The sequence below is a fragment of the Numenius arquata genome, chromosome 9 (assembly GCF_964106895.1).
Source record: "Numenius arquata chromosome 9, bNumArq3.hap1.1, whole genome shotgun sequence".
NCBI lineage: Eukaryota > Metazoa > Chordata > Aves > Charadriiformes > Scolopacidae > Numenius > Numenius arquata.
Window position 1 is genome coordinate 8,418,262 of NC_133584.1, and position 60,948 is coordinate 8,479,209.

General features: G+C 41.9%; 1 protein-coding gene across 2 annotated transcripts; it reads right to left on the reverse strand.

The window, feature by feature from the left end:
• Positions 1-32,854: 32,854 nt before the first annotated feature.
• Positions 32,855-47,926, reverse strand: MFSD1 (major facilitator superfamily domain containing 1). Of its 2 annotated transcripts, XM_074153428.1 has the most exons (17): positions 47,730-47,847; positions 47,595-47,647; positions 47,351-47,463; positions 46,945-46,987; positions 46,335-46,402; positions 45,424-45,532; positions 44,158-44,260; positions 43,314-43,412; positions 42,420-42,531; positions 41,866-41,922; positions 41,271-41,427; positions 40,109-40,206; positions 39,670-39,782; positions 39,009-39,056; positions 38,198-38,258; positions 34,643-34,757; positions 32,855-34,397 (listed from the first exon to the last, which is right to left on the reverse strand). In XM_074153428.1, the coding sequence occupies exons 1-17, from the start codon at positions 47,746-47,748 to the stop codon at positions 34,338-34,340; spliced, it is 1,428 nt and encodes a 475-aa protein (XP_074009529.1). In that variant the 5' UTR covers positions 47,749-47,847; the 3' UTR covers positions 32,855-34,337. The 2 variants fall into 2 exon arrangements, with proteins under 2 accessions (XP_074009529.1, XP_074009528.1); XM_074153427.1 differs by lacking the exons at positions 32,855-34,397; positions 34,643-34,757 and adding an exon at positions 34,963-35,756 and having other exon boundaries at positions 47,730-47,926.
• Positions 47,927-60,948: the final 13,022 nt, after the last annotated feature.

Sequence of the window (60,948 nt, forward strand, 5' to 3'; positions counted from 1 at the left end):
TTACATGATCTTTATTTCAGAACAGGCCTGCGTCCCTCCAGTCATAAAGAAAATCCTTAAATCTTCCTGCCCATCACACACCCCGTACCAGTTGCAGGACTTTTACACTGTTTGGACAGCCGGCGTGAAACTGTTGCTTTGCAAGCTTCTGAACTAGCACCCATTTTTCTTACAAGGGAGTCAATAATAAATTTTGCCCAACTGAAAATGAATGCTTAAACCTCTTTAGAGTAAGTAACGCTGAAATCACTGGTAAAGGACAGAAACCCAATACTTTGAGACCACCTGAACATACATAAATAGCCTTGCTGTTTTCCAATACCTCTCTTCATATTAAGCAGGATTACTCCTCGAGTGATTCACTGAAATCAGGGATTTTAAGTACCTCAAGGAGTAAAATACCATGAGCATGCATCAGTAGACTAAAATCAACAGGATCAAAGTACTTACTCAACATAAGCAAGCACGTCAGACTCTAGCCTTTAATTTAGCAGCTCCACAGCTTGAAAATGCCGGTTAGAGGTTTTATTCCCCTGTAGATCTCTTCTTGAACTTTCTGCTCCCCATCTCTTTTTAAACACTATTTTCCGACCTTCAAAACTACCCAATTCTACAGTTTTAGTCTGTTAAGTATTAAGGTATAAGTAGTAATTTAGTGGTTTACATGTAGTTTGATATGGTCTTCCATAAGCTGATGCACCATGAAGCATGGCTTGTCCCTCTGCCAAAGAGCAAGCAGTCAGAGCAAACTACACCAAATTCTCACGTATGACTGGAGGGATGATGAACTACCTTTCTATAGGATAAAGAGCAGAAGGTTTTTGGACCAGCTAAATGTCTAAATGACTTCTCCCAGCTACAAAACAGACAGAATTTTTTCCCATATTAATTACTTTTTCTGAAGTCTCTTCATAATTCCTCCCACTGTCTTAAGTCAAGCATTCATGTCAAGTTCTTTTGATCTTCCTCCTCAATTATAGTGAGCAATTACCCCCTCCACCGGGCTTCTCAGCCACCTAATCATTCTTATCTCTTCTTTCTCCCTGAACTGAATCCTTTCTGTTTTTTCGGAAGCTCACTGTTAAGACAGTGCTACACATTTCCCAGGAATTCAGCAACAATATGTCACACCAAGGACTGCAGAGACATTAGCCTTCCCTCTCATTTGCCCTTCAATTAATTTTAGAGATGAGGTGCACCTATCATGACTTGGATCTCTCGCCTCTCAGGAGTCTTAAAGGCTCTGTCATCAAAAATGTGTTTGCTCTGATATCTGTATTTATAATTTTCCCTCCCAGTTGAAGAGTATTCAATCTCTCCTCCCGAAGCGATTAGCGCTGCGCTCCAAAGCCTTCATTCAGAGCACCCCCCGTTGAGCCAAGGCATTTTTAGCCGACTGCTTGACACGCAGCAAAACCATCCCTCCCCTTCCCCATGGCAGCTCAATAGCAGCTGACAAGGTGATGAAGCAGGAATCTAAAAAGTGTGCATTTTTAATGTGTGTTAAAGCTTTCGGAGACCTATGAGCCTCAAAAGGAAACTTATGTCCTTACCAGTGAAGGAGAAAATGGCAGAGACTGTGTTTGCACAGGGACACACCTCCTGAAACTTATTCCAAAATACACGCACAGTACTTCACAGGAGCATCATGCTGACCAGCACTATAGCACATGTGGTATTTATGGCTTCATCGCACTGAGCCACCTCTTCAAATATGTCTTTTTTACTATTGATGGCAGGCAAACTATGGTCTACTTCTCATCTCAGTGAGCTCAGAGATGAGGCTAAGCGCACAGAGCGTCATTGCTTGTTGCAAACCACGTCTGGCACACTTCAACCACATACCATATTATTCCTTGCACACCCACCAACCCCTTTCACTGCACGAGCATGGTCTTGCTGAAGCCGATGCCCTCGATGAACCACTGGCTTTTTGAGTGACTTCCCAGGAGCCCTGCATCCCCTGGCACCACCTGCAGAAATGGTGCTTGTGCCTCTCGCCAACCCAGGCAGTTCCATCTTTCCTAACCAACAGGGTGAAGAAGGTATCAGTAACAGATCTGTGCAAAGCAGGGACCACTTTAAAAGAACTGTTTAATGGCAGCAACTCCTAACTTTAAATAGAGGCCACAGTTGGCTGCACTCCTCTAAAGCAAAGGGCATAATCTGCCTTTTGGTGACAAAAAGCAAGTCTTTCATGAAGCATTAAAGCTGTGGTGAAAATTAAAACCATTAATTCCAAGCCTCTACATTTCCACAAGTTACTTCCTTAGAGACAGGACACGTAATGGGATTGTTTTTTTTTAAATATGACTAATGACCTAATCTTTGTAATGAGAAATTTTGAAGTAGGTCAAGAATTAGTGAGGGAAATGGAATAATATTTATTCAAAAACAGTAGTGTTCATCCATCATTTCTTGATTTCAACTACTAAATAAGTACCTAAAAAAAAAAAAAAAAAGCATTCTGCCTTCTGCCTCATTGCACGCATCAAGTTCATAACTTCCAGTATCCACAGAATTCAGGTTTATTTCTGTTGGAAAAAATAGTTGTAAGCATGTTAGCTTCTACAGATTGCTATTATGCAGAAGAACAGTAACTACTTGGACTGTATTTAATACACTTGAATTGAGATGGCTGGAAATAATACTACTTACAGAAAAGAAAAGTCTGCAGTATCTAAAAAGAGGATTTTTTCATTTAAATATTCAGTGAATGAGTATACAGAAAAATTGTATTCTACTGTTTTCTGTTCAAACATTTACTGCTTTTTCTTTTTTTCCTCCATTTTATCACTGAACGTGAAGAAGAGGAGAAAGGCAATGACACAAGATAGACCCCAAGAAGAGATCACTGCAAGGATTACAATGGATAGCTCTTTGCCAGCAGCCACTGTTTTCCATTTGTACTTGCCAATTAGCTCTGATGGGTCAGAAGAACCCCAAGGTGTGATTTTGGTGTTTAACCCTACAATGAACAACCATACCAAGCATTGTTCTATGAAGCCTTTCACACCAAGGACATTCCCAGTCCTGTAGGCAGACGACTCGGAAGCCGGCAGCTTTGAAATTTCAGAATAACACATTGTTGATCCTAAAAACCCAAGTTCTGGCATTATGATCAGCAAAAAAAAAAAAAAAAAATCACTTATGTTCTTCATCAGACAGTAATTCTTCATTCACTATAACAATTGATTGAATTGTTTTAAACAATCCAGGGATGTAAGAATTTATAGACATAGTCAACACATCAGGTAATTTTCTATTGTAAGAAATATTTCTGCTAAATAAATCTTGCAGAGGCAATCAAATGCATGCTATTCAAACAAAAATAGAATGGATTATTAACTAGTCTATATGTCCTATAGCTCATTAAAAGTATTCTTTTCACTGTATTCATTTGTTAATCATTGGGGCTCAGTCATCCCACTCCAGCCTGAGCCCCCCTCTTGTGACTGCAGGCATCCAGCCCTGGGAAGAGGCAGAACCCACAAAGGGCTTTCTAGAGCAGGGGGGTATTTCTACACACACCAGCACTGGGAAAAACAGGATTACAACAGTTCTGCATTTCCTGAGCTGATTCCCAGAGGTGTTAGGGTGAAAAGGAGCCACTGCTCCTTCCTAATCACTTACCAAAGGCAGAACTGCTGCAGCGACTGTCGTCATTCCGACTTTGCACTGCAAATGGGGTTTATTTAATATTGTTTCCGTAGATATCCTTTTTTTTTTTTTCTCTCTCCTTTTTTAAAAACCATGAACTGGGCAGTCAGCTGATCCAAGTGTTCCACGCTGAAATAAAGATTTGATTTCACACCGCACAGATGTACTCCAGTTGAGTCGCTGCCAGATTTTAATGATAATCTCTCTTAAGAGCTATTTAGCAAGGTAGAGGTGAAGTCTCATGCTGCAGCAAAAAGCAAACCAGATGCTTCGTTCACCTTATTTTTCAATTACACAGTTCCGACCTTCACCTCTTTCTTTATGTTGCCCTTCTGAAATGGGCCTGGAGTTATCCAGAAAGCCACTAATAACACCTGAGTGACCTCTATCATTTGCACCTTAAATAAACTAAAATCCTCATGGTGCTGCTCCATATCCTAACCATCAGAGTAAAGCGAGAGCTTGCAGAAGTAGCTAACAAATGAGGCACCTGTACATATACACACAGAGACACAAGTATTCTACGATGCCCTATAGATAAACCCTAGATTTTCAGGGAAACCATAGAAGGAAAAATTAACTATAATAAAGCAAATCAGTTTCTGCCATAACACCTCCTCTTGCAATCAGTCAACAATCCCACAACTGCATCCGCAATTAGGTCCTTTCCTCAAGCTACTCACCTACCGCAGGAACAAGGCTTCCGAGGAGGAGATGAAGTTCAGATAAGGCTGTGTTTACAGTTTTTCTTGGCACGCGAATATCTTCTGTTTCTTAGAACCTCACGCCACCAAATTAATTTAATACTTACAAACCCTTGCAGGGAAATAACACAGCAAACACAGGAATTTACAGAAGATGTAAAAGGCAGCTATAATCAGAGATATCTCAGCAGTAACACCACATAATTTTTATGTCATCTTTCAATCACAGTTCCCTTAATGCATCTTGAAAAATAAGGACTGCATCAGTCATGGCAGATTTAATAGCCAGGTAGATTTATACTGGAACAAAGCCAGAGGCAACTTCACATGTAAAATAGCAGTGTTTGGATTATTTTAAATACTATTAGCCAGCTCAGTTTTGTTTTTAAACTGTATTAACAACCCCAGGAGATTCTGCAGTATCACAGATCCATATAAGAAAAAAAAAAATAATGTACGTATCTCAGTGTTAGCAAAAGCACTTACACAAATGTATTTATTAAAATAAAGCTAGCATTTTCAATCTTGTGTGTGCTTAGTTAACAGTGAGTTAATTGATAGCTCTTGCCTGCAGGCAAGAGACAGGCAGGAGCCTGGGGCCGCAGTGCCAGGCTGATGGAGTGTGACACGGGCAAAGGTGATATCCTCAGATTTGGGGACAGGTGGATGGGATTTAGCCTCTTCTTTAATGGTACCAAGGCGTGGAAGGGGAGTGAATGGCAGAAGAAAGTCTGCCATTAAGTAAGCCCCCGTTAAAACTGATGATCAGATTTACTTCTGCCAAGTGTGCAGACCAAGCAAAAAAACAGGTTTTTTTATCATAAATGTTTCTTCCGCACAACAACGATCCTTGCCTCCCAGCATGTCAAAACATTGCTTTATTAGGTTGTGGCTAATTAAATGTTTGCAACGAAACACATCAGTGCCCTTTGCAGCCAGCAATCCCAGAAAGTTCAAACTTGCTACCATAACTTTTTACCAAGTTTTCAACTCAACATGCACTAATTGAAGAAAGTTATCCTCAAAAAAATCAGCATTTGGCTGTCTTGCTGGGATGGGGGAAAATGCGGGAGGGGGTGCAGGAGAAACGGGCTGCTACAATCCCTTCTGTGTCTCAGGGACAAACTGTAAAATGATTTCTCCATCTAACCGGAAAAAGGACCCAACAGCTCAGTAAACACTCTCAGATATCGCATGTGATGAGCTGTGAGGATGCAGTGCAGAGGGGATTGTCAGGGGAGGAGATTTGCATCCAAGCACCTTCAGCTCATTTGCTGCTCAGGAAAACTCAATAGTAAGCCCCTTCACCTGAGCCTGCACCCCTGGTGCAAGCCTGTAGTATGTTGCAATCTACTCACATGTTCTGGGGAGACATGGTAGTGCCAGTTAATTCAAGGGCATGTCGTATTTGAGTATTCTTTTAACAGAGTTAAGAAGTAGAATTCAAGTCCCGTAAGAAAATAAATCAGTTGTGGAGAAATACACGTGGCAGCAGCCAAGGCAAAAATTTTGCTTACGAGCTCAATTCTCTTACTGTAACTTCTTGGACTGAGATTTTAATACTTTGACACGTGAGATGAGAAGCTTAAATGAACAAAAAAAGACAATTAGTCACAACATCTGTTCCCTTTTCCATTACAGTCTTCCTAAAAGCACAGATATGACAAGCCTGCATCAACTTCCAGTCCTTGCGTAGGGGGAATCACACACACCATGCTGCTGCTGCCAACAGACATGGCAGAACCTCTCTATATTGACAAATTAACGACCCTTCTGCTGATGCTTTCTCATTAAAGGCAGGTTATGCACTAGGGCTTCCCACACCCACAGTCAGACCATCAGTGCTACTGCATGTTATTACCAGTCTGGAGGACGAGCAGTAGACCACTTCCACCTTCAAACCCTTATAGCTGCAACGGGGGGAGGCAAGAAGAATCACTATTATCCGCTGCTTTTGTGGTCATAGTAACACCTACACTGAATCCTGCTCTCGGAGGAGGGCAGAGAACAAGCAAGCCCATTATTCCATTGACAGCTGAGCAACAGATTTATCCACAGACTGCTGAAGATGCAATTATAGGACACTTGCCTCATACATGGGTTCAAGTACCTACTATATTACAAATTTCCTACATAACCCAGGACCAATTAGTTAGCTGCGGTGTCCCAACTTGCCCTTCACCCTGGGAAGCCGGAAAGTGTTTAATCATCTTTAATTTATCTTACATTACCATGGTTCCCAGCTTTGCGTTGTATGCAGACCTGGCTGATCTGCTATAGCAACCAAAAGAAAGGGTTAACTTCAGAGCAGGCTTTTGAAATATTATCTCCAGCTTTGGGAAGTGTTACTGGAGATGCAGATTGAGTGGGGTTCAGTGCAAACTCGGCAATAACATTAAAAGCCCACAGTTCTCCTGCAGATCTAAAGATCATTTGGCATACAAATGTATGAAAAATTCTGCTCAAAATTTTAATGAGCAGCTAAATGAATTAAATACTGAGGAAAAAAAAATACTAAAAGAAAACACCAGGAACTGTAGGCAGCCCTATATTCTAGTGCAAGATCCAGGCCAATAATGAATATTTACTCTCAGCTGGAAAGCAATCCGGCACCCAACAGGAACCTAAAGAAAACCTCTCACTAATCTCAGATACTGACTTTTATTACAAAAGTCCCTCCCAAGACCATTCGTGGATAAACTTAAGTGGCAACTCACCTGCTGAGTCAAAACACGTCAGGGATTTTAAAACAAAATTTGTTAAGTCTAGAAAAGTCCTTCTTCACAACTGTCCTTGATGGGAATCCATTGAAGGGGACAGGCATTCATGTTTCTTGACCTCTGGGGACATACCAGGTTGTCACAAATAATATAAGCGATTCAGCAGACATGCAGAGGAACATTCCTCTGTCCCCGACTTTGCAGACCTCCAGCTCCATAGGTAAACCCAGAAGTCTAACATGCATATTAATACTGGTTTAATAAATGGTTTTCAGCCACTCTGAAAATATGTTTTCAAATTTAAAGTTTCCAAAAGCCTGAAGTACCTTCCTACTGAAATAAAGTATGATGAGGACACTTCACCATTTAACTAGTGATGTTTCCAGATGGAAAGTTAAAATTAGCATGCATTCACCGTATGTCACTTAAGCCACTAATATGAGCACAGTTGTATTGAATTTCACCCACATGGAAGGAAACCAACTTTTTTATTCTCTCCCATGGTTTGTAAAATTTATTTCAGAATTTTAGCTGTGTTGGGTATTTTCAGATTCAGTCCATGGCTTCTGTGATAGCATGACAGCTGTCATTTTTATGTTTGGGGGAGGGGAAGGTTAGGGGTGGTTTGTTTGGGCTTTTTTTCGGAAGGCACAGATTTCTCTGTCCTCTCCACACACTCTGCTTTGGTGAACACAACAGTAACAGGACCAGTGTGCAAAGGCATCCTAGGTCTTTTTATGCAGTGCCTCCTTCATTTCACTTACAACAGGTTTATTTTGCTAAACAAAGTGAACTACAAGTACCTCAGAGTCATGAGAGATGGCAGAGGCAGCAACTTATCTTCAGACTGACGAGCCTCCCAGACACCCTTTGGGTTTTGCAGGATAATGAATGAAATGTGGTCAGGAGCTCATTCCCACTCGTACAGAGATCGGTGTGCAACCCATTTGTATCATTTCCACTTAAAGCAAACGATGGCTATATGCTCTCCTCAAAAAATCCCAACCAAATAGAATGCATGTCACCTGCAATCTTAAATTTGACATCTACTCTATTTATTCTTCCCTCCTGATTTATATCCCTTTAAATCAATGGCCTGAAATTACAGCCTTCCCACAGGCGTGCAGATCCCATAAATTTCTGACTTTTAATACTACTTTATTTCAAGACTGACAAACAGTGAGCCATGTCAGAGGGGATAATTAAGAAAGTTATGCTTGGTGTCACCAGATGGTGCAGAAAAGCACTTTCCTGGTGCCTCTGCTCACCTCCTTGCCAGGCAAAGATCTCCAGGAAGCCCAGGCTGGATTTGGGGTGTGCCCCTGTGGCCACATCAGAGCAAGACATGGCTGAGCTGGACCATAGCCCCCTCCCTTCCTGCTGCCTCCACGAGACCCCCTGGTTTGGGTACCACCCTGCATACACTGTGCACAGACCCATCCCTCCCTCCCATCCGCCTCTTTGCTTTTAAGTCAGTTGTGGAATTTAATGGTACAGTACAAATGTAATTTTGAAAAATCAACAGTATCTGTCAGGCTATTTAATTCTGATTACAACGGAGCCAAGGGCTGCACATGCACCAGATTTTTATTACATATAGGAAGTCTTTGCATTCGGGTAAGGTGCCTTTTCCCTGAATTATTACTCTGCAACTTCTCTCCTCGTGAAAGTCCTGACCTCTAGAAGTCAAACCCTGAGCAGGAGAGCTTTAGTCTCTATGCTCCTTGTGGGGGAATGAATTACCTTGTGATACCTGAAGCAAGTAGGCTGTTTTAAGGTTTCTACTTAAATCCTCTTCATTTTCTGCAGTGTTTCAATGGACTTACTGTAATTGTTCTATGTATATTTTCTTCAGGAGCTTCATGCCCGTTGTTGGAGATATGCTATGCAAAATAAGATTGTTTACCAAGTGCTTTATAACATAGCAATCCCACTGACTTGTCACAACAACTGTCACGGTGGTGCAGTGCCTCCATCACTGCCCTCAGTGATGCTATAAACTTTTGAGGGGAGGGGTTGGTCAGCCAGACACCTTCCTGCCCAGAGAGCCAGCACATGTGTCAGGGGGAAGGCATTTCTGTTACGGGTTTGGGGTGTTGTGATTCTGGTTTGCTCTTTGGAAACTCACCTAGTAAATCTACTGCCTGATGGAAGGACCACATCAAGGCTCACAGGCTGAATGCCACAATTCCCTGCAGGAGAAACCCCCTGCAAGTTGACAGTAAAATAGTGTTGTTCTTCCCCTCTCTGAGCTCACCAAAGTCATTCCCATCACCACGACTGCCCTCAAGACTTGGGATTATTTTTTTTTCTGTCTCAGCAATGCTGGAAATTTTTAGCCAGATGCTGCTTGGGCAAGGGAAAGGTAAGGAAATACTAAAGCTCAGGACCTGTTTCCCTTGTCCTGGGGGCACAGAGGGCTCTGACACCCACCCTTGACCCTGGGTGGGAATTCCTGGGGGATTTCTTGCTTTTTTCTGCAAAACCAGTATCAGTGGCTGGACACAAAGCTTGTCTATCAGCTTGCACCTTGCCAAAAGCCAGGAAAGCTCAGCTCACACAGAAACTGAGGCTTTCTTTAAATGTCATTTTTAATATTTAATCACCCTGGATGGCCTCAATATTTACAGCATAAGCCATTTCATTGGGAAGTTAAATATATAGCCCGGATATTTAAGGAAACTGATTCAGAGCCACATAAATGTAATTGCACTTAACGTGACCTGGGAATGAAATCGCACGCAGTACATTTTTTTCTGCAGGATGTTTAAACCCCATTTTGAATACATTATGCTAAAGGAATCTCTTTCGATGTGTTACCTGGATAGATTTCACTAACGTTGAGTTGTACAAGCAACCCAAAGCACCCAGGCTTAATGGAAGAATTAATCATAAGGATGTATGCTTTACTGTATATATATGCTTTAGTATACTATATAGATAGGTATATAGTGGAGCTTCTGTAAATTGACACCTGTTTGCTGTTTGTTCCCAATACACAAAACATATAAAGAAAGGCAATAAGAAGAACAGTAAGTAAAAGAAAGGCAATGAGGAGTAATATATAATACTGGTTTTGTAACAGCCAAGATGCATAAATATCCTGATGTTAAGCAATTATGAATTAAGTGCTTTTCTATTATTTATCTATGTATCAAACTGTTTCAACCCAAACTACAAACTCCTCACACAGATATTTCCTCTGACAGGAGCTGCGTCTCCCCTGCCTCCCCGACTCGTGGCATCCAGCCCCTCTGCGGCCCCATCCCACGCTTGCAGACTTGACCTTGGTCACAGCACCAAGCAAGCTGCTCTAGGAGAAGAGGTTTTGCTTCAAGCACCAAAACAAGCTTTACTGCTCTCCGCAGAACAGTTTCTCTTCATAAGGAGCAGGGAAACACACGCTTTTGTCTTTGATTAATCAAGAACTGAAGCAAAACGCCCATCTGTGCCAACGTACGGTCTGCAGATGGTTTTGTTAACGATTTTGGGCCCGTGTCTTCCAACAGCATTTTTCTGCACAGGACAGGAAAAAATCAAGCCAAAGGTAGCCCAGAGTGGTTCACTTTTTTTTCCCCTCTCTCTGGATTTCTACAAGGCTGAATATCCCAGCTGATATCCTAGCCTCCTTCCTCAAAGATGTGGGTTCCATTTGCCCCCATAAATACCTCAAAAATGTCAGGCGAGCAGCTGGAAGAGGCCAGGTTTTGCCTTCCATTTTGCTGTAAGTGAAACCATAACTTACAGAAGTATTTAGGAGGGGAGCAGAGACCCCAGCATGCAGCCAGCCCTCCCCGCGTGCTTCGGGGTTACACATCATGATGAATCAAGACAAGAGCAAGGAGAGCAACGGGGGCCCTTTTTCCAGGCATAATAAATGAAAGCAGAAGGGTATTTTTTCTTTCAAGTTGACAACCCAATAACACAGCAACATGGTCACAAATCATCACGCCAAAGAGGGATTTCTAACCCCTGCCAAAGCTCTGCTCTGTTTGTGGAAGCTGTATGTATGATACCTTTCAGCATACACCCCAGAGAGTAATTTTTTTTTGGATCAGAAACAAAAATACCATCACATTTTTGACCCACCAGTCAGCCATAGTCCAAGGAACACATTTAATGTATTCTTCTCCATACCAAAGCAAAATAACTCAAGTAGAGCAGATGATTTCTATTTGCCAGTGTGCAGGGTAGAAATTAAGGTTTGTGGAGCAGCCTCCCAATGTGACTCGGCCACACCAAGCTGGTTGCCTGCACAGCAGGTCTTCCCTGGAAAAATCATCATGGGAGGTTCCCCCTTGCTTAAGAGCCATAACAGCAACTGTAAGGGCTACCGAAACCATCCCCAGTATTTCTGCAGAAGGGGGCAATGCTGCAAAGGGCTGGGAAACACACATTATCACCTCTCACATCTCGGAGAGGTTCAGGCTGAAAAACAACATGTTCTGAAGCCAGCCAAGAGACGTTGCTTCGGATGATTTACCGTTATGGGGTTTTATTTAACAGGGATGTGGAAAACTGTCAAACGTTTTATCACCCGTGGCAGTTGGGGCATGATACATGCTGATATCAGCCAAAGATTATAACACAATAGTATAAGGTCTTATTGGAAAGAGAATGGAAGCTGGAAATCTTGGCTAGCGATCACTCCTACCTTTGTAATGAGTTTCTGGACCAGTAGGGGTGAAATTGCATGCCAAAAACCACGTATAATTTATCCCTTGTTTAAACACATACTGGCAACCCAATTATTATTTTCAGAATCACGGAGTTTAACTTATCAATGTATTATTGAACAAGAGCTTTCTATCGTTTCACAGAGCAGAGTGTGCAGTAATAAGCAGGGAAACCCACACTGAAGCCCCACAGCTGGGTAATGGGGAAAAGGCACGCAGCACCTACGGGCACCAGCCGTCGCAGCACTGGGATGGGCTGATTGATCCAGGACCCCACTCCTCCCTGGGACAAGGATGCACTTGGTCACCATGTGCCACATTGAGTGCAGGAGCATAGGTTGTGCTGCTTGTGCTTTTGAACCTGAAGGTAACAGAGCTCAGCAATCATTGCCAACAAAATCGCAGTCGTATTCCCCCGAAAATTCACAGATCTGCTGGGCAACTAAATTCCTTAGTCTTCTTAAAAGAAAGGGGGAAAATAATTTACCTTTAGAGACACCCATCTAAACAGACAATTGCTTCTTAAACATGGAGATTAATTAATGAGGATGACACAGGACCCAAAGAGCAGAGACCTTCTGCAGGATGCAAACCCACAGGGTGGCACAACACAACCCCAATACTCTATGCTACACCCTGATATAACTTTACTCTTCATTGTTTCAATCGCCTGCCCATAAAACAGGGTTTGGGTTTGCGCCATTTGATTACCAGTTGTTTGAAGCAAGGACTGTCTTTCATCTTGCTTGTAGCGGTCAGCCTAAGGGGTTGAGAGCAGCGTGGTATAAGGAGCAGCTACACAACATGCTCCCATGCTCCATGAGCATCACGGGGTCTTGCACAGACCAGCTGTATCCACATCCACGGGAGAAACTGCAATCATCTTGAAGCCAAAGGCGCAACCTCCTCTGGCCTCCGCAAGTGTTAAAGACGAGAGGTGGACAAAAGTAAGAAAAACATTAGCCAGCCCTGATATTTCCAGCACAGGGTAAAACCATAAGGCACACTATTTTCCCTGCAATGTTACTATGGTGATTTCACTAAGGACAAAATAGCACGATGTTTGGTTCATAACCACGTCTCTACTAAAGCTCACAAGCCAAATACTAATCTGCCCATTAAACAATACCAGGGTTGGTGAATAATAATCAAAAGGCAATTACACAACAGATAGACTATCAGAGCTCACCCTGCTAAGCGTGAAGGTCAAACACATTACATTAACTAGGGATCCGCTTGCTGAAACCCTGCAACTTGGTATACAAAATCATTACTTCTAGCAGTATTAATAATGAAAGGATTGCCAGCACTACTTCATTTACTTAGACCAACATGAAATGCCTGGTATAAATATTGCACTAAATCACATGCAAATTGCCTGTATGCAGTAGATCGAACAATATGAAACTACTGCACTGTAAAAAATACATATATATATTTTAAGTATACTTTCCACACATTATAAAGATGTGGTGAATTTTGTTAACTGTTTAGAACTCCACATTACTGAGAATTTATCACCCAAGCGTACACAATTTGCCAGTTATTGCTATTTTGCACATCACTCAAGTAAAAGCCATTCATTACATGTAGAGATGCTGTGACTGCTCTGGTTTTATAATGACTTTTGGGCTGTTTATGAGTCTTATTTTTGTGCTAGAATCATCTTCACTTGCCTTCTGCCAGAGGACAAATTTCTCTACAAAACTCTCGGACAAACATGCAGGTGTCACAAATTCGTTTCTCACCAGGAGCAATACACTTGCCCAAAGACTGTGCTGAAGCCCCGGCTGCATGCTGGGCCATTCGAAGTGCTTCATGTGTATTTAAAAATCAAAGAAATAAAGGAAACTAAGGTGCCAAAGCTCTAGTAGAGCAAAGGCTCACTTTGCTGAGCTGGGATGATGTGCTTCTTATTCTTGAACTTGGACCTTTGGTTCATAAACTACTCTTTTTCCACCTTACAAATTCTGTTAGCTTCTCACCCACTGCTGGAAATTGAAAAATGTAAATAATGGGAGATTGCCATGCAAAGAGCAAGAGGCAGTCTCTATTTGGTCACAAAATAGACTGTGATGGGGAAGAAGAGAAAGATGCTGCTGACTTTTTCTAATCAAAACCCATGCGATTTTCATATGATCAACTGAAGAGCATCACGCTAAGCTAGAGAACAGCTACTCAGTAAAAGTGGAAATCACACTGGGTGTTACACTAAAGGAGCCTAGACAAAGGGAAACCATGAACATTGTTGGAATTACAGCCTACAATACAAGCAGTAACCCCTTATCTTCTTGTCTAACAGAAGTAACTGCCCTGATGCCTTAAATAATTTATTTCCCCAAACCTCTGTCCTCCCCCCATCTTCCCCCCTAATTCATTTTTCCTGGGAGATGTGGGCTCGTACTGCCCAGGCTCAGAGCAAGGAGCTTCCTCATCCTGGGGAAACAACACTAGTCTGCAGGATAAATTCTTTCACAGCAAAAATATATGTAATTTCATTACTTGAGTGACAGAAAGCTACTCGCTGTTTACACCAGGACTGCTATTACAGCAATTATTCGGGATCAATGCAATACGGCAGCAGGATTTAAATCTTGCCTAGCAGCAAGGCAAAGGAACTGCTTCTTCAGACAGGTCAAACTCATAATACTTTGTTCTCTTTGCAGCAAAGACCAAAAAGCAATCTCTCTGAAGTCCTTGGTAATGGATCTATATAAAAATGCTTTTAAAAGGCCCCAGCCAGATTATATTGCTGCTACTTATGTTTTTCCCGGTATCATACCACAGATTACACGCAGCTTTCGGGATCGTGCCCTGTAAATGCCAGGTTCAACCACTGTAGACTGTGTTCAACAGCCTTCTCCTGGGAAAGAGCCCAAGAGCTCAGCCCATCGTGCTGCAACAAGCGTGGCTCGGCCACAGGGGTTTGACTCAAGCAGGGACCAAGCCGGCAGGCAGCAAACACTCACACCACCATGGACTGGATGAAAAAAAATGCCCACAAGTTATATCTATCCCCGTGGTATTAAGCCATGTCCCTACACTGTAAAAAAAGTGCCCAGTGGTCCCCATGTCAGCATGGAGGACAAGAATTTTATTATTATTTTTTTTTTATCGGACCTGTCAGATTTCAGGTATTTCCAGAAAACTCTGGATGAAAACAAGCTACATTATAAGTACGTTTAAAATTCACTGTGTTTTGTATGTGCTTCAGCTGGTTTGCCTCATGTGCCCAAGCAGTACAGATGCTGCGATGTCCACATGAGCTGCTGCAACTCAGTCCTCGTTCCAGCACTGCCCATCTTAAAAAAAAAAAAACCACTGATGCCATACATTTAATTAATGCTTTTAGCTACAATGAAGCGTCCTCTAAAGATACTTGTAAACCTATAAACTTCCAGTCTTACAAACCCCCTTCTTGCGTACTTTTCCCCCTTCTTCCTTGTTTTTATATTGCTGGCTATCTGTGATCAATGGTGGCTTTTGGGAGCACACAGTTGCTGTGCAGTTGCGGCACGGGCATGAGAGATGGCACCATTGTTGCTTCCTATGCCGCAAGTGCTTCAAAATTTGCACAAAACATTGCAACCAGAGCCATGAAAATAAACCAGCTGGAAACCAGCAGTCTACTGGCAATTCCGCTCCCATGAGTATTCTGGGTTTTAAAGCCTACTTGCCCCTTTAATAATAGATATCAATTACCTATGCCATGCAACTGCTTTTCAGGATGCTCTGTAAGCCATCGCCTGCTCCTCTCCTGGATCCTCTGCTTCCCCGGGCAGGGGCTGGCAAACTTTCCCCTGGGGAGGAGATCATAGAAACACAGAATGGTTTGGGTTGGAAGGGACCTTAAAGACCATTTAGTCCAACCCCCTGCCATGGGCAGGGACACCTCCCGCCAGACCAGGTTGCTCAAAGCCCCATCCAACCTGGCCTTTAACACCTCCAGGGATGGGGCAGCCACAGCTTCTCTGGGCAACCTGGGCAAGCATCTCACCACCTGCACAGTCAAGAATTTCTTCCTAACATCTAATCTAAATTTACCTTTTTTAGATGATCTGCAGAGACAGCATCCAAAGCTCAATGAACCTATGGCTGTGCCTGGACTCTGCAGATAATAATACTGGTTTTTTCCTCCTTCCCCACAAATGCAACATCTGCTGGTTGGGGAAGCTTATGAAACGAAATGGAAAAAAAGTCAAGTTTGGCAAAAATGTGTACCTGTCACTGCTAGAATTTGTCCTTAGGGTGACAAATGGTAAACGACAGCATTGCAAGTTCTAAGCAGAGGGAAAGTGGCCCATACATCATCTGCTCCTTTTGTTGCCTTTTTATGCAGTGCTTTTATTTAGCAAGCCCATTTGTGTGCAAAAGGGTAATTTCCCAGGCTCTTCACAACCCTCACAAAAAGTATGGTCCGTAAGCCAGAGAATGTGTTATCTCTGTAAGACCTGTCAGCAAATTCATACAAACAAAACAATCACTATATGTTTGTGTTTTTCAAAATACCTGTTACTCTTCTCTTATTTTAAGCCTAATTCCTGGCCTGCTGATACCAGGGTGGTTCTCACTTCATGTTGAAGTTTGGGTCTCACATTTCCATTTTAAAATTCTTTTCTCATGTGAAGGGAGTCTGAAAACTTTTATTAAGTATTCAAAAAGGATGCATGCAGAGATACGGTTCATAAACTGGAACAATTGTTGCCATATTTGTCCATCCATTTCTAACACAGAAGACATCATGGAAAGCTGATTGCTAACACTTCTTGAATTTTACTACAAGTAGGGAAGATATTTCTTTGGCATTTAAGGTGTAGGTGAAAGCAAGACAGACATCTGCTAATTGCTGGTTTCTGGGGAAATGGGAACTATTTACATCTGGGGGCTGATTTTTTTTTATTTAGCTTGTAAATCTTCTTGCATGCAGTAGATGGAGACCACCTTTCTACTTACTGAAGAGTGACAACACCGGCAGAGGAAAAGCATAAAGATTTCTGTACAATTCCCAGCCAACATGTTTTTATCCTGTACAAGAACACACACACCCCTCGCACCCATATATGGTGTCACTCCATCTCCCAGAACACTGGACAGACACATCAGTTTGGGTACCAGACCGAACCAGGGGCATTCTGGATTCCTAGGTCCCAGAAGAATCTGCAGGTGAACAGACGCCAGAGATGAGCAACATCCCCCCAGCACTCTTCATTCATTCCCTTTTCACATGCTCTTCCTTACGCCCTTTACTTGCACACTTCAGCCCGTGAGCAGCTGCTCAACGTACACCTGAAACAAGCCCCTGGCTCAGGAAGACACACGGAAATATTTCTCCTTTCCTCCTCCCTCCAATCTCCTTCCCCCTTATCTTTAAACCCCGAGGATACCAGCAGCCTCCAAACACTTTTAAGTACGGTATCTGCAGATCTCAGGCATGGTACAACGGCAGCGAATCGCTTTCATGTTAAAAGATCAAGGCAGCTTTAAAGTGGAGGCCAAAGCCTGCAGCAGATACCATCATAAGCTTTTTTTAGGCTACAGTTTATTTTACGATACGTCTTAAAACGTCCCTGTCACTTTTTACAGCCAGTGACCTTCATTTAACTCTGCCAGGCTTTACGATTTAAACCAAGATGCAAAATGCCATCCCCGCATCCCTGGGAGCACGCTGCTCATGATGTGCCTGACTTGGGCTCTCCTCTCCCATACACAAACCCACTTTTACCCAGCAATTGCCCACAGCAGCACCACTCCTGCCATACCAAGCCCCACGCCGCAGCCAGCACCTCCCACCGGCTCCCTGCCTTGGCCCTGCCGTGACATCTCCAAACACCCCAATTATCCTCCCCAGCTCATTCTACACTCTGGTACGCAGTGTATGTCCGCCAAAAACAAGATCCTGATACAGGCAAAATATATTTGCCCAAGCCTCGCACAGAATACAGGCAGCAGAGGAAATTTCCATTTAGGAGCTCCCAGTGCAGCCTACTGCTAAGCAAAGCATTTTGCTGAAGACTTGGCCTTCGGAGAACGGCGATAATGGGAGGGAATGAAGGATATCATCCAAACGCAACAGCAACACAGTGAGGTGCGAGGATGAAGGATGGAGCTCCCCTACAGCAGATGGTGCAGATGTTCCCTCTCATCCATCTTCCATATGTTTCGACTCAAAACCAAGCAAGTCTTCAGTTTTGCTGGGGTTGCACACACAACGCATAACGCAACAGGCACCAGAGCATCGCACCGCCGCCTGGGACAGTGGCTCTCCCTATTCAATGTCACCATGGCTCAAGGGGTCATTCTGCAAGGTGAGAAAGTTTCTCTCCCATATTACCCCTGCAGAAGGCTGGAGGCAAAACTCCTGACTCTCAGCTCCAGGGATCTGCACACAGGTGGGATGGAGGATATGCCGTGGCATGAGGGGGATGCTGGCTGCCAGCACCAGCCACCACTCCGATGGCCAAGAATCATCCGTGGCTTCCTCATTTCTCAGAGGGACAGCAGGTAACTCCTGACCCATCCCACCCAGCAGTAAGCAGCCATCCAACCCTGCCAGGAAACAAGCGATACAAAATTGAATATAAACCCCCACAGCACAGACCCCGTTTTTAATGCCTGCTTCTCATCACCAGGCAGCCGGTGACAGAGTCGAGCGGCAGTGTAATCCGACTTTAATTGATGATGAGAATATTCATTTGGGCTCTGTCCAATTTGGTATACTTAATACCTTGTGCCTTCTCCACACGGATCGATTTTTGCATTGGGTTTATGAGGGGTAATTAATATTCATTCAGAATTAAATAGAATAAGATTCTCAATGCACGAAGATGTTTATTATTTATTCATATCTAAAGCTTGTTAGATTAATCTATTTTAAATTACCGCATGCTGCCAGGCACAATTATTATAATTTATTAGGATAATTTCAGTGTTTTATTTCCCTCTGATGCAACCTTGCAGAAGGTGTATGGTGTTTCTCGAATGCTCCCATAAAGCAGCTCGTGCTGCTGCTAACAGAGCTGCAGCCCAGCAACAAACACCCCCGCCTCCAAAGGGGTCAACCTCCATGTCAGGCATGTAGTCCATGCTAATTAAAGCAGATATCCCAAGGTACAAAAACCTTGCATCACATCTGAGCAAGGGGTGGGGGTGCATTCATTTGTGGCAGGACACTAGAAAAAAAATAAATATCTATAGAGACTTATTCCGAAAGATGTTTGATAATGAATTGCAATAGCTGGCTCAGGCAGTTTAAGGTTACCATATACGGCATATCCCAGCTAAGAAACGTAAAGTGATGGGCACTCTCGGTACCTCCAGGACCTGCCTTTGGCCACCGAAGAAAACCCTGAACATCATCTTCTTGCCTCTGTTGTGCATGAACAGCTCCTCCTAAGACTTCACAGGAGTGGTACTTACAGTGAGGGGAACATGGAAATAAAGTCTTCAGCTCCATGCTGTGCAAAAGACTTCACCTAATTTCTTTAAAAAAAACCCTACATATTTGCTTAAAAGCTGCAGTTACCAATATTACATTTAATTGATACCCTCCGGGGCTCAAAACGAGACAGGCTTTTATGAAATTTAATTATTTTCCACCAGGGCTTGCAAGGTAAAGGTACAATTAACAGCAGCAAGGGCCACTCCTCACAGGGAGGGGAGTGCCAGCATCCTTGACAGCCCCACGGCAGCGCCCAGTCGCTGAGCACAGATCTCCGCTGCACACCGGGCTTTGCCCGCACCGCAGTAGCTGCAGATTGCCTCTGCTCATTTTAGCCCTTAAAAAAAATCATTAAAAAAAACCCAAAGCAGACCAATTTGACTTGACAACAGACCTAATCGCTCCATGTATGAATCTGTTATAATTACAGCAAGCGTTACTTCATTCACTGATGTCCTTCCAGCAATCCTAGAGCAAGCAGACACCAAGCAGGGTGCAGAAACGGGGATGCCCCCATGCCTGAGGAGGATTTGGGGCAAGTCCTTACCACATTAGCATAATGAAGGAAATAACACTTGCATGACTGGCTGCAAATCAATCAATGGATACATTGATTTGCATCTAGCCCCCAACATAAGAAGGACATGGACCTGTTGGAGTGGATACAGAGGAGGCCACAAAGATGATCAGAGGGCTGGAGCACCTCTGCTGTGAGGACAGGCTGAGAGAGTTGGGGTTGTTCAGCCTGGAGAAAAGAAGGCTCCAGGGAGACCTTAGAGCCCCTTCCAGTCCCTAAAGGGGCTACAGGAGAGACGGGGAGGGACTCTTATCGGGGAGTAGAGAAATAGGACAAGGGGGAAGGGTTTTAAAGTGAAAAAGGGAAGTTTTAGATTAGATATTAGGAAGAAATTCTTGACTGTGCAGGTGGTGAGTCACTGGCCCAGGTTGCCCAGAGAAGCTGTGGCTGCCCCATGCCTGGAGGTGTTAAAGGCCAGGTTGGATGGGGCTTTGAGCAACCTGGTCTGGCGGGAGGTGTCCCTGCCCATGGCAGGGGGTGGGAACTGGGTGATCTTTAAGGTCCCTTCCAACCCAAGCCATTCTGTGATTTTATGACAGTTGTACATCTCTTTAAATAATATTTTCTCACCTTTGAAAAAGCCCCTCATTTATCCTGGCGCCCAGGGAAAAGCTTCCAATGTGCTGATGCAGGAGGAATGGAAGAAGAGAGCCTGCTTTGAAACTCTCCCCATCTGAGCGGCTGCAATACCCACAGCACGCCTAATGATTTCTCCCCCACTCCCAAAATGACCGTACAGTGCAAACTCTTTTGAACTGAGCTGCTTAATCAGAATCTCCTGAGAGTAAATGCAGCCACAAGGAAAAAAAAGCCCAACTTTTTAATATAAAAAGAAAAAAGACCTCCTGTGAGTAAAACAAATGATTTTCTAACAAAGAGTGTCCTGAGGACAGGAAGACAATGTCATGCTTTTGATGCTACAATGCCGTACTTGAGATTAATGCTTTCACAGTTAAGATTTTACCCCAATTATAAATCTCCCATAGCAAGTAACAAAATATATTTCAGTCTTCTCTAATGGCAGATGAAATTTCAGCTATTTTTTGACTGCTAGTTTTCAGATAGAGAGTTTACGAGCAATCTAACATGATTATTTCAGTATTCCTTTCATCAAATGTCTATTATTTGAATATTATCCTTTTGATATTTAGGGCATGCCCTATCGGCTCTAAGCAAATAATATCAGGGTGTTCACATTTTTTTTGCCATTTAGAGCAATCTCCAGTTTCCTCTCCTTTGATGAACAGTGGGCAAAAATGTTGGTGTCACCGGGGCCAGTCTCCCAACAGGGAAAAAGCTGACCATTAAACTTTGATGCAACCAATACTGCACTACCACTGTAGTCTCTCCGTAAGACTCAGGAAGGGAAACATTTAATTTCTGTGGATAAGCAGGTTATGGTTCTCCTCTGCAGCCTGAGGGAGAGCCAAAGAGCATACACATTTGCTGCACGTTGAGGCCTCGTGTTTATAGTGAAATGACCAAAAACCAGAAGCAGCAAAAATTACACCAGCATAGAGCCAGAAGATGGCATCCCTCACCCTCCTTAAATCCTCAGACTTTTCTCAGGAGTCAAAGTCCTGGCTTTCAACTCATGCGGTTTTTTTCCTCTGGGATGTTTGACCAAGCAAATACAAAACATGTCCAATATTTTTGACACCCAGTAAGCTGTTATTTTAAACACAGTTTCAATAAACTACAAAAGTTGATACTGTTAGAGGCTTGAAAATATACGATCTCATTAAAAAATGCTGGCACTTCGAAAGATCTCTGGTGGCCAATCACAGCTTGCGGAGGGCTGTAATTTATAACTTTGATCCCCACAGCTAAACCATTTAATCTGATAATAAACATCAATCACTGATTTTTATTGCACCATTTTGCAGTCTGAGCAGAAAACCTTGCTCTTGCGGACAAATTAGGCACCCCAAAGTGACTCTTGCAAATAAATACCGACTTTAACATTCAGCAATATAATTCCATGGGATCAATTTTTTATTTAAGCACTACTGGAGCTAGGAAAAAGTTTGTAATTACAAAAATATCTACAAAGGCAACTCAGTGCAGTGTAACAGCATCTGGCAAGCAGGAGCCTGCCTCTCTAGCAGCTCAGTGACAACACGTACCTTTACCTCTGTTACAGTTGTCATCAGGAAGTTATTAAGTGTGTCCAGACATTCTGCATGACAGTCCATAACTCACCATTAAAAATGATGCGAGATCCCATTATGTTCCCATGCAGCCTCTCTCGTTGGCTCGAGGTACTAATCCACCATCTACCACTCAATAGCAGGGGAAATGGAACGGTCAGGCGTAATACATCGTGCAAGCGGATAACTGCCAGAAAAAATAAATCAGATGGAGCCCATTAATACATAATGATGCCAAACTACCATTAACTCAAATACTCTTTCTGAACCAGAGAGCTATTTAAGAAGTAACTGAAACAATGATTTTCCTTTGGACACATCGAACATCATCATTGCTTAATGTTGGATTTTTGCATTCAGTGGAACAAGGCAGTTTGTCAGTATGCTTTCTGAAATGTTCTTCTATAAACTAATATTTTCCAATAAGGATATATGATAATTAAGTTAATATTTATGAAAGGTCCAGTCCAAGTAGAGACAGAAGATTAAGAACATAAACTCTGCCTCAGTCTTCTCAATGAATACCTTGAAGAATCAAGCAGGTAGGGAGCAGCGAGAACATTGATATCTGCTAGTTCCACTCTCTTAATAGGATTAGTTGGGATTCTGCTTCAGAGAAGGCAAGCTAAATATAAATTTTGTTGTCCAACTAGTCACTTAATAAAATTATGATCTTTAGGGGAAGAAAAGGTCATTTTTGTATTCACTTACCACTACTTCTTCTCCCCAGAATGAAAAGACAAACAAAGGAGTAGAGCAAGGAATACTTGTCTTGAGACAAGTACTAGGAAGGACTGAAATGGGCTTTTATGTCAGGTTTTTAAACCAACACTCTCACAGAAGCCAGAGAAATCTGAATGGATGTAAACTATCCCCCATGTCGACCCAACAGTCTTACGAGATGAGCCCAGGAGCAGCTCAGCCAGCCCAGGGACCCAACAACCAGCCCCACAGTCAGGCTTGGCCTGTGACTGTCGTGAAGGCTTGGCCATCACGATTTGAGGACAGAAAGTGTATGTGCAGGTCAAAACTCAATCAATCAGTATATGTGGATCTTCCTTAATTATCTCCCCAGAGCACACTCAACTCCAAGGAGCTTTGCTTACATGAAAAAAAATTATCACCTTTGTTCCATGCAAGGAAAATATACGAAGGCACTTAAATTCATGCCTTTTGGTCTTGCAACTCCATGAATACATTTTAGTTACTGATTAAAAGTATTGGAGTAACTCAAAGTGAACTTTCCAGTTGTCTCCGGTAAACCCTCCAGTGTGTATATAAAATAGCTTTAACAGAGACTCACATCAGCAATTTTGTAAGTGTTGCATTAAATCCAGACGGTGTTTTTCATCTCAAGACAGAAAAAATGCATATTAATCCACCAGCAAAGCAATGCATTGAGAATTTTAAACATTTCTGTCAGTATCGGTAAAACCATAATACATTCTTTGCTAGATGAGATACTGAATCATTTTGGTTCATTTGGAGGCCATTTGCTAACTTTATTAGGCAATATTCAGATGATGGATATCAAAAGGATATTCACTGTAGAAACAGGCTTTGTTTCTGAAGACAGTAATTAGGTTAACCTCATGAATAAACCCTTTATATCAGCAGCCTGTACAAAGTGAAAGCAAAAAAATGCAGGGGAAAATGAGAAAGGAAGAAAAAATAGTTTCATGCAAAGGGAAAAACTTACATCTATGCATAGTACTCTCCATCTGACACTTTTAAAGCAATTTATATGTGAACAGAAATGTCACTGTTGTTGATGTACCAATATGCATAGGTATAGCATTATAGAAATGACCATAATGCCATTATGGTCATATGCTATGATGCGTGTATGAAATTATTAATGCATCGTCCAGTGGTTAAGGCAGACCCAGCCCCACGTGGAAGCATCGCTCCTGAGCATCCCCACTCTCCTGGGCAGCCGGCAGTGCCCCAGCCCTGCTGCAAGGGTTTCCTATGTATCCAGGGAGCCTTCCAGGGCTCCTCTCCTGAGTCCTGATGCTGACAACTGCCCTTCCCTGCTGATGGGCTGAAGCCAACCTAAAATCAATGTAGATGTGAGTTGTGGGTGATGGGATGAAGTTATCTAGCAGTAATTTCCAGAGGTGATAACCAAGTGGAGCTTTTACTGGCTGCTCCTGGAGCTGCAGATGCTCAGCACATCTGCACCTGGAGGCCACCTAAGTCAAGAAACTCAGCATTACCCACCCAAGGGGCTTTTCCAAAGCGGTGTATCAACAGCAGGCTCCAACCAAAACTGCAGACAGTGCTTTGCCTCTTAGCTACAACACCAAGCAATGAGCCACAAACACTTTCACACGTTATACACCTTCAGAATAAGTTACTAGAAAGATGCTAAGGATAAAAAGGGATGAAGATTAAAGCTTGTAAAATTTGCAAAGGTAAACTTGAGTTAAACTGATACAGTTCAGCATAATTTAAACAGTCTAAATGCAAGCTAAGAAACATTATACTTGGTAGAAGAAAAGCCTTTAGCTAACCCAATCTCTCTCTGCCATTATCGCTCACAGGCTACAGCAGGACCACACCACAAGCCTAGTGTGTAGCAGCCACCTTTGTGCCAGCATCACCACTATTTGCACAGCCAGGATCTCATACCTGTGGTTATTTTTGCCTGGATTTTTTTAGCAAAGCAAATAAAGCAGATATAGAAGGATGTGGAAGAAGCGGATATCAGTCAGAAGTGGGCTGAAAGATTCCTCCTAGGGACCAGTGGGACTGAGGAAGGCAAACCCACTGTGGTTTCCACTGGCTTCCAATGGCTACAACCAGGACCAATAGACCTGGTCCTGAAGGTCATATTGCCTCAATATCTGGAGATTTGACCTGGAAAATTCAGAATGGAAGGCAAAGAACAGAGGTAGTAAAGAAAAAAGTTGAATTGCCTTTGCATCAGACTGTTCATTCAATTAATATCTACCCTTTCACCCCAACCTCCACCTCTAGCAAGGTTAGCTCTAAAACAAGTGAAAAAAATTAAAGACCTCAAAGTGAAATTCAAGTAAGGTCATTTTGACATCTTAGCATGGGCTGAGGGCAACAGCACATTGCCAACAGACTTGTAACCCAGTAGTTTGACATAGTACAACATGCATATTGCACCATATAAAACTGTGATTAGCATTAAAAACTAAAATATAACATGAGCAACCTGGTCTAGTGGGAGGTGTCCCTGCCCACGGCAGGGGGCCTGGAACTAGATGATCTTTAAGGTCCTCTCCAACTCTAACCATTCTATGATTCTATAACAGCCAACCTGCTGTGCAGGTGGGATGTGAGCTTAGGATACTTCAAAACCAGAGAGAGAAAGTGTGAATTGTGGGGCTGGGCGCAGCTATGGAATGTGCATCTCCTATTCATAGTCTGCTATTGCCCTGAAAGTCCCAAAACAATTTCAGGACACGGAGTACTCCGAGACAGGTCACCTCTGCTGTTACTCATTTTAAGAGCCATTACAAAGGGTCTTAAGAAAGAGGTTATTTGATCGTAGGCTTTTCCTTTCAGCAGAACAAAGCATTATATTTCAGCACTAACAATGAGATATTTTTCCTTGAGTCAGCTTTAAAATAATGTTGACATTATAGTCAATACATTATATATCACTATATTTATGTCAGAACCTATTGGCATCAAAATAAATCAATCTAAATGCATAGCTCTTGTATTTAAATGAAGCCTGGCAATGCCATGTCTTTCCTTCAATTTTCACTCAGCTTCTCATATGTGTATCAATCATCTCTGACAGATTTCATACACTGGGATATCACCTCTAGTCTCACTAAAAACTATTTTAAGTGAATTATATATACAAAGATTGGAAAAATCTGCTTTTGGGAGCTCTTTTTATAAGCAATGTAGTTTCTGATAGCCTAACTATCACTAGTGAGGTTTTACTCTTAACCTCATATTCAAGGCAGGTCTGAAATGCAGGACAGCAAACTAGGTTCACCCCAAGTCAGCCAGCTCACATTAAAGCAGTGGCAAAGCCAAAAAGTAATGGTTTTTAAACTCAGGTCAGCAGGATTGATTTACTTAGAAATACTGACTGGAAGAGATGCCCCAACACCCATGCAAAACCATCCAGCATGGAGGAGGGAGGCCAACAGGGAACACTGTGTTTTAAGAGACAATGCCCCAACAGACCTCCTCTTGGCCAACGGATCTAAGCTGACTTGTTCCCACTACTATGTTACGAAACAAACCCAAAAATATATGTATCTAAAAATATAAAATAATCTAAATAAATAAAAATGTAACAATCACCTCTAAGACATTCACTGGCTCATGAACAAAGTAGAATTCTTTAAGTCTTTAAAGTCTTCTAAAGTCTTAAAATCTTTAGTATTAAGTAGGTTAACCAATTTCCAATAAGTATTTAAGTGACATCTGAGATTTTTTCATCAATTTGCAACAGCTGTAAGTGAGCCATTTCACCCCAGCTGCTATAAGGCAGTTACTTCACTTACCTTAATTTGAAGTGGCCAGTTACATTCAATCATCATTTCAGATGACCAGAGAAATGCAGGATGTCAACTCCACTATTTCTGAATTACTGACATTAACAGCTGTTTTATATCTACAGACAGAGCTTTGTAAACATGTAAAGGAGTCAATTAATTAAGATACTATAGTAACATAGATTTTAATAATTTGAGCAATAGCCTAATGTTTGCAGATCTGCAGATGCTCTATAAAAATACCAGAAATAGTAAAATTTGCTTGTTCAGAGGAAACAGAACAGGAATTATTTCCTTCCTTCTGTTTGCTGGAAGGCCACACCTTTTACTTGCAGAACAAAGAGATTTCAGCCCTAATTCTACAGACGCCCTAGGACAGATGCGTAGGATTTCTTCCAAAGGTTAGGTCCAGTTACAGGACCCAACTGAAATCTCTCAGGTGGCGTCTTTCCAGCTGGATTAAAGCTGCACCCCAAAGCTGCTCAGTAACACACTGAACAATGCACCAGTCTCCAAAACAATCTATTCCCAGGCCAGCAGCCTAAGCAACATGGACTGAATCACTCCCAAGGAAACAGAGAAGACTAAGAATTTACCCAGCTCGGAAACAAATTTAAGAGAACTGAGAAGTCTGGGGGACATAACTACCTGGCTGGACCAAGACTCCATGCAGCAGGAACTCCTCTATCTTGCTGCAACCCACCAAAACTGTACCAACAGAAGGAGCTCTTGATAGAAGTGAAATTACAGAAAACAAGAGGGTTTTGTGATGGCAACACCAAGCCCTGATCATGAAAGGGGTCAGCAGTGCTCCCTGAGCCTGAACACACACACAGCTACATAAGAAACCACTGAGCACACACAACACTTCTCTATGGAGGACACAATTTAGGTCTTAGACTGTAAAATTTGCAGACTTTTTTGACCACTACTTCCTTTTCCATCCAATTCAGAGGGTTGGATTTTTTTGAGAGAGAGTTGTTTTAAATAACTTTGCTTCGTACATATAATGGATGACAGCAGGGATCACTCCAGCTAGAATTTAAACCTACATCACTTTAAGCAACTGCAGGCTTCACAAAACAGATCCGACTGGGGTCAAAAGGATTTTTGCTGAGGATGCCAATGCTGCCAGTCAACAGGTCCAGTTCGGGTTGCTACATTCATGCTGTTTAACATCTTTGTCAGCGACACGGAAAGTGGGAGAGTCTGAGCAGCAATGCACGGCAGCCTCAGGCAGCTGGCAGGGGACACAAACGGCCAGTATTTCAGAAAATGAGTCATAAAAATTTATGATTGTGTGAGCAGGACTAGGTTATCTCCAGGGGTCCCTTCCAACCTCAACCATTCTCTGACTCAGTTTTAAAAAATAGCAAGTTTGGTCACTTTATTACCCTACCGTGTTTTATTTGCATGAGAAGAAATAAAAGTGACCTCTTCCTGCTGAAGACTATTGTTATTAAAATTTGTCTTTGGCAACCAACATCCAAAGTCATGTAAATAAGTGACAGAAACGAATAACAGCAGTTGCAGCCTTGAAATCAGACTTTTTGTCCCATTACAGAACACATTTCTTATATAGTAATGTTGCAGTACTGACCTCTAGTGACAGATAACCCAGAAAACGGGAGCATTTGTTGGGGTAAACCACACTTCTCACCTCTTCCCTCCTGATTTCATCCACCAGTCCAGATTCGTCTCCCCTACCATCGGGTGAGCAGCCCCCAGCAACCCCAGGCACTCATTCCCTGATAATACCATGAACATCACATCCTTATCACACAAAGCAGTTTTTCAAAGGATCAAAATATTAAGAGACACCTGAGTGAGAGTTTGCTGCTCAAGTTACGCAAAGCAGATTATGAAGACATTGGTAGAATAATCCAAAAGCCAAGCAGTAAGTAAATGATTTTAAGTTAAGGTAGTTATTTACGTCACTACCTACTGTACGCTAAAACCCTTTTCCATACCCGGCGACCAGTGCATGGCTGGAGGGGTTTTGCAATAAGGATGATGACCAGGCAAAGAAGAGCCAGCCAAGAACCTCCACAGCCAGATTCACTGCAGGACTGTGTCAAGGGAAGGTCTCAGGAATGACGAAATGACCCAGGAGCCTGCAGCTCAGAGAGAGATGCTCCAAGGGGATCATGCTGTTGATTCACAACAGAAGGCAAATGCAAATAGGGCCTGACATCAGAGTGTAAAATTAGCATCCCAGGTACATAAAAATTAGGGATGCTCACCAGAACACACACATGATCATCCCTGCCAGGAGAAAACTCTTCAACAGTTCTGGCTCAGGTGACCATACACAGAAGTTATTGAGCTTTCCCCTTAATTAAGAACAAAAAGACGTTCAATCATTTATCATTGGTTTGATCTTTGCCCTCTTTAGAACAGGTCACCTGCCAACAAACCCTTCCTGGTTCCCTTGCTTTTCTGGGAAATTTGGAAGGTATATTGGGTATAAACTTCAAAAAAAATCTAGTCTATAAAAATTCTATTAATATTTTCTAAATGGGACCAAGAGGACACCAGAAAGCAGAAAAACACCTCTGCCCTGCTCCTTTGGGTAAGGAGAAATGATGTCCGTGTTTTCTCAGATTGCAACGAATGCACATTTTGAGCAAAACCCTCCCCAGCCTGCCCGGCTTAGCTTGATTCCACCCCGGCCATTGAGGCTGCCTGTGGCTACCTAGCAAGTTTGTTTTCTTGTTGTGACTGTGGGCAAGCTGTAAATTCGCCTCTTCTCAACCAACCTGCGTGCAACACCAAACTAGCAGCAGTCCCGGGCACTGTCCCTTGCAAAACGCACACTTGCTTGAGCCCTTCCCTCAACTGGCCCCCCCAAAGTGTCTGAAGCTCAGAGGAATTTATTGCAAATCCAGTCTCTGCCACGCAGTGAAACTTCATTTAACTGCCCTTGCAACACAGTGCTGGTCCCCAAGGGCTTATCACCAAGTGTTTGCAGCAGTCGTTGCTTTGGTTGAATTTAAGTGGTAACAGTGACGCACCATTTCCACCACAGTTTCATCTCTTCAGAGAATTGTGCGTGCTTTAATTAGGATTTTACAGATTTCTTTGAGGTGGCAAGAGTGACGAATGACTGCTGGGTATTGGTGTTTCTGGCTCTGGCAGGGAGAGCTTTAAAGCAGCAGCAGAGCAGTGGATGGTGCCTAAAGCTGCACCTAGCAATGGGGAGGCTGAGGAAATGGAGAACAGCACCTCCAGGAAGGGTCTGTGCCCTCTTGTGGAAAGCTATAATTACATCTTGTTAGCCTTTACTTAAAGCTGCATCTTCATGCTGAGGCTGCTCCTCAAGGGAGCCAAGGACGAGACCTGCACCACCATTGACCGCGTGAATCTGGCTATGCCGGACTTGCTCTACTTCTTCTCTTTGCCCTTGCTCATCATCAACTACATCCTGCAGGACACATGGCCTTTCAGAGAGCTGCTCTGCAAACGGCTACGTTTCTTGTTTTACATCAACCTGTACAGCAGCGTCCTGCTGCTGAGTTGCATCAGCGTCCACCACTTTCTAGACATTTGCTACCCCATAGGCTCCCTACCCTGCCAGACCTGACTAGAGATGATCCAGCTGGGACACTGACTGACCGCATCCACACAAGCATCAGAATCAAAAAAAAAAAAGCAAAAAAGCAGTTATGGTATACAGCTAAGAAGCAGCAGAGACACGGTAGCAGAAAGCAAGCTTAGGAAAAGCCAAGAAACTGGCTCCTATCTGTTCAAAACTTCTTCATAATACTCAACTTTAAAGAACTTGGCAAAAAAAAAAAACAAAACAAACAAAATTAAACAAACAAAAAAGTGTTTTTCAAGTCATCTCTGCAACAGCAGTGGCAGCTTCTCTCAGAAGGGCAGACCAGATGGCCAGGACATGGTAACTGCTTCTGCTATCCAATTTTACATATGCTGACACAAGCCAGAGCCCAGACTAAACAGACAGAACTACTTTGAGTTTGGTGTTTTTACAAACATTTTTTCCTCATTTAAATAAAACAAAATCCAAACCCTTTACTTCAGACATTCAAGATCACCTTCATCAGAACTCTGGGCAGAAGTGCATTTGCTTTCTCCCCACCTGAGAACATGGGCAAACTCAACCGGGGAATCCAGATTAAGCCACCCACTCAGCCAAGGCTGCTGCTATTTCTTCCTCTAACATTCAGCAGACGGAGGCTTGGCAATGAGACAGAGCAGCTTGGATTTCCAATCTGTTGATTCAAATTCAGCAGAGGTTGGTAACAACTGAAATCCACCACTTCCGACAGCTGTTTAGCAGGGCCATGTGAGCTGGTTTCAGCACAGTCCCTCATGGGTTATGACAAACAAAACCATTCCTGCAGGCTTGCTCTGGGACCACCTCAAAGACAAGCTTCTTGGAAGGTTCAGGATGAAGAAGAGTTCACTACTGTTGCTGTTACAAAACTTCCTGGAGAATGAAAAGCATGTTCATAGGTACTATCTCTATGGCACAAATGTTGTTCTTAGTGACAAGTATTTATGAAAAAAAATCTCAAACGTGCAAAAACATTTGCATGCATACTTGGAGAAAACCACGAGATCTGGAGCACCGCAGGGTCACTTGGGCAGCTACTCCATTACTGAATGTTTGAAAGAGGTATTTCATGATTCATATGCATAGGAAGCTTAAATCTTTACAGATTATTTCTATGCTTTAAACATTTCCTTTTGAAGAGGTCCGTGTGAAAGCACGCTGTGTGTGCTTAAGTCTAGAGCTTTCTGGTTTCCCATTCATGCCAAGGCACATCTGCCCCATCCAACAGAACACAGCGTGAACATATCAGGAATAGAGATTTTCACCTTACTCAGATGCAGCTCATTTGAACAGCTCTGCTTCGCCTCTTTGCTTGATCATCTGCACAACAGGAGAAGTAACAAGAGAGCACCTACAGTGGCAAGATACGCAATGGAATATTAACCAATTTTTTTAATGAGGAAGCCTATTGAAACATTCAGCAATAACCCCTGAAGGAAAGACATGTCAAAAGGAGAAAAAAAAAAACCACAGCAAAAAAACCACAACGCCCACGCCCAATAAAAAGGAACAGAACCACCCAAAAGCAACAGCAGCTCTGGGAGCTGCCAAGGCTGGGGGTACCCCACATGAGCAGCAGAAGTAATAGCAGGGATGGATAACACCGTTTATATTCTTCATAAGTTACAGGTCCCTCAGAAATTTCCCCAGATAAATTTGATAAAATACTGTGTTGAACTACTGTTTACTACCATAGTTACTAACTCTTCTGTAAACATCTCCAGACAAGTGTGCATATCCACTAGAAGAATTTAGTCAGACCACTGCAGTCCACAAGCAGAGCCCAATCCATAAACTCTGAATTTACGAAGGAAAAAAAAACCAGCCAGGAAAGCCATACTGTATGAACAGCTTCTTAGGGTTATGGGGTTAGAAGCTGTTAAGTGAAGCTTTGCAGGGGGAAGAGGCCGTCATAAGGATAAGCAGCTTACACCTCAAGCCATTCCAAATTCATTGCAAACCAGATTTGCACAAATATTGCCAAGTAACAGTCCAGCAGCCTGTGCTCAAACAGTCCCTCCCCAGCCACGGCAGGCAGCCCGCTCGCTGCTGTAGATGCTGGCCACATCCCTCCCACAATGATCACAACCCGATTTTCATTATCAAAAAGAAACTGCATTTGAGAATTCAAAAATCCATCTTCCTCTTGATGACTGACCTGAACCTATGAAGTATGCGTTGAAAGTCTGAAGCACAAACAGCAGCAAGACTAAAAAGGCTGGCAATAGCAAGAAGGCAGCTCTAGCCTACCAAAAATTTATTGGGGGATAAGGGAACAAAAGCCAGATGGCTCCTATGCTGCACATCCACAAATGAAAAAGGTAAAGGAAATCAATGGGCTGAAACCCCTCAGAAAGGAAAGGCTAGGGCATTTGGAATTGAGCTGACGTGGGAAGTTACATCATTTACAGAAGTCCACCACAGTACTTTAGCAAGATGCTCAAGGACGGAGAGAATTTAGGAACTGAAAATAAAGTTTCAACAAGACCTTAAGTTCACAGTTACTGTCTGTCATGTCACACGCGAAATGCTGATCCACGGGGAACAGCAGAAGAATTATCTACGACCATAACATGTCAGAATTAGGAGAAGCAGGCAGCTGAAGAAGATGAAGAGCAACAGAACAAGAATCTAATTCCCTCCCTCCCTCCCCAAGAAAGAAAAATGCATCATCCAATCAGTGGGGGAAACTCTGCCTTGAGATCCTCAAAGATACACTTCCCCAGAAACTCTACGTATTTCTCAAGGGAAAGCAGAATTCATGCTTGTTTAAAAAAACTACGCATGTGTTAAGTCTCAACAACCACCAAGGGCAACAACACATCACCAAAAAGTCAGGTAATAAAAATACAGGTGCCAGTATCCATTTAAAGCTTTTATTAAAAAAGACCCAGAATTCATGAGTCTACAAGGAAAAATAAACCACCTTGCATCAACTAATCTCAGAGCTGATAGTGTTTGATTCTCAAAGGGAGCACAGAAAGCAACAATAAAAATTATCAGATCAGGGCACCACTCCCCTTTGGCAGCAAGCTCAGCACAGTTCACAACCTGCTACTTTATTTTCCTAGTTTGTTCTTCAGAATACCATACTATTAACCAAAATAGTCCTGGCTTAGTCTTTCATGAAGATGACAGTCGTTCAGGAAGATGAAGGAAATCTCCACTGAAAAGCATCTTTAAAGAAAAAGACCTTAAGACCATGAGTTCCAGAAGGTCTGCTTAAATTACTGTAGGAAAAAAAAGTATTACAGGTATAACGTAACATTTTTATTATAACAAACTACTTTCTCTGCAGTCAAGCAACTCATCAAAGGCTCTTAAGCATTTTGTGGCACACAAGGAGTCCCTGAAGTCAGCCAAGGAAAGCTCACACACCCCTGTATGCCTTAACCCCTACTTGTGTAGCAGCTCTTCATTCTGTGTAGCTAGTGCTCCAAAAAGCCAGACGATCTCGACTTTTAAAGTAAGATTAGCTTATTTGAGGAATAATTTGTTCAATTACATAAGTGAGCCTTTAACATTAATAAAAAACAAAGGAAAGTACTCCGCAGGAGTTGCTACTAAGATATTCAGCAACAAGCCTTCCACTGAAAATTCCACTTCCACTGAAATTATGGAAAAGCCTTGAGTTTCATTATGAAATCGAACATTTTTCCACTGAATAACGAACTTCAGTTCTTGCATTTAACTCTTTTCATCATTTTTCATCACAACTTCTTAAAAATACATCAATTTTCACATTAATTGGGACTTACATGAGGTTTATTGCTAAGCCTGTGACCCGGTATTAAATTCCAGGGCTAGCACTTTTTGAACTGTAACACTGAAATCGTACAGTTTAGTTTCCTCTGAAATATTTGCTAGGACCAAAATAAAAAGGTAGTCTTTCCTTACATTTTTCTATAAGAAAAATGGAACAGACCATTTCCAACCTGGTAGCCAAGTTGTCCAACCTGAGAGGGCAAACAACCCATACCCACATCAAGGCTTATTTCACAGCAGTTTGATTACTGAAACAAAGCTTTCACATTTCAGACATCGTTGAGGAGCTCCAGTCTTCGCTATTCACTCGAACTACTCGCTGGCTATTTTAGACAGGAGGGTGTAGTAGCTCACAGGTTCAAATAAACAGCCAGATGATCCTTCATTGGCATCTGTGTTATTTACCCACGGTGCGGAGGGGGAGCTTAAGCCCAGTATTTCAAAAATAGGATCTATGCTTGCAGAAAAGTATGGTGCATCACTCTGCTCTTGCCGTGGCAGTTGTCAGTACTGGAAACAGTTTTGTGTACCAGAAACTTCAATGCATTTCTGCTTTTGCAAGTGGGGCAAGCTGCTATTTCAACACGCTTCTGTGTACCATTGTCGATAAATAGGAAGAGTAATTATCTGGTAGCTGCAAAAAAAAAAGAATTTTAAAAAAAATCACGCATCATAAGCAGCCTGCTCCTCAACTTATCTGATCTGCCAGCCATTGGTTCATTTTCTTCATTAAGTTTTTAATTACCACTGGTGAGACTTCATTTCTGAGAACAAGCATACATTTAACATTTTAATCAGAGGTTGATTTGCTGGCTATTTGAAACAATAAACCAAGTTTTTAAAATAAACATCTCATTGTTCTGTTCTTCACTATTATACCTGAGCGCCTAGTTTGGAGAGGTATTTATTCCTTAAACTAAAGTCATCAGCTTTTGGCTGTAATTTAGCCAAGTCATCTTCATTTTGACGTCTGAGTCTCTCTTGTTCTTCCACTCTGGAAAAGAAAATTGGTTTAAGATATTCGCACCGAGGAGTGCAAACCCAAGCAACTTTATATTGCCATGCACACAAGTTCTATTTTTAATAACTAGAAGCAGCTTGTAATGCTTATAGATGAATACTGGATATCAGATTAAAAGAGACTAAGAGATGCGTATGGATTACTCTAATTCAGTGTAAAGAAAGAGAGAGGCTGTTTTCTGCAGTTTCCTTTTATTTAGATCACAAGACTTCAGTAGAAAGATAAACCTTTCGGTTTTCACAGATTACAACACGCTCAGTAAGCTTTTGTAACAATTTTTACTATTTTTTTATTCAACAAGCTTTCAGTCCTTAAAATAAAGATTACAATACAAAAAGAATCAATTGTCAAAAATGCAAATAAAAGACTGCTCAGCAGTCTTCAGAACTAATAGCAGTCTCCTACAAAAGTGTCAATATTTGACCAGAGTGTTGTCGCTCATCTCCCACGTAAGTCTTAACCAGGACCCAAGAGAGCTCTAAATACACTTAGCTTAAGACAGTGGTTTGCATTAAGACAGTGACAAAGGTAGTAACAGTGACCCGTTTCTAAGCTCTCTAAAGCAATGAGCCTTATTACAGAACATAAAATGCCATTACGTTAAGAAGTCTCCACCCCCACCAAAATGGTAGTGCTGCACATAGAAGACACTTTATACTGGTCTTTATCTCAAGATAAACACATTTGTCCGGGGTTGCAGAGTACCCTCTCCAATGGCAGAGCTTAAACACAGCTTAAAACGCTGTAAACCCGTTCCGTTCAAATTAAGAGATGATTTGGCATTAGTTAAAAGTGGTTACAAAGCATAAAATTTAGCCATTTACTATAAAATGGCCAGCATGTTAGTTTCTTTTCCAAAGAACTACTGTCCGGTGCTGACCACCAAACTAAACACTATAATTCTTCAAGTTGACATGATGCTGATCAAATGCTCCCCACTTCTGGATGATATTTGCTATTCAAATTTCTTTTCTGCAAAAAACATTGTAATAAAAATTACTGAAAATATCATTCTAAGGCACACTATCCCACAGCATACGCTAGTACAAAGCCATCTTTCACAGTAAACACTGGAGTTACACACATCCCACACGGGCCAGGCAGATTGAAAAGCAGCTCTATTTGGACATCAAATTCCTTTACTCCTGGGTATAAAGTGGGGGATTTTTTGTTGCATTTGTATTAAAATCTGGCTGTGACCTTTTGGCTCAAGGGTCATACTCATCACAACTAAGGCAGCACGTTCATCATGTTTGGTGAGGTTTTAGTTTCCTTGAGCTTTCCTCAAGACTGATGCGTAAAAAGCCCACAAACTAGGACAAGCAACCAAACCACATTAAACCCCACAGGTCACCTGGCTAGACCTTGTTAACAGGCATTTGGGGTTTTTATTCAAGATTAAGTTAATTATCATCATATGGACAGTTACACAGTCCAGTTTTAGAGAAGTCCATAAAGCCCATTTATAAGAGACATCTTGTTAGCAAAGTATTTATCTGGAATAAATTTTATATATAAACTGTGACATTTATAATACCTGCAGGTGAAATGTAGTTACCTATGAAAAAGTAAAGAATTCCAATAACATTACAGGCAAACGAACTTGAAGATCTGACCTAATTCAGTTCAGCAAGTCTCTTCAGAACAGAAAGCATTTCAAAAGAAAAATTCTGTTGTTCACCTACAACATCTGTAGACTTCAAGCTGCTTATCTTGAAAGCTGTGACTTGCTGCACGTTGACTTACTCTTACACATGACAAACGTGAAACTATGACTAGAGTAATGAAACACACATACTCTGCCCTCTCCAACAGTTCCCAACCACAAACTCACCAAAACAAGTTTACATCAGAACAGAACCTCATAGTTCTTAGACTTGTTCTATCCTTAAGCAAATTAAACATTTGCTTTAAATTTATTTTTAAAAAAGCCAATAAATTAAACCAAGACTTCATCCCCCATTGATATTACATCCTCCAAGGCACATATTTTTAATCCTCTCAGCGATAATTAGAACTAGGAAAAGGTAATACAATTTTTGGGTGCTGAGACACTACTAGAAGCATCAAGGTCCTCAGGACAAACCAGGCTGCCCAAATTCAGTCTGACAGACAGACTTTACATTATGTCTACTTAAAAAAAGCAATTTTTCTACACATTTAAGCAGATAATGGAGAAGCTGGAGTGGCAGGGTCTTTTGTTTTGTCTTTAAGGTGACATCTCTTGATGGATACAATGCTTTTTCTTCCCTCTTTGCCCAATACAAGGCAATTATTTTGAAAGTTGTAAAACTAATCCAGTGTTTGACTCCCCTGTACAGCATTCCATACTCATGGAGAGCTTTAGCCCTCATTTAACATTCTTGGATAGCAGACAAAAAGCAAGTAAACTTTCTGCTCTGCAGAGGGGATAAATCCAGTGCCCTAGAACTAAAGATATCCCAAGAGCAGGTGACCAATACCTTCGTGTTTGCTCAAATAACACTCTTAAAAAGCAAGAGTACCTGATTCCAGCTGTTAGGCCTATGCACAGCAATGGACCCTTAACTTGCCACCAGTGTTTTGTCAATACCAGGGAAGAGTATTTTTTAAGTTACTGCTCTGAAGAGCATCCCTGTCCTTATTTTCTGCAGGGAGGAACACAGGACATAAGACTCCCACAGAATGAAATTTCCTTAATTTGAACTGTGAAAATTTACTTATTTTGACAGTTTCTGCACTAAGCCCACCTCAAGTGCTCCATTTCCTTTTAAAGGAAGTGGATTCCACCTTACTGAAATATCCCTGCCCTATTTGCTTTCTAAAAATGGAAACTTTTCACTTTAATCAGTAACATTTATGACACAGATCTGACCACAAACTGAGTTTCACATTAGCACTGCAATTTAGACTCAAGCCACAGTTTTCAGAGCCAACTTCAATTAAAACTTCTAAATAACACTGCAAGAGGAGCAAGCTGACACTGAAGGGGAAGTAACTGGAGTGTAGTTTCTTCTGAAGGAAGATGTAGCTTTTAATGACACTTAAAATAATTAGTCCATGCATTACCTGACATTAAGCCCAGGTAATGTTTGCTGCTGACTGGATCAGGTACACACCATATAAATGAAGCACATTTTTTAAAAAGTGATAAAACATTTTTTAAATGCACTTCAGTTCCACTCAGTTGGAAGGCTACAGAAATAAAGAAAAATAGCAGGGTAGAGTGCCAGAAAAAGACACCTGGTTAATTGCTACTTCCTCTAATTATTAACTCACAGGAGGCAGGAATATGAAATCCTTCTACTAACTGGTAAGAAAGAAGATAACATTCAATACAAATGGCAGAGCTACAAAGAGTCTGATTTCAGACAGTAATCTACTTAATTACTTCAGCTTAAACATTTCATAAGGACACTGTTCTTTATACTTACTCATTTGCAGCTACTTTTTGCAGTTTTTCCCTTTTCTTTGCAGACCAGTTGAGATCACCACCTGCACAGAAGTAATATATACTTTGAAACTTTTAAAATTGGTCTTTTTTGCATTATATCTTTGATATCGTACCTCACTACAGAAGTTCTCAGTGCACTTGACAAAAGAAATCAGTGGAGTCATTTTACAAAAGCAGAAACTGAGGTAAAGAGAAAGATCAACATGCTCATAATCATCCGAGCAAGCAAAATCAGGACCCAAACTAAGCTCTCAAGCCTGATCCAGTTTTCTGTTGAGTAACAACAAAGTTTCCCTACAACTCACCATAATACTAAAGAAAGTGGAAACAACTTTGAAAGAAACAAATTAATATCCCTTCCAGACCTTTCAGTAGTTCCTGCTTCAAAAAAACAGTTGAGAAAGAACACTGCTATTTGAAGGAAAGTCTGCAGAATTAAGTTTTTATATTTGCAGATACATATGGAGTCTTGATATGCACTTTAGAAAAAGCTGCAGAATGCGCCACACTTTTGTTCAAGTCAGCTGAAGGGATAAGTACCACTGCCCTCTTGATGAGATTTAACACCACAGCAAGGTTCAGGGAATTACACACTACAGCACCTACAAAGATGATGTTACAAGGACAAGGCCTCATCAAGAGATGTTCCTGGTGCCAAAGCCATGAGATACAGCACCTGCCACAGGACCTGCCAGGAGATACAGCACCTGCCACCACCTGTAAACAGTTCAGCTTGATAACTTCAAGAATTATGATAAAGACAAATATCAAGAGAAGCTGAAAACACATACCTGTGAGGTGATTCACAAAATACAGCATGACCACAGCTATCAGTGACACTAAAAAAAAAAAAAAGGAACAGTTTTAGCTGACAAATTTACCACAGTGACAGAACAGCAGCTTTAAGATACAACCAAGATTTATCATGGCAGTTGTAATGAGGGGAGATTTTTGCCATCAATATCTCTTAATTGCTTTTGAAAATTCCACTATGCTTATAAGTAGCATGGTAACTCAAAAAAGATTATTTTAGCTTTAGTTACATCAATAACACCCCTTGTAAACATCACCTTTAAGAGCATCATTCACCTACCCTTTTACTCAGTCTTTTTTTTTTTTAAACACTGGAACTACTTACACTAAATCACTTCAAGAAAACCACAAAACACTTCACTAGGTTTGAGTTACTTTCAACACTGCCCCAGTTGAAACCTTTATCGAACTCGAAAGGAGTTATTACTGTTTTCCAGGAATCATAGAATTATTCAGGTTGGAAAAGACCCTTGGGATCATCGAGTCCAAACATCAACCGCACTCTACACCATTTCCCCCAACACCACATCTTGCAGCTTGAAGCCATGCCCTCTTGTTCTAAAGAGGAAATACTAAGAAAAAAGCCAAATAAAGCTTCCTGAATGTACAGAATCCATTTTCAATGTTTTTAGTACTTACAGCAAACACAAGCACTGAAGAAGACTTCAAGAAACAAGTATCCTCTTTTGTCGAGAATCATTCCAGCTGCTATAGCAATAATTGCCAGACCAAGATTCTGGATAGACTGCATACTAATACATAAACAAAGGATTACCACTGTGTAGAAGTTTGTCTTTGAAGAAAACATCATTAGTGGCACTGAACAAACAATGAGATTAACTTCTCCCCATTTGTTATGACATATGACAGAGTCAGGACTCCACATTTTGCAGAAGCTTCTGTGCATCCACAAAAACCACATGTTCCCACACACACACATTCTGAAACTACATGAGACTTCCTGCTAGACTGAACTTGGAGGAATTAGTAACCATTAACCGCTTGCTATTCAGTGGTTCAATAGTATCAGGACACAGTCTCTGTAGAGCAGCACGAACAGACAGATTTAAGCACTTACAAGCCATAAGCAGTTCCCAGCTGGTGTTCTGGAACAACGAAGGCCACCATGGGCCACAGGGCACAGGCAAGCAATGAGTAGGCCACTCCTAGCAAACACTGGTGAAATAAGAGGAAGTAAACATATGTTAGACGAGATACATTTTTGCTGTAAAGTTCTAATAACTGAACATACTGATTTCCCCCTTCTCCCAAAAGAAGAAAAAGAACCAGCTAAAGTAACGCTTTTTTGCAATAGCATTCTAAATAAGTATGCACATTTAGAAGGAGAGAGAGCTTTTTCCAGGAATGACCCACAAACTAAACCCTATCTAATTAGCATTAAGTAAAGAGCCTAACTTGAATATCCAGAGGAAACGATCAATGCTGCAACTCACTAGGCAAATAACTGAAAAGCAAGGATCCTGTTTTTAAACACTGATACGCTGGTGAGCGCTGTATTTAACCCTGTAAACCTTAGTTCAAAAGCAATTTTTCATGGAATCTACCCTAGGAAGGTAAATCAATAACAAAGATTTTTATTGACATTTACCACTATCCAATACAGCACATTAGAGACAGTTTAAGTAACAGTAATAAGCTTCAGAACTACACCAAAAGAAAAAGTTTTAGGAGAAAAGCAACACAGTAATCTAGCAATAGCTAGTGTAAGGAGTGCCCAGGAAACATGAAAGCAGATCTCTGCATCAGAACACCACCAAATTGCAGATACTGTGACAAATTGAGGCCATCTCTGAAGGGACAATTGCCACTCCAAACAGCCCTCCTATCTAATCCTATCCTTCCTAAGAAGTTGAACACCCTTTTGCACTAAACGACAGAATTACTGCTACAGACTGCAGCAGCCAGCCTTTTCCACCTCAAAACAGAGATGCATAACTACTGCCTCCTTCCACAAAACACCAGAACCTGAAGTGTTGTCTTTAGGCCACAGATAATTCACATTAGTTCTGCCTGTATTACGCATTCTCTGCTTTTTCACCATCTTCAGTTTTAAACTCAGTTTCACATAGTATATCCTTCTTAAAGTCAGGGACATCAAAATAGGTTTTGAGGACTATCTAAACAGTCAGAAGACAGCAGCAATGTATGCAGAATAATTCAGCATCAACTCCATTTCTTATTTTATCATATTTCACTGTAGATCTCAGAGAATTAGTTACCATCGCTATCCAGGGGTTCCAGAATGTAAAAGCCAACATAATATGAGAAGCAAGTGTAGTTATTACAGCACATAAAACCCAGATGATATTCTTTCCAACTTTATCCACCAGGAGTCCAAAGACTGGGGACATGGGTGCTGATATGATATACACAATACTACAAGAGAATAAAAATAAAAGAACTGAACTCTTGGAATCATATAAAAGCAAGTGTTTCATTGTTTTGGGGTTTTGTTTGGTTTTTTCGCTCCATCACAAATTCATCTTCAAACTAGGAAAATATAGTTCATTTAGTGCTGCTATTAAACTTTTCTATCACTCAGAAGGAAATCACCAAATACCAAAATAATACCCTTCAGACAGAGCTTTTTCTTTCCAATTTCTCAATGGAAACATCTAAGACGTTTTAATTTAAACAAACACCCACACCTCCCAATTATTATTTTGGCCACGTGAAATCTATCCACTTACATTTAAGTCACCACCCGCAACAGTAGATCCCAAAGCTCCTCCCACATGGTCAGAGCGCAAAGTTACATACACCCCCTACAATACAGGCGTAGCACAGTTGCTTGTTAAATCAACCACAATATACCTGTTAATTGCACTTGCTTCCTGAGATGAGAATTTGAATTTCTCAATAAAGAAAACCCTAAGAAAAAAACCCACATATTTAGAAAAATACATACTTGTATGACATGAAAGAAAAATTAAGCTAGACAGAGTAAAGGCATAACAACCTAGTTTACAGGTAACACTTAAATATACCTATATAGCTTTGACATAAACACAACTGTCCACAGCTTCCCACACCAAAAAACTCATGCCACACTTTAAATCTGTATCAAGTTTTAATCAGGAAACGGAGCATGCATTCTGCTTTTGAGTTCTGACAACTCAGCCTATGGTATTTCCCACAAAGCTCAGCAGATAAGGAAACTGTAAGAGTTGTTTTAATTTGTATCACAAATATAGCAAGCAATGCCACAGAAGAAATGACAAACCACAGTACAGACTTGCTGGGAGACCAGTGGTTCTGTAACCATCTGGGATTCTTAAGTGTTAGCCTTCACCTCTCCCTTTGTAAGTGGCTAGTTAAAACCCTGACCAAATTCAAGAGGAATAGCTGCATAAGTGAGAGACACTTACTTTCCAAGTCCAATGAAAGGGAAAACCGCTGCATAGTAACAGACACAGATTACAAATATAAGCCACAAGGACAAAGAGAAGTCCTTCACATCGGTTAGCTTAATCACTTCACCTGGAGTGGGGCAAGAGACAACATTGTTTCAGTCGGTATAAGCGTATCTGAATAATGTTTATTCAGCGATTAAACATTAATGGGATCACAAGTCACTACTGAAGCATATATTCCTGCCACTATCTACTCTCTTGTTTAAAGTTTACAGAGCAAGATTCTGTAAAAAATATACAAGTCCTAAATCAACAGTGCCAAAGGCAAGAACAAATTGTCTCTCCCACATTAAGCTGGATGTACAAGTTCTCTAAAGCTTTTGAAAGTATTATGCAGCAGAATTAAACACTTTTTCATGGAAATGTTTAATCAGCTAGCAAAATTCAGGTCTGAAGCCTCATGTTATATGCTTGCTCTTGGATCTCAAATTTAGCTTATTTTTAATTGGTCCAAGTTTTCCCACACAAAAAACTCAATATCACACATTGATGGGGAAGAGCTCTGTGTTTTTGCACAGCTATTAAACGAAATAAGACCAATTCCAACAAAAAGAGTGCCAGAGGTAATGGCACAGATCAAACTGATGTGAACTGGGAGACTCTTCACCTGCTTTATTTATAAAGCAGATTATACTGCATCTGCCTGTAAACTGGTGTTTAAAACTCCAAACTTCTATTGATATAAAAATGGACTAAAAGTTATGATTAAAGCTATAACTGTGAAAAAGCTGTTAAGGGGCAGCCAATGAATTACACAGAATGCAAACCTACGCGGTGCACACAGTAACTGGAAGGTCTGTTCCGGAAAGAAAGAATGAAGCCCACAACAGGTTCAGCCACAGCACTCACCTGTTTTCCCTTGCTCTTTACAAAGGAGCTTCTGTGCCCTCTTGTCCAGATAAGCAAGGATTAATGCACAGGTCAGTGAAAAGAGACATGTTACTCCACCTGCAAGAAGGCAATGCGACTTGTTTAGTTGTTGACTCAAGTAGTAATTTGGCTTTTAAGCACAGCTAGTGTAGCATAATTTCTATTAGATACGTAAAGGTAAGTTTAACACCAGCTTGTCGTAAGTATAAGACTCAATAATTGTACAACTCAAAGAATAAGGTGTAAATACTGAAGCCTGCCACAGGAGAGATGCCTGCCTTGAACTAGAATACAAACATGTAGCTATATTTTATTTAGACCACCACCACCATTCCCACTCAGCCCAGCCAAGCTCCTTATCTGTACCTTGTGGCAACAGAAACAAAGCCTGGGCCTTGTTACAAAGTCCTTAATACTCATGGCTCTGAAGGAAAGGAACACAGAGCCAGAAGTAGTTGAAATTTCAGTTTTACACATCAGACAGACAACTACACACAAGCTTTGACATTATAACTTTCGGAAAAATTTTCAAGTCTGTCCTTTACTCAAAGCACGTGAAATGTTTCATCTCCGTGAGATACAAACTTGAATTTGGCAACGCACAAAAAAAAAACCCCACCCACAGCATTTTATCAGATACACTAATCATACACTCTGCATAAGCATATTAGCCATTGATACAAACAGTATTTGAATTGCTCTTCCTAGTCTCAAATATATTTATCCTACTTTTAAATTAGTAAGAAATCACTAACACACATGCATGCTGTTCAAATTCAGAAGCAGAAAAGAGCAGGTGACATCAATTCAAAATATTACTGACCTATCATGAGAGTTAACCCAAGAGTACTGGGACCAGTATAGCCCAGAAGATCCTGAACTCTAGAGTATATCCATCCCATGATATTCATGTTCACTGTGCTCCCCTAGGCAGAACAGAAGAAGCATGTGAAGAATGATGTATTTCACAATTATATGGATTCCAAAGGAACATTAGGCAGAACAGTGCTTAAAAAAAAAAACCCAGGTAAGATGCTACAGAGGGAACGTAAACCACCAGCAACAACAATAAAAGTATTCCCTGATGGTTTGGTCAGTGTTTGTAACAAATCAACCATTGCAACAATAATATACCATCACAAACTGAAATTTTATACAACTCTAACACTGTTTCAATGGAGACATTAGAAGTTCCATAAATCTACATCATACCCTGCATGAGCTCAAACTGAGTTGAATTTAATACCACATGTTAACACCAACAGGATTCTCATCTGAGGCACCAGGAAGAAACAGTTTGGGTTTCTTTTCCCCTCCTCCCCCTAGAGTAGGGACCCATGGCTGCAATCCCATGGCTAATAACAGACACCTAACTGCAGTTCAGTTGAGATGAGGCAACTGCTAATTAGCAACAGTCTGAACATCAACCCAGACCCAGCTGTGACCAGCTAACTCTCTTTTACAGAGGTAAATACTGCAGTGGTAGTTACAGGCTGCTAAAGAGGACCCCCAACAGGAGAAGCAGGTCTCCACTCTTCATTCACAGCCTGGTGCATTAGTGCAAACCCACCTCTGGCAGCAGTTATGGTGATTGTATCAAACCAAAACGGCACAGCTGAGATGCAGTCACACAGTTCTTATTAGAACCAGCAACAGGGACAAAAACACCTTACAACAGCAGATAAGGATGGGAGTTCTCAAAGCAGCCACCCCAACTCATTTACCAGAGCCTGCACTTAGTCCCTGAGCCACAAGCCACACTCAGTTAAGCCAGCATTTTACGATATGCCAAGAATCAATGTCTGATGAAATGCAGCACTGTGACCATTCCACCCAGTAACTATACTGGTAACACCACCAGGCTTCTTTAGGGGCTTGACAGGTTCCAAGAAACCTTATTAACCCATTTCATTGTGTATCCTTTGCCTATTTACCACAAATTTTTAACATTTTAAATTTAAATTTCATAAACATTTTTAACTAAAACTCCCTAGGGAGCATTAGAAATACTATTTTCCACCCGTCCACTACCAAGACAAGCTGCACACCTTAAAGTCTATGAATTAAAGCTATACAGTTTCACACTTACAATTCTCGCCATGCTTAGTTGTAATCCAAACACAAGATTTAACTCCTTGCCTTTAAACCAACTGACAGCATACGTGTTTTGTGCCACCGCTAAGGACTCTCCACCTATTCTAAAAAAAGAAGGAAGGCACAAAACAAAACACATTACTTAAAATATGCAAAGCAAGAAGGAAGCGGTCCATCAGTTCCTGGCAATACCAAGATGACAGTATTTCAGAGAGATTTATCTATATACAGGTAGATCTAATGCATATATGCGAGGCAATAGAAGCCTTACAGACAAAAGAGAGTTGCAGGACCTTAAGAATAACTAAGAGTACAAGGTATCTTAAGTAGCTCAGGAACAACTATAACTGCCTTTAGTCATTTACAGAAATGAAATCAATGGGCAGCAGTTTCTCATTTCTCTTCTGCATTAAAGAACCAGGTGGTATAGATCCTTACCCAAATGAAACCAAAACCAAGCATCTTCCCTGGAATCTGAGTTTAAAAGAATCACCTGCCCACACCACAATACATTTGGTCAGATTGTTAAACATTTTTATGCTGTGGCACATTCACAACTTGGAAGTACTTCTGACATTTGCTCTCCTTTTTGCCACCGTAGGAACCCTGTTGCATTTTTTATTGCTAAGAATTCATTTTACTCAGGTAATTAAGAATTAAGAAAAAAGGAGGACTAACAGTTTTATCAGCTTACTGGATGTCTTTATTTCAGTAGTTTCATAATTTCTGAATTCAGTAAGACCTGCAAAGTCTTATTTTTTCTTTTCTAACTTTGACTGGAAATACAACTGAAGATCTTGCATACCTCAACAACCAACAATTTTGTCTCTGAGTGTAAACATGGTAGTGGCTTTCTAGGACACAGACAGTCCTTACCTTAGAGAGCACGTACTCTTCTAGACTTACCCAAATATGAATCTGCCCATGTCCATCAGCCAGAAAGTATTAAGTAGTGCTCCCAAAGCAAAAATTACCTGCCACATTTAAGGAAAAATTATAATTTTATATTTGAATTATGGAACAAACTAGAAGCCCCTCAGAGAAACAAAAATGCTTTTCCCTTCCCAGACCTGCAGAAATACTTCACACCCATTTCCTACTCCTACATTTTTGCCTTTGCTGCCTCTGCCTTATTCATCATCCTGCTGGCTACACAATATCCAACCTGGCCCATCCCAAAACTGCACTCAGAAAACACCTCAACAGGCTCAAGTCATGCTTCACCTTTCTCCTCATTCTCTACACAAATACACCTACACAGTAGTTCACATCAAACAGATAAAACATTTGGCTCCTTCACATTCTTATTTCACTCATCTTTCAAAGTCCTAGGTTCCCCATTACCCCACCCGCTCCCAACTACCCCAATAAAGTTCAGGGGTTTCCTACGTCAGTTCTCTTCACCCCCAGCTGAAACATATGCTACTACACACAAAGCCATTTGGGCTTTTTCCCCCACCCCTAGTAGAAAAGCTCCAGATACAATATCATCCTGCACCCTCTCATTTGCACTTACCTGCCCAACACAAACAAAGATACTAAATATTATAGTGCCCAACCTGTAAGAAAAATAAAATCACTTAATTCATGGCTAGACTCTTTTTTAGTATAAAACACTTTATTAGACCTACAGCAAAGAAACAAGGGGAGGCTGATATGCCATAAAAGGTCTCCATAATAAATGCTATAGCTTGACAGTTTCCTTAAAAGAAGCAGTACAGGCTGGCTTTTTTCAGCACCACTTTATTTAAGCCATGAAGGAAAAGAAGCTCATTTATACCAGTGGAAATTCCTACAACATGTGAAAAAAAAAACTAAAAAATATTATAGTTTGAAAAAACTTTGTATTATAAAGGCTACACCTCACATGCACTTTAAGTCTACCATCCATTGGACACAACTGACACCAACATCACACTTACCGTATTCCAAACACCCTGTCTATCAGAAAACCTCCAAAGAAACAAAGAACCACATTGGGCCAGGAATACCAGGCATAGAGTGCCATGAAATGGGCTGTGTTCACCTTCATATCCTATACAAAGAAAGGGGGAATTAAAAAAAAATAGTTACAGGGACACAGAACAAGCATCCAAGGAGGAACAGGCCTGACCTGGCCTGACCCTCCCCGGTCTCCGTGACCCCTTTCCCCAGGCAGCTACTCACCCGTTGAACCTGCGTTTGGAGTGCCGCCGGGTTGTCGTAGCAGAAGTAGCTGCCTGCAAGGAGAAGGGGAGGCCTCAAAGCTCGGCCCCGGCACCCCAGGCCCCAGCACCCCTGCCCGCCGCCGCCGCTACTCACCGAAGCCCAGGAAGCACATGAGGGCGAGGACAAGGAGGCGGTGCGGCAGGCGCCGAGGATCGCAGACAGCGGAGAGGGTACGGGGCGAGCCCAGAGAGCCGCCGCCGCCAACCCCATTGCCGCCATCATCATCGCCACCGGCGGGGCTCAGCAGCGTCCGCTCCTCTTCCGCCATCGCTGCCGCTGTCACGTGAGCGGCCGTCACGTGGGCTCCCCGCGCGTCAGGTGGGCGGCCGCGGGCCCGGCCCACAATGCGCCGCGGCAGGTTGCCATGGCAGCGGGGCGCGCGGGCCGGCATGGCGGATGGCCGCGGCCTCCTCAAAGTCTGTGAGGGAGGAGAAATTCATTCAAGTGAGAAGTGTGAAATCCCCACCGTCAGATACTGCAATTAATGAGGCTTCTGAGTTAAAACAGGAACGTAACGGTGGCACTAAACTCCTTAAAACCCCCTGGAAAGGTACCCCTAAACTGGCCTCCTAGTCAGGTGAGGGCATTAGCGATACAGACTGTGCCCAGCATTGCAGCAGTGACAAAATGGTGAGGTAGGCACACAGCTGGCAGGACGTTATTTGAGGTGTTAGCACCTACAGCCTCCTATTTAAAGGGAATTTAAACGCAGGCCTATTGTCAAACGGCAAGCGAGCTCCATGGAGGAAGGGTGTCTCTCTTGCCTCTGGTTGATTTAAAATGTGAAACGAGGGGAGGTAGTTTTGTTTCCCCAGCAGGCAGGTTTCCCCTCTCTGTGTGCGTCCTGCCTGGTGCTGCTGGGGGTGCCAAGGAAGCACCCCAGCCAGCGCTGTGGGCCCCTGCCTCCCCCACGACTTTGCCAGCCTCTCTCCTCCGAAGGCTAGGCTTCATTGGTTTATATTAGTATTTTGCTTGAGACATTCAAGAGGAATAAACCTGATATAAGCAATAGCAAAGTGGAAAAAAAACTAACCACCCAGCTTAAAGGTGTAGACTGCAATAAGCCCTACAATAACCATACAGAGAAATGCAAAAGCTTGTAAAATTGCTCCATTATGCTCCTTTCAGCTATTAAAGTTATTTTACTTTAGCTGTTTGGTCCAAAAAGGACTTCCCATATTAGACAAGTCCTTGAAAAAGGTACTTATTCACTGCAAAAATGTCCACCCTTCTGTCAAATTTCATCTTTTTAGACTAAATAAGACCTGAATCCTGTGTGCACATCAACAAGTGAGAGCTGGTGCTATGCTTTTGATTAAAGTATGTTCTCAATGAGGGCAGTAATACTTGGTGTTTAAGCCAAAGGATTTATTTACTTTTTCAGGATGATAGAAAAAAAAGTGTTGCATTTTACATGATGTGCTGTGAACCAAGAGGTCCACATTCCAGCTACTCTGTCATTAATTTGATCAGTAACCATTCAAGAAAACCGTACTGGTATCGCGTGCTTGTAGTGGATCTGCTGCACGCTACTCTTGGGCATAGAATGCTTACTTTTCACTCAATATGTGTCTTTTAACGGATCTGTCAAAAGAGAACCATGTTATGAAATGATGGGGTCACATTTTCAACTGCCCTAAAATAGTCTAGATTGCTTGAAACCAGAGTAGCTCTTTCAGTTTACTATATTTGCTCTTAAAAACAGGGTCTTAAACTGCAAGGCTTCGCTGCAAAAGCACCCGTGCAACAAACAGACTGTGGCCGCTTGAGGGAGCTCAAAGGTAATGCGTAGCCACGAAGATCACCTTGATTTTCGTAGTGGGGCATAATTAAAGGGAGAGAGTTTATATACACAGATAAAAGGGATAATTTTGGAAAGCAAAGTTATATGTAGCAAAAGTGTGTGTACAGAAGATAAATGTAATCTTTTTCCTACCTAACTGTCCCAATGATTCCAGGAGTCCGTTGTCATGCCACTCAGTACTTTTCTAGGTCTCTTCGATCCACAGAAAATGTTTTGTTCATGCACAGGTTTTAGTTTCCCTCCAGGACACAAATATGGCTGTTGCAAAAGGCCAGAGTCCCCAGACTACCCTCCCATCATCACTCTCAGAAAGGCAATGCTGAAAAACTCAGGACACAACTGGATCCATCGTCGCTGAGGGTGGAGGAGCCCTGGCCCACTCTGATCATGAAACACAGGGCCAGACCCAACAGAATTGACTTCTCTGTGGCTCACAGCTGCTTCCCCAAGATCCTCCTGCTTCACTTTGAGCATAATCTTAACCATGGAGTGCCGGAGACTTTATATTGTGGGTGAAGGAAGATAACAGTCTTAAGCAGATAAGGGTCTTAAGCAGTAATACTTTGTTTTATTCTTTAAACTCTAATACTCATATCAGTTTCAAATCAATCTAATGTGTAACTCATACGGCCAGCACTTTGATAAAAGGATCCCACAGAAACTGTTTCATGTAACTTTTGATCAATTTTATCACTGAGGACATTTAAAGGAAGATCATAAGGGCTTTCTAGCTCCATAATCAAAGCAATAGGCAAAACCACCACATAACAAATACACATATTAAACTGCAATTTATGATGTAAGATGATAATATTATGGCCAGATTCAGCTGTTTATGCCAATGGGAAGAATGGAAGTGAACAGCTTTCAGAGGCTCTGGGGATACCCTCACCAAAGCTCTTGTTTGGTTAACTTCAATTAATGAATTAACTAGCACAAAAAGTCCTGCAATCTTTCAAGCTGACTTGTGGATCAGGATTCCATCCTGGGTACTTTTCTTGCAATGTTTTGTACACTGAAGCCAAAAAGACCCTCACTCTGCAAAAGTATTTTTGAGAGCTTCCGACAACTGGGGGTAGATTGTCACTGCCAAGTACAATGACAAAGGATTCCTGGAAAAATAAACACTCAGCAAAGAATATCATCTTGGCTCTCTGCAGACATAGCAGTAGGATTTTAAGCACTGTTCTCCCACCTTCTTGTCCCATTTCAGTTTATGTAAATCCCTGTCACATTACAGTCCAAGTCTTCCTTACTGTAAGAAATTCAGTGTGCCGCTGTTGCATCAGTAAGTAAAACATAAAAAAAAAAGCATCTCCTTTTTTCCTGTAAAAACAGTGAGACAAGGCTTGTTCAGCACATACCACCTCAAAGGCTGAATACTGTTTAACGATCTCTCTCTAATTTTAGTATTTATACTAGAGTCCTGGCTTTGCCTTTTCTATTTTAGTCGTTACCCAAATGAGCTGTGTTACCCTGAAAACTTCAAGTCCATGATTTCATAATGTGTCTGCTTTTTCTTGTCCTCTCTTCTGCCTGCTCTTGGGACTGTCATACAAAAATATGTGAAGTTGGAAGGATTCAGCTATTTAAGCTATTTAAAATGCTACCTAAATAATTTAAAAATTACTACTTCATGTTACATCTAAGCAGGTTCCACTGAGCAAAATTAATTCAATACCAAAGTAGTAAATGTAATGGTGGGAGGGTTATTCACGTGGAGCACAGCCATGGCAGGTTCGAGTACAACAAAGAGTTGCTGTGCTTTCATTCATCCTTGAGGGAGTTTTCATAAACCTGAAACACATGCAATTTTATTATATTCATTTTCAAAGATGTCAGTGGGTTTTTCATGTTATTTTCTTGGCTGTGTGCTTAAATATTTCATATTATACAAGACTGGATTTGTACTTTATCTTGTTTGGTATAACATAGCACCCTTTATAGTAGAGTAAGAAATTACACTCATGTATCTGGAATATTTAACAGGAGAAAAAGAATATTTTTCCATTTGCTATTTCAAAATATTTGCCATGCCACCCCTTTCTTCCCAGTCACTTCCGTCTTCACCTTGGATACGACCTTGCTGTGCCTGACGCTTAATGGCTGTAACGTGTAGTGTGAGTTAAGTCTAAGATGATTCTCAAATGCATTGCAGGTGAGTGTTTATGTCACAAATAAATACAGTGGATTGCTCTTAAACTCATACTTTAGAATGTTTATTACAGATGCAATTTCTGTCTTAACATAAATCAAAGTACTTAAAGTGCCATATGATACCAAATGCTTAGTTTAACAGCATAAAATTGAGAAAAAACTGTATACAGTACTTTATAGGTGCTATAAAATTCTTGTGCCTGTGGCCGCACCTTTTTGCATTGCCCAGATCAATCAAGTCCACTGAAAATTCTGGATAGTAAATACTCACATGAAACAACGATTAGCTTTCAGAGTTTAGTTCTTCTAAGTTATTACCATCTTCAGTGAGGATGCTTCAAAACATGACAAAATTGCAAAGAAGCAGGAACTGCATTTAACATGATTAAATTTACTTCACCATCATTAGACTATTATCCATTCTCTGAAAGAAGAATCTTGTGCTGTGCCTCCAACATGCATTAGCAACTTTTTATGAAAGATCCATCATACATAGGCATGCAGATGTTTTTTTTAATCACTTCATGTGGTAAGGAATGTGTTATTACAAAGCTCTCTATGTTCTGTATGCTTCTTGTCTCACTCAAATATTATTAGACTTATGTACATAATCTCCTTAAGACATGTCTAATTTCTATAAATAGCTGTAAAAAGACTGAGGAAGGATTTTTGCACCATGAATCTATCTCAGACCAAAGATCTTGGACTAAGGAACTCCTGAGGTTGGAAAGGATACTCTGCTAAAGTAAACACCTCCTCTCCTCTCAGCTTAGACAACAGACTACAGGCTGAGCTCAACTTCCCATGAACAGGCTATTGAGACACAGGAGGCCTCTAAACCTTTTCTTTCTGGACCACTTTGCCCTAGCTGCCCGCTTTTGATGCCTGGGGACACATTTGCTCTTGTTGCCAACACTGACCCCTCATGAAGCGGTGAGTGCTCAGTGCCTGCGCTCCCGCGGGCACTGAAGTGCATAGGTTTTCCCAGCTGCTGGTTGCTTTATTGCATTGCTCCAAGAGATCCCTTCCTGCTTTCTTTATGCATCCTGGCAGTGACAAGAGTGGGCAGAGCTGTGTAATTTCAAGCACCCGGCAGGAGGGCACTGCATGTGTACTCCAGAGCTTAATTCAGCTCTCTCATCTTGTTGCTTTCCTAAGTGTAACCTGGAGAAGTTTGAAGTGTTTTTCACTTTGGAAACAGCTATTATGTCTAACAAGCCTTCTAAGAAAAAAAAAAAAGTTACCAGAGTCTGCTTAGCATCCATGTATTGGTCTAGAACCAAATTAAATATAGTGTCCGTAATGACCAAAGCATTTACTGGATACTCTGTCAGTGAAAACATGCATTCTCATAACATTTTAAAAAGTCTACTGTTTCTTTCAGCATGATGAACATGAGGTATTTTATAACCAAGCCCAGCAATTTTGGAAGGAAGCTTCAATTTTGAATAAAATGCTCAATGTCTAGTGCGACATGCTGCCACCACTCGCTGGCTCAGCAGCCCTGGGAATGAAGGAAGTTCACACCCTTGACAAGGACTTTGTTAAGGACTTTTTGACAAGGACTCTGGCCAAGTGAAAGCGGTGCAAAGGTGCTTTTTGTCACCAGGGCTAGACTTTTCATTCTTTTGAAATTAAAGCATATAGAAACGCAGAAACGGGTGGGAGAAAAACTCTTTCGCACTGACTCCATTACAGGCCTTGCAGTCTGCCCTTAGTAGCCCTTTAAATGTATTGTGTGCGTAGTTCACTGCACAGATATCATTCTGTTCTTAAATGGATGTATATTAATACCACCCAGTAATTTGGTTAGCATGCTGTCATCCATTCTAAGCACCCAACAAGAACCTCTTATTTCTAACTGCATCATGGTGTCCCCACCTACCTCTGGATTTCTCTCTCTCAGTTATTCGTATTCCAAAAGCAGATCTCCTGTCAAACTCCTTTTTCTCACCCCCGAGGCTGAATATTTTATGTACATCAAGCAGTTCCTCAGGCATTTCCTCCACCCTCAAGTTACTGAACTTTTCCTGAGAGGTTCCAAGACATGGGTAAGGTGGGTTGTTTTTCTTTTCTCTCTGGGCTGCGGCCCAGAGTTGAGCAGAACTTTCCAAGAAAACAGCTTTATTCAGTGGAACCATTGTTCCCTGAACTTTGTGATTAATTCTTTTGCGGATGCATCTGATCGCTCCTTCCCTTGCAATTGAATCCTCTCACCTTTGTGCAATTCGCTTCTCACCATCTCTCCTAGGCCCTAGATCTGAAGAACCGCTTTCCACTTTTGACCTGTAAGTGTATTTGTTTGAAACATCTCTTCCCCTGCACAACCTTCTACTTGAGGTCCTATTTATCTAGGTACAACTTGCCGCAGAGTGCCAACTCTTTTCTGACAACACCCTAATGACCGTTACCCCATTTTACACACACTCTTATCCAGCAACTGTTATTCCAGGAGACACCCTGCCAACAATTTTTAGCTTCCTGATCTATGGTTACTTTCCCTTTGCTTCATTGCTCCGGCATTTACATGAATTCTTATTCTAGCTGCAACACTTTTGGCAGGTGGCACAGTATAAGTAGATATTTCATCCTCTGCAGGAATTCTCAAAGTTCACTGACCTTGCATGATTGCCCACAAAGAGCAGCAAAGAATCAAGAGAAGTGTGATGTAGTTTGACCTGTTAGTTTCCTTAAAAAAAGAAATGTTCTATACCTGTATGATTTGACATGTGTATGTTAAATAGTCTTACTGGATTGAGACCTTTCAAAATAAAACCAAGAAATACAAAGTCAGTATCATTCTAATAATCTGAGTCTTCTCCACATATCCAGCTTTATCTCTGAGACTAAGAGGCTTTGCTCTGTTTCATGACCCCAAGAAAGTGATAACATGGGGGGGGGATCACAAAAAGCTCTCATTTAGAAGAAAAAAGAGGAGAAAAAATAATTTTTAAAAGTGTAATCCTTTCCTCATTGGCAAAGAATTGGAAACGAGCAGTTTATCTACTTGGAGAGGGGAGGAAAAAAATTCACAAACTGATAATCAAAAATAAAATGAGGACAAGCTATTCTGCTAAGCATTTGTTAAAGTAAGGGGCTGGAGAGAGGGGTGAAATGCACAGTTTTCTTTTTTACTTTCCTTCAAAGAGTGAATGAAAAATTATTCTGCACAGCAGGAAAATCACCCGTAATACAATTCAGAAAATATATCGTTTCCTTTAGAAGCATCTTGCTCAACACTTGATTTCATGCTTTCATTCCTTAGAGATTACAAGTCTTTGCATTTTTATATCTCAGAGTTCACCACCTTGTGGTTTTGAAGTACAAACAACTTCATAAATATTATTCATAGCATTAGAAAAAAAAAAATCAAGTAGGTTCAGGTTCTTCTACATAAATGACAAATGAATAAATAAAAGTTATATGCATGACTAACTGAAGTATTACACTAACGTTCCCTGGCACTATAGGCATATCATGATTGCTGTACCACATGGTAATCAATACTGCGTAAATGCGTGTCAAAGCTAACGTTATCCCTAGGCCAGAGTTTCAATGAAGGGTCATTCTGGCTTTGTTAGCATGGAAAATTCTACCTTACGATAAGACACTTTGTTTCTTCTACAGGATTCACCTTCTTTCTACAATGTAGGGACGGGTGGAGAGGATGATTTAGTGGCATGCACGCATCCTTTCGTTGTATATACTGTATGCTTTGTATATATAGCATATATTGTTATGTGTATGTCCATAGGTGGTATGTAAAATGTGTATACTGCATATATTTCTGTCTGAAGTTTTTAAATACTCCTGTTGCACGTTGGGAGACATGAGTTCATATGCGTTAGTGCCTGGAGAAACAAACGCCGTAGCCCCAAGGACCCTGTACGCCAGCTGGCAGAAAGGCACAGCCCCTCTCTCCCTCCCTCCCTCATGGCACCCAGAACCAGGGAACTGCCCGGCATCCAGAGCTGGGGAACTGCCCGGGCTCCGTCCAGGGTGAGGGCTGAGCAGAGCAGATACACGCTCCTCACCCCGCTGCCAAGCGAGGTATCCTTCCTTGACTTGTGCAGATGGGGAAAAATCGTACTTGTGCATGTCACCTGTTTGCAACCCGAGCAGAAAAGCACAGTTGTTCCTGGGCTCTGGGTGGCTCCTTTTGGAAAGGAGAAAAAGAATAAAGACTTCTTTGAAAATAAACCTATTTGAGCATAAGGAAATGGATGAAGCAAAAGTTCTGCAATGGTTCTCATTGGAAATTATGCTATGCTTGTATAACCTTTTACTTACAACTTGTTTTATTTATATATTAACTTCTTCCATTTAGGCAAATCCTAAACTACATCCACTTCTTAACACCAGCAGTAGGGCAACACAAGAAACCGATCCTAGTGACATGGGAAGGCTGCGACCTTACCTCTCCCTGCTCCTGTCGGGAATGAAATTCCCAATAACATTGATATTTAAATTACCGTAACTGGATGTATAACCCATGATCTCATTTGGATGAGTAAGGCAAATCACACTACGCTGAACTGGCTTTGGCCATCTCCTGTGGACTCAGTTTTGATTACACGCTGTTCAGATGTGCAGATACCCTTCCAAGCTATAACAAGTTTTTTGCTGTTTTTAAACAAAGCCCAAGCCTGCAGAGAAAGCTAAGCTTCAGCGAAGAGCTCACACTGTGCAGTTGCCTGTACGGGAAACTTCTGAGCACTCCTCTTTGTCCCTTGAACATCCCCAATGTTCCCCATCGGCCTAGGAGGGGTGGCTTGGAAAGGGCTTGTACTGGCTTCACCTATCCTGAGCTGATGGAATTCCCTCTGTCTCAGGTACTCCACGTGTAAGTGCCTGCAGCTCCATGAGAAACAGCTTCAGCTTCCTCTCCTGCCCTGCACGAAGGCTCTGCACCCTCCACAGAGCTTGGGTGAATATTAGCTCTTGGTTCCAAGTTCTGCACATCCAACGCTTTCCTCATACAGCTCTAGCCCAGGATCTGCATGGTAAGCATTAGGTGATGTCTTAGTTAAGAAGAAACTGAAGAGAAAAAAAGTACAAAGTTTTCTTCTTTTCTCTTATCTGGAAAGCAAATGCAAAAATTTTTCTGGAAACTTGAGCCATCAGTTCATGTGACATATCTACAATGAGATCCACAAGCACAAAGCATTCCAATAAAATACAAGGTAGTGAACTGCTGTGACACTTTTTTTTTTTTCAAATATCTGACATCTAACAACAAATCCCAAGCATCCTTCTTTGTAAAATTATAGGGAACGTAAAATGGAGAGAGAAAACTGAACTCGGGAAAGGGAACAGATAAAAATTCTGCTTTTGAGAGCACGCCAAGTAATAACATCCCGTCCTGGCCCTGGCACAAGTTCTAGAGTGTTTGCTTCCCTTGATAAACTGCATAAAATCACAGTTCTTCCAGTTTATAGTTACTCTAAACAATAAGTGCTTTGTGGCAGACTTAGACCCCTGAGATCTCTAATTAAATGCCCTGCTATCCAATTTACATATAACCCACTGGTGAACAAGAACTAACTCTTAATTTCTTTGAGGAATGCATCCCTTGGAGTCTTTCCAAGCACAACTGTTATTTGTCTGCTGGAAATATAACACAACAGAGAGGGAACAGTCCCAGGTGTTTCCAGAGTGTTTGGAAGACAACTTCCTAACACAGCTGGTGAGAAAGCCAACCAGCGAAAGCGCCCTACTTGACCTGTTGCTTGTTAACAGAGAAGGTCTTGTAGGGGATGTAAAGGTTGGAGGTCATCTTGGGCAGAGTGATCATGAAATCATAGAGTTTTCAATTCTTGGAGAACCAAGGTGGGGAGCCAGCAGAACTGCCACGTTGGACTTCTGAAGGGCAGACTTTGGCTTGTTTAGGAGCATGGTTGAGAGTGTCCCTTGGGAGACAGTCCTGAAGGGCATAGGTGCCCAGGAAGGCTGGTCATACTTCAAGGAGGAACTCTTAAAAGCACAGGAGAAGGCCATCCCCAGGTTCCGTAAAACGAGCCGATGGGGAAGAAGACCAGCCTGGCTCAATAGAGAGCTTTGACTGGACCTCTGGAATAAAAGGAAAGTTTACGATCTCTGGAAAAGGGGGTTGGTAACTTATGAGCAATATCAAGATGTAGTGAAGCTATACAGGGGGAAAATTAGAAGGGCCAAAGCCCGAGCAGAACTCAGCTTGGCCACTACAGTTAAAGATAACAAGAAGAGGTTCTTTCAGTATATCAATAGATAAAGGAAGAGTAGGGAAAGTGTAGGCCCACTGATGAATGAGGTGGGCACCTTAGTGGTGGAAGACACAGAGAAGGCTGAGTTACTGAATGCCTTCTTTGCCTCGGTCTTCACTGCTAAAACTGTCCCTCATGAATCCCAGAACCTAGAGACAAGGGGGAAGGTCTGGAGAGAGGAAGATTTTCCCTCTGTAGAGGAGGACTGGGTTAGAGACCACTTGGCCAAACTAGACATCCATAAGTCCATGGGCCCTGATGGAATGCACCTGCGAGTGCAGAGAGAACTGGCAGATGTTACTGCTGAGCCACCCTCCATCATCTTTGAAAGGTCATGGAGAACCGGAGAGGTGCCTGAGGACTGGAGAAAGGCAAATATCACTCCAGTCTACAAAAAGGGCAAGAAGGAAGACCCAGGGAACTACAGGCCGATTAGTCTCACCTTCGTCCCTAGGAAGGTAATGGAGCAACTTGTTCTGGATATCATCTCCGAACATCTTAAACAGGAAGTTATTGGAAGCGGTCAACAAGGATTTACCAAGGGTAAATCACGCTTAACCAATCTGACAGCCTTCTATGATGTTATAACTGGATGGCTGGATGAGGGGAGAGCCGCAGATGTCATCTACCTTGACTTCAGCAAGGCTTTTGACACTGTCTCCCATAACATCCTCATTAGAAAACTAAGGAAGCGTGGGCTAGATGCGGGGGCAGTGAGGTGGATTGAGAACTGGCTGTGTGATAGAACTCAGAGGGTTGTAATTAATGGAGCAGGGTCAAGTTGGAGGCCTGTAACCAGTGGTGTCCCCCAGGGGTCAATACTTGGTCCAGTCTTGTTCAACATATTCATCAACAACCTGGACCAGGGGACAAAGTGTATCCTCAGCAAGTTTGCTGATAATACCAAACTGGGAGAGCTGGCTGACACTCCAGAGGGCTGTGCCACCATCCAGCGTGACCTGAACAGGCTGGAGAGCTGGGCAGAGAAGAACCTAATGAGGTTCAGCAAGAGCAAGTGTAGGGCCCTGCACCTGGGGAGGAAGAATGCCAGACACCAATATAGGTTAGGTGTGGACCTGCTGGAAAGCACTACTGAGAAGTATCTGGGGCTCCTGGTAGATAGTAAACTATCCATGAGCCAGCAATGTGCCCTTGTCGCCAAGAGGACCAATGGAATCCTGGGCTGCATAGGAAAGAGTGTGACCAGTAGGCTGAGGGTGGTCATTCTCCCCCTCTACTCTGCACTGGTGAGGCCACAACTGGAATACTGCATCCAGTTCTGGGCTCCCCAGTTCAAGAGAGACAGGGAACTACTGGAGAGAGTCCAACGTAGGGCAACAAAGATGATTAAGGGATTGGAGCATCTCCCTTATGAGGAAAGGCTGAGAGATCTGGGACTCTTTAGCCTGGAGAAGGCTGAGGGGAGACCTTATCAATGCTTATAAGTATCTAAAGGGCGGTTTGAGGGAGGATGGAGCCAGACTCTTTTCAGTGGCTCCCAGTGACAGGACGAGGGGCAACAGGCACAAGCTGGAACATAGGAGGTTCCATTCAAATATGAGGAAAAACTTCTTTACGGTGAGGGTGACAGAGCCCTGGAACAGGCTGCCCAGGGAGGTTGTGGAATCCCCTTCTTTGGAGATCTTCAAGACCCGCCTGGATGCAGTCCTGAGTAATGTGGGAGGTGAGAGGGGCAGATCAAGGCACTCACATCTAAACCCTGCCCTGGGACATGCTGTGGAGGAGGGGTGGCACCAGCGAGCACAAAGCATCCGTGCTTCCTTCTCCTCTTGCAGCCAAAGATTACATTTTTCTCCAATAAGTTAGTCCTGGATCCTGAAAGGCACCTCAGTGTGACTGAAGATCTAGACCTGTATATTTGAATAAGACTCAGATGTTCTACTGTTTAGGTTTAGATGATTTAGTGAACATGTCACAACTATTGGCACTGAGCAAAAACATAGCTTTGATAGTCAGGTGTTCAAAATCTGCACTGCTTAGGAGTCAAAAATCTCATTTTCCAAAGTCAGTTCACATGTACCAAAGTCACACTGCAAACTAATCATAATTCTTCATCTTTGTATAAATTTCTGCCTAGAATCTATGTTTTCAAGTTTCCTCTTCCTTTAAAGGCTGCCTGTTACTGTGCCCAGCTCTGCTTTTCTTGCTGAGCATTGAACAAATTCTTCTTGTTATATTAGTATGCCCCAACAGATCTGTTACGCTTATTAAAAGTATTACGCATGCCAAAATATTTTGACTGACAAAGTGAAAAACATTTCCAGCATCCTGAGATCTCTATCTGCTGTAAACTTGTGAAGAACTGGCCCAAAATAAAATGACGTTGGTGGTTATTACCACGACTAGATTGGTAATTTGGTAATTACTAGGAAGCGCATCAGCCCAGGCAGAGCTGCAGCATCAAAAATCCCCAGGGTGAGGGGCAGGATGGGGCACTGATCCCCAGGCAGCAGCAATGCTTTAGACAAGACGTGCGTGACACACAGCACTCGTGTACAGCCTGGACACAGGTGAAGTGAGCATTAATTACTTGCTGCTGAAAATTATTTTGCTCCACAGAAAAAGAACGCAAAGCCAGGAATCCTGCACTCATCACGATAACCCTGAGAGAATGAGTCTGCAAAAGAGGCTTTAGCAGAAAACACACCCTCTGGGTTTAGAATTTTCTTTTTCATGAATCCAAATAACAGCAAAACAAAACACTTCCATATAAGCTTTCACTCAAGTGTGACTCTATAGGGATCTTCCATAAAGGGCCCTCCTGCCTCCATCCCTGTCTGTCCCAACATCATTTCAGCTTCCAATCTGGTTTTTCCTAGCCCTGGCTCCCATTTTACTGCACTTTCTGCTAAACAAGCAAGACCAAAGTTTTTTATAAGTTTCTTATACCAACATCTGAAAGAACTATGCTGCTTTCAGCACATTCCCAGCCTTTATTCCCTGGGAATATTTCCCACAGCCAGCCTGTAGGAAAAAGTAATTTTCCTACAAAACTGAAGGGCTGGGACTTTCAGGGAGATAATGTCATGGACGTTAGACCCAGGAGATAACGTTTTGATAGCCAGCCCTAGCCCTGGCGTGGCTGTGG

Excerpts from the sequence above, each read along its gene's own strand:
- MFSD1 (XM_074153428.1), bottom strand. Across the intron at positions 46,988-47,350 it reads GACAGGGTGTTTGGAATACG|GTTGGGCACTATAATATTTA; the intron begins GTAAGTGTGATG and ends TTTTTCTTACAG. Across the intron at positions 41,923-42,419 it reads CCTTTCATTGGACTTGGAAA|GGTTTTCTTTATTGAGAAAT; the intron begins GTAAGTGTCTCT and ends TTTTTTTCTTAG.